This window comes from Choloepus didactylus, chromosome 19 (assembly GCF_015220235.1).
Source record: "Choloepus didactylus isolate mChoDid1 chromosome 19, mChoDid1.pri, whole genome shotgun sequence".
Classification (NCBI taxonomy): domain Eukaryota; kingdom Metazoa; phylum Chordata; class Mammalia; order Pilosa; family Megalonychidae; genus Choloepus; species Choloepus didactylus.
In genome coordinates, this window is record NC_051325.1 from 6,484,005 (window position 1) to 6,556,093 (window position 72,089).

The 72,089-nt window shown below is 48.0% G+C and overlaps 2 gene segments (V, D, J or C); both read left to right on the plus strand.

Annotated features, from left to right (window-relative positions):
• Window positions 1-24,866: 24,866 nt before the first annotated feature.
• Window positions 24,867-26,616, plus strand: LOC119516033. The segment is given in 4 exon segments: window positions 24,867-25,230; window positions 25,597-25,635; window positions 25,734-26,054; window positions 26,187-26,616. Coding segments are annotated over 4 exon segments (1,053 nt in total).
• Window positions 26,617-71,462: 44,846 nt separating this feature from the next.
• Window positions 71,463-72,089, plus strand: part of LOC119515371 — a 1,853-nt gene continuing 1,226 nt past the window's right edge. The window contains 1 exon segment of the C gene segment in view: window positions 71,463-71,910. Coding sequence covers window positions 71,478-71,910 — 433 coding nt within the window.

Here is a 72,089-nt window from a genome sequence, read left to right on the forward strand (position 1 = left end):
CTGAGAAAATCTGAACAGGTAAACATGGGGAATTTTAAACATCTGGAATAAGTCAAAGAAGAGCCGTAACATAAAGCCAATCAACAATAAAATCCTAGGCAAGGGGGAGAAATGAACCTACAGAAAAAAAAAAAAAGCAATCCAGGACATACAGGGCATCTCCAGCAAGGCTAAGTTCCAATTTCTCATCAAAACCAAGGAGGCGAGAAGGCAGTGATATCGTAAGTTTAATATACTGAAAGAGAAAAAATGTCTGTCCAAAATTCTTTATCTGGAAAAACTGGCCTCTAAAATGAGGCAGTTTCAAATATTCACAGATAAACAGGAACTGAGAGAATTCATCAACAAAAGAACTGCCCTACAAGAAATACTAAACAGAGTTCTGCAGGCTGAAAGGCAAAGACAGGAGAGAGTGACTTGGAGTAGCATGAAGAAATGAAGACCTTTAGTAAGGGTAACTTAATGGGTAAATGCAAAACCCAATAATAGTACTGTCTACTCAAAATACAAATCTATTCTTTAATTCTTAGAAGAGTCAGAATACAACTGAACAAGAAAAGAGTATATTTCCTGAAAATGGACATGAAAAATATAAAGTGATAAAGTGGTAAAAATAATAGTAATAAAAATAAATAAAGAGGAGAAAAAGATATGGGAACAGAGAATGTGCATGCTAATGAAGTTAAATTAGTATCTTTTCAAACTAGTAGATTATAGATGGAGGTTGTGTAATATAAATCACAAGGTAACCATAAAGAAAGTTATTTTTAAAAATACAGAAACAGAAGTGAGAGAGGGATCAAACACATCACAAATATAAACTGTACAGAAAAGGAGGTTGCAATAAAGCAGAAGAGAGACAACAAAAGATATCACATATAAAAACAGGTGTGCAAAATGGCTCAAGTAGTGCATTTACAGTAATAACACTGAATGTTAAAAGAATAAATTCCCCAAACAATAGATACATGTTGGCAGAAGGATATAAAAAAAAAGAGCATTATGCAGCTACATGTTGTTTACAAGAGACTCAGACTCAGAGACTCAAACAGGTTGAAAAGGGAAAGAAAGGAGAAAGACAGTCTATGCAAATAATAACCAAAAAATAACTAGGGTAGCTATACTAATATCAGACAAAATGGACTTCAAATTAAAAGCTGTTACAAGAAACACAGAATACTATAGGTTAATAAAAGAGGCAATCCACCAAGAATAAATAATAGTCAAAATATATATGTACCCAAACACAGTGCTCCAAAATACGTGAGGCAAACACTGTCAAAACTGAAGGGAGAAATAGGCACCTCTACAGTAATACTTGTATACTTCAATACACCACTCTAATCAATAGAACATCTAGACACAAGGGAAAAAGTCACGATCATTTCAATTGACACAGTAAAGGCATTTGACAAAATTCAGCATACTTTCTTTTTTTAATTTAATTCAGTTTTATTGAGATACATTCAACCATGGTGTACAATCAACTTTTTATAATACCATCATATATAAAAGTAAAAAAGAACATCCACATCATTCCCCCCATCTCACTCTCTTTTTCATATAGTTTTTGTCCCCATTTTTCTATTCAACCATCCATACCCTGGATAAAAGTGCTATCCATAAGGTTTTCGCAATCACACTGTCACCCCTTGTAAGCTACATTATTATACAATTGACTTGAAGAGTCAAGGCTACTGGGTTGGAGTTTGGTAGTTTCAGATATGTACTTCTAGCTGTTCCAATACATTAAAACCTAGGAAGTGTTATCTATATAGTGGCATAAGAATGTCCATGAGCGTGACCTCTCGACCCCATGTGAATTCTCTCAGACACTGAAGCTTTATTTTGGTTCATTTTGCATCCCCCTTTTGGTCAAGAAAATATTCTCAATCCCATGATGCTGGGTCCAGATTCATCCCCAGGAGTCATATTCTGCATTGGCAGGGAGATTTATACCCCTGGGAGTCAGGTCCCACATAATGGGGAGGGCAGTGAAATCACTTACAGAGTTGGTTTAGCTAGAGAGAGAAGGCCACATCTGAGGAACAAAGAGGTACTCAGGGGTAGATTTTTAGGCACAATTATAAGCAGGTTTAGCCTCTCCTTTGGAGCAACATGCTTCATAAGGGCAAGACCCAAGGTAGAGTGCTCAGCATACCAAACCGTCAGTCCTCAATGTTCGTGAGAACATCAGCAACAATCGAGGTGAGGAAAACCAACACTTCTGCATTTTTCCCCAGCTCCTCAGGAGAGCCCTGCTTATATATTTTTAATCTCTGCCAAAATTATTTTGGAATGTGTTCTTTTTTCATGCTAACCTATACAAACCTACCAGGTCTCATGTACTAATCAAAGTTCCATGTAATTACGGTGTTTAAACAGACTGTAGAAGTTATATTGTTTAGAAAATAAAGATCTTGCACCAAATAAACATCTCTTCCCTTGGTCTCACATGGAAGTTGAAGTTTCAAGACGCAGTCTGTTTCAACCTTTACCCTTTTGGTCCAATTTGCCCTAGTGTTACTCAGATCTGCTTCATTCATAACTCTAATTGAAATCTGGGGTCTTTTTCAGCACTTTCTCTTTTAACAGTTGCTGCATGTTTTAATACTGACATTCATATCTGCTGAGCTCTAGCTCTGAGTTTCAGGGGTCACACAGATACCCAACATTCCACAGACCAATCAAGTTATACACAAGGGAATCAACATCTCAGAGTATGGAGATAGCCATTACAATTCAGGAATAGATGTGACTGCTATGTCCTCATCAGAAGTATCTTGAGAGTCCATATTTCCACAAACAGTCTCTTTAAAGCAGTTTTGGCCTTTTCTATCACGCTCTTCACAACTCTTCCAGAAACTCCCCATTATCCATTTAAAAAGCCATTCCAACATGTTTGGTATTTGCAAACTCGGCAGCAAAAGCACCCCACTTCTGGTACCAAAATCTGTTCTAGTTTGCTAATGCTGCAGAATGCAAAACACCAGAGTTGGATTGGCTTTTATAAAAAGGGGGTTTATTTGGCTACACAGTTACAGTCTTAAGGCCATAAAGTGTCCAAGGTAACACATCAGTAATCGGGTACCTTCACTGGAGGATGGCCAATGGCGTCCGGAAAACCTCTGTTAGCTGGGAAGGCATGTGGCTGGCATCTGCTCCAAAGTTCTGGTTTCAAAATGGCTTTCTCCCAGGACGTTCCTCTCTAGCAAGCTTGCTCCTCTTCAAAACGTCACTCACAGCTGCACTTCATCTGGTCTCTTTGAGTCAGCATGTTTTATATGGCTCAACTGATCAAGGCCCACCCTGAATGGGTGGGGTCACGCCTCCATGGGAGTATCCCACCAAAGTCACCACCCACAGCTGGGTGGGGCACATTCCAAGCAAATCTAACCAGCACCAAAACGTCTGTCCAACAAGACCACAAAGATAATGGCATTTGGGGGACACAATACATTCAAACTGGCACAGCATCCAAATTGGAATGGGAGAAGTAAAACTCCCACTGTTTACACTCAACATGATCATATATATAGAAACTCCCAAAAGTCAACAAGAAAGCTACCAGAAATAAGAAATTAACTCAGTAAAGTGTCAGGCTACAATAGCAATGCAAAAATCAGTAGTGTTTCAAAACACTAGTAATAAGCAGCTTGAGGAGGAAATCAAGAAAACATTCCATTAAAATAGCAACTAAAAGAATCAAATATATTGGAATAAATTTAACTGAGGATGTAAAGGACTTGTACACAGAAAAATCCAAAACATTGCTAAAAGAAATCAAAGAACACCTAAATAAATGGAAGGACATTCCGTGCTCATGAACTAGAGGGCTAAATATCAATAAGACGTCAATTCTACCCAAAGTGATTTACAGAAACAACACAATCCCAATCAAAATTCCAACAGCCTAATTTGCAAAAATGGAAAAGCCAATTATCAGGTTTATTTGGAAGGGTAAGGGTCCCTGAACAGCCATAAACATCTTGAAAAAGAAGAACTACATTGGAGAACTCACACTTCCTGGCATGAAAGAAAACAGCAAAGCCACAGTAGTCAAAACATCATGAAACCAGAACAAAGGATTGCTATATTAACCAAGAGAATCGAATTTAGAGCTCAGAAATACACACTCACATACACAGCAAGTTGATTTTTGACAAGGCTGCCAAGTCCACTCAATTGGGAAAGAATAGTTTTTTCAACAAATTGTTCTGGGAGAGCTGGATTCCACTTGCAAAAGAATGAAAGAGGACCCCAAACTCATACCAGGTACCAAGAAATTAATCCAAAATGGATGAAAGACTCACAAATAATAGCCACAACTATAAAACTCCTAGAAGAAAATATAGGGAAGCATATTCAGGATCTTGTTTGAGACAATGGTTTCTTAGACTTTATACTCAAAGCACAAGCAACAAAAGAAAATTTATAGAGAGCGGACCTCCTCAAAATTAAAAAAAAAATTTTCATCGAAGAATTTTATTATGAAAGTGAAAAGACAACCTACTCAATAGGAGAAAATACTGGGAAACCACATATCCAATATCCAGAATATATAAAGAGCACTAACAATCAACAACAAAAAAAAAAAAAACAATTTTAAAAATGGGCAAAATACTTGAGTAGACATTTCTCCAAAGAGGATACACAAATGGCTAAAAATCACATGATACTCAATATCACTATCCATTAGGAAAATGCAAATTAAAACCAAAGTGAGATATCATTTTACACCAACTAGAATGGCTACTTTAAAAATAAAACATACAATTGCAAGCATTGAAGTGGATGTGTAGAAATAGGAACACTCATTCATTGCTGATGAGAAGGTAAAATGGCACACCCTATGTGGAAGACAGGCAGTTCCTCAGGAAGCTACATATAGAATTACCATATGACCTGGCAATCCCGCTACTAGATATAGATCCAGAAGAATTGGAAGCAGGGACTGCAACAGATATTTCCTCACCAATGTTCATAGCAGCATTATTTACAGTTGCCAAAAGATGGAAGCAACACAAGTGGCCTTCAGCCAATGAACGGATAAACAAAATGTGGTATATATTTATGATGGAATATTATTCAGCTGTAAGAAGGGATGAAGTCCTGATGCTACATGAAGTATTGATGAAGTACTGAGGACATTATGTTGAGTGAAATAAGCCATACAGAAAAGGACAAGTAATGTATGATTTCACTGATATGAACTAATTATTATAAGCCAACTTAGAATTAGAATCTAAAGTATAGTTTACCAAGGGATACACTTGGAGTAGACAACAAGAAACTGATGCCTAACTTGTACAGAAGTTCTATTTAGATTGATTGTTAAGTTTTGGAAATAGATGGTGGTGATGGTGGCACGTTGTAATTAACAATGCTGAATTATGTATGTGAATTATGTGTGTGAATGTAGTCGAAAGGGGAAGTTTAGGGTTGTGTATGTCAATAGGTGTACATTTGGGGTTGCAGCCAAGGACAACAAGGGAGTCAGCTGGACTCAAAATCTGAGGGCCAGGGCAACTCTGAGGTCCAGCCCACTAAGAGGGCAAAAATCAAATCACTCAGTTATGGGGGAATCTGAGAACCTGGTGAGCACTGAACTCCCCAGGTGAGACCTGGAGGAGCTGAAGGCCAGTTCCTGCTAACCTTTGGCATTCCAGTCCAGAAGAGTCTAGGAAGCATCTGCAGCTCGGCTCTCTTCCCCAATGACCCCTTGAACTGAGCTGGCTTTCATCCCTCATTACCCACACAAGTCCTAGCATTTGGCCTTGTCTCAGAGGGTGGGCGTAATAGCACATGGGATCAAAAATCATCCCTCCTATGCTCTCTGGTCCAGCTACTACCAAATTCCTGCTGGTCCTTCACGCCATGAAGCCCCTCAAGAACTGCCTAGCCAGGTCAGACCCTGCTCTGGGGGCCCACCTGAGCCAGCTCAGTTAAGGAGCATCCTGGATTGAGGAAGGCTTGACTCATCCCACATCCAGCTTCCTAGTTCGACACTCTCTGACATGGAACAGCACATGGTGAGCACCCCAGTGGACATCAAGCAACCCTGCCCTTGCCCAGGCCAGTCACACGCTAATATAGGAACAGCAGTGCCCTCTCACACACTGCCTGGGGGTCTCCTCAGTCAGCAGGACCAGTTCAGGCTGAGGTAGGGGAGCAGATCCTTCCTTATTCCCCCAACACGCCGAAATGTACACATTAACACATGAATGCTGACACACAGATGTGTAAACACTTGCACACACATGCACACCTGAGATGCTGGAGTAAGGGAACAGCACTATGGGATGCAAGAGAGGTTCTGAGCAATCAGGGTGGGGCTGCATCAGTGCCATGGTGGACAAGACCAAGCATGCAGGACAGCTAAGTTTGGTGTCTGCTGGGACCAGTGCAAGGAAGCACCGAGAGCCAGACCCACCACTGAATGGGAAAGGGTGGGGGTAGCAGGATGACTCTTAGGACCAGAACAAGAGAGACTTGGACTCCTGTGCCCAGAGCTGAGTCCATCCTGGAGGAACATAGGAGAGGAACAGAGAGCACTCTTCTCCAGGAACAAGGAACCCAGATGGGAACCTGAAGGTCAGGGGCAGCAGGCACCCTCAGTCTCCTTCCGGGGGACCCAACCTCTGATGCCACACACACAACCATCACACATGGTCTCAGAAGACTGGCACCCAGGACATCAGAGGGAAACGAGGGGGCAGGCAGGCTGGCACTGAGCCACCTTTGCCTAGTGCCCATGGCCAGGAGAGAGAGCAGGGGGATGCAGGGTGAGCAGGAGTGGTCCAGGTGACCGCCTACACAGACCCTGGGCCAACCTGGGCTCACACTCACTGAGGTGGGCTTAGCTGGGCTAGGCTAGACTGAACTAGACTGTTCTGAACTTATGTGACTAAAAGCCCAGGAGGGAGAGGAGATCCCCCCTGTACCCTCCCTTTCCCCCAGTGGTTTCTCTGAAAGCACAGATCCTTTTATGGAACTCAAAGTTTCCCACCCATCCTCTCACACTGTGTCCATCCCTGGGGCTGAGGATGGGGAGGGACACTCCTGGGATAGACTGCCTTGGGAAGGCAAATGGTTCAGGAAGGGTCACAGCTTCCCCAGGCCTACAATTCTGCCACAAAGCTGGACTAACCCTCACCCTTCCCCCTTGTCCCCAGCCCCCCTAAGGTGGGTCAGGCCCTGCCCTATGTCAGCCCCTGTGCCACAGTGCCTCAGACATCCAGTAGTCCTTTTGGGGTCCAGAATGAGTCTGAACACCCCACCAGAAGGCACCAGGTCTCACAGAGCCCTTCTCCACACAATTCCTGTGCATGGGGACCATAGTCCATTAGACCTGGAGTCCAGGGTCCAGGGTCCTGATGCCACCTAGCAGCTCTCCCCTCCCCCAAGGACCTTGCAAGTGTCCTCCTGGAAACTTTGAGCCAACAAGCCTGGGCACATGGGTTCCCTGTGGTCCCCCAATGTATGTGTGCACACAGGCCTCAGGGGATTCCTGGAAGCCACAGATCTGTAGGTACTTCCAGACCATTGAAGGAAACTCTAGGCTCCCCAGACATAAGCACATAAGCTGTGGAAGCCTCTGGAGAGCCACCCCATGCGCCCTCCCAGCCTGCTGCATGGTGCCAGAACCCCTGACACTGATCCACCCTGTGGACTCCAAACACCAGCAGCTGCAGGGCCTGGCAGACTCAGTGACCAGCCCTCAGCCTCACAGCCCTGTCCAGCTCTCCCCCACAGTGGGCCCCTGCTCACCAACTCTGCCCTCCCTCTTTACCCTTGGTGAAGACTGCCACAGCTGGGTATCCAGGCTGAAGAACAACTGCCTGGGAGTGAGCAAAGAATTCATGGGTCAAAACACCTTGCAGAAGAAGGGCATGTCACTGGCCAGCAGGGTGCCTCTGGGGAGCCCAGGGGAGGACAATGGTAAGCCCAACTATTGGGGACCTATGGCTCCCATGCATTCATGCCCAGAGCAGCCCACATTGGGCCAGCTCTGAAGCGCTGCATGGAGCAGCCTGACAGCACACGTGCGGGATGGATATTGGGAAGCCCTACATGTATGTCCTGGCCTCAGTTTCCTTGTGCACCAAACAGCCACAACCTTTTCTTGGAGAGCTGCCCTGAGGAGCAGGCATGACCGTGCCAGGTTGCCCTCTCCAGCCCAAGTGCCAGTAGAGGGGACTGTGAGCATCTGCCAGCAGGGAACACACACATGGCATCAGATCTTGAGGCCAGGTAGGAGGAGCTGGCAGAGGAGGCACAAACAAAGGGCTGCAAAAAGGAAAGAGGAGGTCTCCCCAGAAAGCACCTGTGCATCCCCAGCCAATGGGCTTCACCTGGGACCCCATGGGTGGATGCAACATCAACTTCCCAATAACAGAGGGAAAAGGGAACTTCCAGAGCTGCCAAGCTGCTGGGAGTTACCACCCCATTTTTAGCTGAGAACATTGAGGCAGAGCTCCCCTCCCCACAAGCCCTCTTCTCTTGGTGCAAAAATAAAAACATTGGTTACTACGGGTTCTCTTTGGCCAGGGAGATGCCCCTAGGCAGGAGACCTGCTGAATATACTGGGACTATACAGACAGCCACAGGCAGGTGGGACAGGACAAACCAGTGAGCAGTTTGTGATGAAAGCCCTAGGACCTCAGGTATCCCAGTCACTGGGAACCCAGAGGGGCCGGGCTGCTACGGCTGCTGGGCTTGGGGTAGTGGACACTAGCTGCCTTCTGGAATGGACTGAACCCCTTGGTCACCATCAGTCTTTCAGCTGTCTCTTCCCTGCATAGGGACACACAGGGTCAGGAGACTGCCCAAAACCAACCTTTAAAGGCAAACATCTCTTAGATGGAACAAGACTGGGAGCAGGGCCCAAGAAGGAGACAGTCAGGGGTAGATCAGAGTTCCAGACCTAGGGTGGGCTGTGGATCTGCTTGCAACAGCCTGGAACCCAGACCTGCCTGCCCAGTCATGCCTGTGATGTAGGCATCAGGGAGCTGTCCTTGTGCTGAACCACGGGCCTAAGATGGCCTGAGCCATGACTTCTGGGCCAAGCTGGGCAGGACTGCACTGTGCAGGGCTTAGTGTAGCTAAATGCTTGAGTGAGCTGGGCTGAGAAGAGCTAGGTGGACTGATCTATACTGAGCTGGGAGGTCTGAGATGGACCAGGATAAGCTAAACTGGGCTGGGTGAGGCTGGGCTCTGCTGAATTGGCTGGACAGGGCTGATCTGGGATGAGCTGGGCTGAATGGCCTGACCTACACTGAGCAGGTTGGAGTAAGATGGTTAGGATGAACTGAACTGGACAGGTGCCTGGAAGCAAGGAAAGGGGCCATGGGTCATGACATCTTCCAGGAAGAAGGCAATATACTGGCCAGCAGGGTGCCTCTGCGGGGCCCAGGGGAGGACAAGGGCATGCCCCACACTTGTGGACCCATGGCCCCCATCACACTCATGCCCAGGGCAGCCCACATTGGGCCCACTCTGAGCCACTACTTGGAGAAGTCTCACCTCAGCACACATGCAGGATGGACATTGGGAAGCTCTACATGCACAAACTGACCTCCATTCCTCTTGCACAAAACAGCACTGGGCTGGACAGGGTTAAGGTGATCTGGGCTGTATTGGGCTGGGCTAAATAGACTGACCTACATGAACAGGGTAGACTGAGATGCTCCAAGATGGGTTGAGCTGGACTGACTAGGGCTGCGCAGGGTGAGCTGGGATGGGGTAAGGTGATCTAAGCTGGGCTGGGGTGGACCATGCTGGACAGAGCTGAGCTTGGCTGGGTTGGGCTTGGATAAGCTTGACAGAACTGAGCTGGGCAAGGTTTGGCCATGCTGGGCAGAGCTGAGCTGGGCTGGGCTGAGCAAGAAAGGACTGGACAGTGCTAAGCTATGCTGAGCAGGTTTAGACTGCCCGGGGTATAGGCAGTATACCTACACTGAGTAAGGTGTACTGAGATGGGTCAGGATGTGCTGAGCTGGGCTGGGTGAGGCTGGGCTTGGTTAAGCTTGGCTAAGCTAAGCTGGTACAGATGATACAAGGCTGAGCTGGGCTAGGCTGGGCTGGGCTGAACCAAACTCAACATGGCTGAGCTGGGATGGCCTGGGATGGGCTGAGCTGAGCTGGACAGGGCTGAGCCAGGATGGGCTGGGTTGGCCAGGAATAAGAAGACTGAGCAGGGCTAAACTGGGATAAGCTGAGCAAGGCTGGGTTCAGCTGAATTTACTGACCTAGACTGAATGAAGTGGACTTAAGTGGGCCAGACTGGGCTGAGCTGGACTGGGCAGGAATGGACTAAACCAGGCTGAGGAGGGATGGGCAGGGATGGGGCAGACAGGGCTGAACTGACTGCACTGGGCTGGGCTGGGCCAAGCTGTCCCAGACCGAGCTTCGCTAGACTGAACTGGACAAGACTAGGATGTGATGGGCCAGGCTGGACAAGTCTGAGCTAGCCTGGACAGTGATGAGTTGGGATGACCTGACCTGGGCAGAGATGGGCTAGACAGGGCTGCGCTGGTCTGTACAGAGATGTGCTCAACAGGGCTGAACTAGGCTGCACATGGAAAGGCTAAATGGGGATGGGCTGGACATGGCTGAGCTGAGCTGGGCTGGGCAAGGAAGGGCTGGAAAGGGCTTAGCTAGGCTGAGCAGGGTTGGCCTGAGATGAGCTGGGCTGGATTACCTTGAGCTGAGTGTACTGACCCACACTGAGCAAGCAAGGTGGAGTGAAATGGGTCAGGATGGGCTGAGATAGAGAAAGATAGAATAGATAGATAGACAGATAGATAAATAGATAGATAAATAGATAGATAGATAGATGAATTTTAAGGAATTGGCTCATGCAACTGTAGGGACTAGCAAGTCCAAAATCCATAGAAAAGTCAGAGAGGAGTTGACGCTGCAGTCTTGAGTTTAAAATTGTAGGGCAAGTAGCAGACTGGAAATTCAGGCATAAATTGATGCTACAGTCTTGGGGCAGAATGTCTTATTCTCCAGGAAACGCCAGTATTTGCTCTTAAGGCTTCAACTGATTGGAAGAAGACCACCCACATTATGGAGGATAGTCTCCTTTACTTCAAGTCAACTGGTTAGAGATGCTAATCGCATCTGCAAAATACCTTCACAGAAATACCTAGACTAGTATTTGATGATTATATTCCTGAGAACTACAGCCTACCCAACTTCATGCAAGACTAACCATCACAACCTAAAAGAGGTGATTCAATAAGCATAGCATAAAAATAAGTATTAAGCTTTGGGTCTGTTCAATTGATAGCATTTTTCTAAGCAGTCCATAAAGTAATTGTGCAAAGGACATTGAATAGCCTCCTGGATTTTAAGAAATACACCTGTCACATACCTGCAGAGAAAATTTCTGCAGTTTGCAAAGAAGTGGTTCCATCCAGCCATAGTGGGTGAGGGGAATTTTGTCACAAGGAGAACAAGACTGCATGCTGGCTTTGCACTGTGAATCCATTCTCCACCTTTAAAGAGAAAAATAGTCAACTTCACATGAGAAAGAATGATTGTGTTACCCAAGTTTACTGCATTATGTTTCAAAGATCCACAGACAATAGGATGAAAACACCTCATCTGGCAAAATTTGATGCACCGTAGAAAGAGAAAGGGATGACTCAGCCATCCATGGGATTTCCAGCCAGTCATCATTATGTTGCATGTTCACACACCTCTTACTGGTTCCTCAATCTTGACATGTCTCAGCAATTATAGATTTACAGTCCAGATTCCTGGGAACACCTTGTATACTATGTAAGATCAATGATATATTCTGGGTAATTGTAATATTTATTACTGTTTTTACTACTACTGTTGTATTTTTGTAAAGGACTTTTGAATCAGTGAGCAATTTTCTATCAATAGTGCAAAGGAAAATGTACATTTAACAAAATGTAGCTGAGATGACGCAGATGACACAGCACATATATTCCATGCACAGCCTATAAATACAGCATTCACAAATGATGGGCAGTGAGGAGGCATTCAGCACACTGTCCAGCAAAGAAGTCACCAGACAAGAGTCTTCAGTTGGCAGAGACTTCAGTGCCCAGGACCAGCAAACACAAATTCTCTCCTCTGACTTCATCCTTTCAATGTAAAGGAACACCTCCATGGCTCCCCCCAGCCCACACACCTTCTGCCAATGTGAGCTTTAGGATCACCTTGTCTCTTGGTCTGCCTACAATGGCTCTGGCATCCAATTTACTGAAGGTCCCCCCAACAAGAAGTGCAAGAACAATGCAGTCTGATATGGCCAATCTTCAACTCCATTATTAGCATTTCTCATATGATGTGTCAAGAACATAAACACCCCAAGTTTCCTTCTTTATACCTTCCTTGTTTCCCAAGTCCTAATAACTTTGTATATAATCTGCAAACAACTCAATTCCTTCTGCTGCAAATCTCCATACCTCTTCCTGCTTCATTTCAACAAAACCTCTCTGAGTAATGATGCTCCCATGTCTTTCCCAGGATGCAGCTAAAGGTGGACTCTGCCAAGAGTATCAGTGAGCCTTTGTCAGAAGTGGGGAGCATGGAGTCAGGGGAGCTGCCCTGAGAGCTTCCATGTGTATTGATGAGATATGTGGGGAGTGGGGTGCACAGGAGTTGGGGTTCAGTATAGGGTCTGTTCCTCAAGGGGAGAAGTGAACTCTGGCTCCCACAGTGAACACCTCCCCCATGACTTTGCTGCAGGGGCAGCCTGACTGGGTATGGTGGCCCCATTGTAATAACCCTCTCATTGGACGGGGATGTGAGGAAAATGATGGCTCTCCTGTTATTAAGACCCTGGGTCCCAGGGGTAGGCAGTACAAACTCCCATCACAAACAGACCCCATCCATCCACCCATGCACCTGGGCTTGAATGCAGGGGGTCAGAACCAGCACCCCCCTGGAGTCTCCCAGCAATCATTTGTTGGTGGATGCATCCATGCTTGGGTCCAGCCAAGATAAGGTCATTTTAGAAGGATTTAGTGGAGGACAACTTCCCAATATAGAAAGGGACCAAGTGTAGGGGAACCCAAGAATGATGAAGGACTGAACAGCTGGGACCAGCAGGGTGGGCACACACCCCTTAGACCTAAAGGAAGAGGGAATGTAGTGGTGACTGAGCCCTCAAAGAGGAGAAACTTGGCAGAAGCCAACTCAAAAGGAGCTGGGAAATTCAGTTAAGGGACACAGATGATCGCACAGAGAGAGAACCAGGAGCAAACTCTCTGCCTCAGTATCTTCCTCCCTCTGACCTCCCACTGGCTTTCTTGGTGGATGAACTGACCCAACCAGCAGTCAGAGAGTAAGGAATCTCAGAGTCAGCTCTCAGGACAGGAAGGTGGAGAACCAACCAGGAGGATGTCAGGGCAACCCCAGCCTGAGGATGAGAGGACCTGGTGGCTGAAGAGGCCTGGGGGATCCTCCTGAACAGAGATGGTCAGTACACTATGTTGTCCTCTATTGGAGAACAATACAAAACAGCCATTAGTAGTGGACATCATCACGGGTGGAACAGGGAGGACAGCCTTCCCTTCCCTGAGCTCCTCTGGTGCTTCTAGAACATTTTCTCATTGAGGGAGGACATGGAGTCAGACTGAAACAATATTCTACATTGCTTCCAAACTGGCTTGCTGGCTGAAAGCTCATGTTACTGTTAATCCCCAGCCTTTAGGGGACTTTGATGAACATTTACTGCACTGGATTAAAACTGAAGTAACGTCATCCAAATGAAGCTACAGCTACCAGAAAGGTTCATGTCTGAAGCTACCCCTTGAGGTGAGATGTGACGCTGGAAGGCAGGAGGATTCTCTGTCCACCCTGCTCTGACCACACTGCTCAGCCCAAACAGAAAGTTTTTGAATCTTTGTGGCTGGGAACTGGCTGAGACTGTCCTGAGATCAAAGAAGAGTAAGGCCTAAAATTTGGTCAAAACAACACTATGCCATTTTGCATGTGTTGCCAAAAGAGAAGCTGAAGGTTCACAAGTGAGAAGTGTCCTTGGTAGAAAATTGGAGTGGGGAAGTTGGATCAAGTAAGTGTCTCAATTAAAGAGGCGGAGTCCTTAAATTTGTACTTATTTTTATTAGTACAAGATAAACCTTTGAAATATGTTTTCATTGTTTCTCAAAGTCTTCTAAACCCCCTGCATAGTTTGAACATTTTCTGGTCTCTATGAACAGATTAGGACAGCAATACCCTGGTCTCAGACTGGGTGCGTATCCTGGGGTTAACTTCAAGTACAGGTCACTGCCTTCTCCACCTCTACCCAGAACAATCACAAGCTGTTCTGATTGAGTGATTCCAGGGTTGAGCAGTGTACTAGGGAAACAGAACCAATGAGACATACATATGCCTGTGGAGATTGTCAAGACAAAATTCCATAGGGCAGGCCACAAGGTGGGAACTCAATGAGGGTGATGATAAATCCCCCAGTAGAAGTAAACTGTCTGAAGTAGAGAAAGAAATTTATAGCCAACTTGACACATGAAATTATCAACACAGCCAACAAGACTAAGGATGTATTACAGATTTAGCATGCTGTCTAGGTGTTTCTTATGGACATTCATGCTTAGGAAATACTGGGTTAGGGTTTATGTTTTAAGAGACACCAGGTTTTGTGATAATAGCTCACAATCATGGATACAAACAGCCTCAACTACATTTGTGATCTTGGGCACAAGCAGAGGACAAAAATGAATCTGGTGATTGCCTGGAGTACTTTGGAGTGTGGCATGGATTAGAGCATAGGAAAGGGGTCACAGTCCATTGAAAAGCATCCAGACTCACAAAACTGACAGAGTGGGCCCAGGACAGCTGTGGAACACTCACGCATTTCCCACAACTAGAAGTTGCCTGAGAACCCATACTTGAAACCAGGGTCCTTGAAACAGCAAAGATGACCAAGTCAGTGAGTTTCCATTGACTTCAATGCTTTGGCTATGAAAAGGTTGCCTGTGGGGTTAGATACTGCAGTGATATTTGTAAATACATGTCTTAGTTTGCCAGGGCTGCTATGAAAAATAACACCCACTAATTGACTTAACAACAGGAAATTTATCGATTCACAGATTCAGAGGCTAGAAGTCCAAAATCCAGACACTGAAACGTTATGCTTTCTTCCTGAAACCTGTAGGGCTCTGTTGCTGGCTTGATTTGAGGTTCCTTGGCTTACATACCTGCCTCCCATCACATGACTCTCTCTCTCTTCCTGTGTCTCTTCTCAGTTTCCACTGACCTCTGGCTTCTTCCTGTGACTTTCTCTGACTTCTAGTTTCTCTTTATAAGGCCTCTAGTAATAGGATTAAGGGCCATCCTGATTCAGGTGAGCCACCCTGACTCGTAAATGAATCCACACCTTAATTGACAATATATATTCAAAGGCCCTATTTACAAATGGGTCCACACCCTCAGGAATGTGGGTTAAGATTAAGAACATGTCTTTTGTTGGGGTCCATGATTCAACTGACCCCAGTAGAGATAAATTACAGTGATGGAATCTGCTTTCTCCTCTCTTACCTATGTGAATCCTGCCTACAATCAACCCAGGTGGTACAATCCCAGCCCAACACAAAGAAAACTGGCTACAGTGTATCTCTTTGAGGATTGTGCTAATGGTTCCACCTAAGTGATCATTAATTTTACCACCATGGTAGTTTGTAGCAGCCTCCTGGCAATCTCCCATTTTGCTGTTGCAGGTAACTAATATAATTTTCTCCCAAGGGATTCCTGAACCTCTCAAAGTCTTGCACCAGTTTTTCCTCATGGTCTATCCAACCTCTGATAACAACTGTGCACACATTTGTTTTCCTGTGTAGTGTATTGTTTGAAATACCAAGAGCACTTCATGTTTTCTTACTTTGACTCTGACTTTTGTAGTAATCGGCAATTCCATCAACAGAAATCAAAGATAAGAACTTGGATTTTTCATTTGATCTGGTTAATTATGTTAAAAATAGTGATCATGGAAGAACATAAAATGACACACTCGTTGTCCATGGAATACAGTGGGAAACCAACTGCAGTTTCCTGAAATCAAGTGCTGATTAAAGACATGCCTGTTGCAACAAAAAGTCATGATGATAGAAATGAGTATTTCAAGTACTGTGGCATGGGCTGGCATCTTATCACTGTATTGAAGAAAGCCCACTAAAAGAGAATGACAATTCCAGACCTCTAACATCACCATTTGAGACAAGGTCAGAGGAAGAGGCATATATTTTCTCTTGCAACCACAGAATAAATGTGGTTATGGAGTAAAGGTTTCTGACAGCAAGACCCAATGTTTCATAAAACAGTTTGCACAATTTCACCACTAGATGAATTCACAACCTCAGCAATTTCCTTATATGAAGGAATATGTTTGGACAGATTGTGACATTGAGAACCAAAATGTAGATATTTGTGTGGATTCCTATAAAGTCCAGTAACTTAACACACAAATCACATTGACCCTCCTGTGCCAAGCAAAGCAGACTTTGCCAACATTGGTCCAAGGAGAGTAGCCATCCTGTACTTGAGGATCCTTACTTTTCTCAAGAGTAACTGATTTTCCTTCAGACCAACAACCTGCATAAATCAAATGCAACCTCTGAAGAACCAAGGAATCCAAAATAGGATCTGAATCAGGAAGAGGTAGCAAGCACACTGAATGAAGTACAGGAGTTGCCAATTTATCTTGCTGGAAAATTAGGCATATACGTGGGAGTGGATTCCATGGGCCTAACACCCTCAGGTCTAAACCAGAGAAGAAGAAACTTTGTGAGGGGTTTTGCCCATGTGACTCCCCAGGCCTGTTCATCCTTTCCTACTTCTCTGAACCCTGGTTCACAGCAGGTGATGAGCTGAGGGCTCCTTGCCAAGGAGGAGCTGTGCCAAAAAAGGTCTTGACAGATCAATAGCAAAGAACCCCCTTTTCTCCTCTCTGCCCTCATGGCACATGTGGTTGAGCTGGCCCTAGGCTGACTCCCTGCTGGAGAATCCACATGCCAAAGCAACATTCCAGAGCCTGAGCCCTTGGCACAACCAAGGAGGACCTGAGGGCACATCCAGTAACTGTCAGGGGCCCCCTGCATATAGTTTCCTACTCGCTGCTTCAGATCCTGCAGGGCTGTCAAGCCAGTCTTTGCAGCCCCAGACTTACACACTGCAAGATGTGATCCACATCTTCACACTCAATCCCTGCCTGCCTGCCTCTGAGCAGAAGCATCCCTGGGATGGTCTGACCCCTGCTCTTTCCACCCCTGAGTGTCTCAGACCACTCCTGGGAATGTGGCATTTTCTCTTGTTCATCTCCAGGGATTCCCTTGTCCTGGCTCTCTTGCTTGTCCTCGCAGTGGCCAACAGTGCCCTAACCACACTTCTCTCACCCTCCCCATCTCCTGGTCTGCTGTTGGCTCCGTTGGGAGTCTGTCCGGCCTTGGAGCACCTATCTGCACCCAGTAGGAACACACAGGTGTGGCACAGGGACAGCTCGAGCCCTTCCAGGTGTGCCCACCAAGACGTACAGGACAGATGGACCAATCATGCCACCCTGCCCTACTCCAGGCCCCTGGACACTGTCAGCATCTCTCGTCAGAATGGGCTTTCAAATCTCTCCATGGAGGAGGAAGGAGGGAACTGCAATACAGAGGGTCACAGTTCATCTGAGTCCCCACCTTGGTAGGATGGAGATTCTACCTGGGGACAGTCATCTCTGCCCTAGGAACTGTCATGGATCCAGAGCCGCCCCAGGATGTCCTGCCTGACTCTGCCACTGAGCTCAGGTGACCTTAGCAGCATCCAGGGTGTGAAATCTCAGGGGTGAGCCTGGCCAGGAGTGTGCACACTGGTGAAGGGCAGGTGCATTCTGAGCCACAAAGCCACATTCATGGGGGTGGCAGAGAGCTGGGGCAAAGTCAGGGGATGCCGGTGAGACCTCAGGGTGGGAGTCCCTGCAATGTGGTATGAAGGATGCAGACTGGGGACAAGCAAGCCAGCAAGGAGGGTAGCCAGAAAAGCCAGGCAGCTGGTCAGTGCCACCCAAGGGCTCAGCTTTGGAAGGAGCTCCTGTCCAATACACCTGGCCCTGGCGCTCCAGAGCAAAGGGTCTTTATTTTGTTCATGCACACGAGGAAGCCAAGGCCCAGATGGCTGCCCAGCAAGAGTGGCCAGGTGAGTCTCACACTCTGCATGCCTGACTGCAGAGGCCTTGGGATTGGGGGACTGGACCAACTCACTGTTGTTTTCCCTGAGATATCAGGGTCCAGTGTGAGCCAAAGACAGGTGGAAAGAAAGCTGGGGATGTGCCCATGGAAAAACAAGGCAGGGACCTCATAAAAGACAATGTTCCCCCAGCCTTCTCCTCTACCTGCCTCTCCCTGCTCTAGGCAGCCCGCAGCTGATCCCTGCATGCTTCAGACAGCTCCTAGACCAGCCACCAGGGGCAAGTGGGGTACCCATGCAGGGGAGATAGAGGACATGACTTGGGCTAGACTGAGGGCCATGAACAAGACAAGGTTGGAACCAACCTGGAGACACCATTCTGCCATAATTCTGCCCTGGAAGGGTCTTTGCACACTCTGCACTGGCCCCAGGCAAAGGGAAGAGCACAGTGGGGCTGGAAGGGTGGCATAGGGCTCAAGGGAGAGGTCCTGGGGCCGCAACCTGCATGATGACCTGGCCCCCATCCCGGTACTCTGTCCCTCTTCTCCAGAGCACCACGGAAGTTCTGGTGGTCAGACTGAGTGGACATAATCGCTGCCAGTCCCAAGTTGGCCCTTGGGTTTCTGTAGAGGCAGAGAACAGAGAGTGAGACCACCCAGGTCCCACTCTCCTCTGGGGCTCTGGAAGCCTCAGTGAGACCTGGGTTCCAAGGCCACCAAACCCATCCCACCCCAGACAACCACGTGAGGATCTTCAGTGTGTCTGGCCTCACCCCATGACCTCACAGACAGAAACCACCCAAAAGAAAAGGGAACTTCAGGAAGCAGGCATGCTATGCAGGTTTCAATCCTGATTTGAGACTTTGTGTGCTTGCCCAGAAGGTTTCACACCTCTGGTGTGTGAAGTCCTGGGGAGTCAGAGCCACCCATGTTGAAACAGCATGGAGGAGCAATTAGCCTTCAGCCCCAGGGCAGCAGAGAGAGCTGCCTCCAAGACCCCAGCTCCACAGGCACCATCCCCATGGCCTGCCAGCCTTGGTGAGTGAGGGTGAGTGGGGCAGAGTGCAGGGATGGCAGGAGAGGAGTGGGGGGATCCATGGGAGCTGCCATCCTGAACGAGGCAATGGGCCACAAGTAGGGTCCAGAATGAGCTGAGGAGAGATCAGGCCTTCAAGGGGCCTGAAATGGACTAACCATACCCAGGGGCCAAGCAGGTGACCCAGCACAGGGGGTCCAGGACAGGGACAAAGGAGCACCTGGCAGGAGGAAGCAGGTACAGATAGGTGGAGGCAGGTGGAAGCAGGTGGAGGCAGGCTGGGCTCCGGGGTCCAGGGCCTTCAAGAAAACATGATAGGATGGGACAGACAGGAGCCAGAGGAGTGGCTAACTTGGTAGGGCTCGCATGGAGGTGAGGCTGGAGCTGAACTGGCAGCATGACAGACCGCAGAAAGGGCAGGATGATCAGGGCCAGGGAAGGGTCTGGTGGAGCACAGGGGACCAGGAGGCACCTCAGGTGGCCAAAGCATGTACACCAGTCCCATGGAGCTGGTGAGAAACCCAGTGCAGGGTCACAGGTAGTGACAGTGGAGTCCTAGGCTATGGCCAGGGTCAAGGGCAAGGGCAGGAAGATCAGCTTGAAGGAGCTGGGGGTGAGGAGAGATGTGTCCTGGGTCCAAGGGAGATAGGGGTCAGGAGCAGTGGTGTCCCAGGTCCCTGGGAGCTGGGCACATGAGTGGAGATGTGCTGTTTCCAGGGAGCAAGCACAGGCTGCACGGAGGGACCCAGAAGTGCCATTGGCTCCATCTGGGGGAAAGAACTGGGTCAAGCTGAATGGTCAAGTCAGGATCTGATGCAGGAGCCTGTGCTGAGGGCAGCAGGTCTGCAGAGGAGAGGTCAGGTTGGCACAGCTATAGGTGGGCAGCCAGGTTGCAAGGAGCAAGGAGCTTAGGGGCAAGTCAGAGCTGGGCAGAGCTGAGAGCCCTGCATGACTGCCTGGCCCAGGGGAAAGCTGGGATGCCAGAAAGCTTGAAGGTGCCCCATGCAGGAGAGAAGCAGACAGGGCAGGGAAAGACTGAAAGGTACCCAGAGCAGGAATAAGGCAGGGCTAGTGTGGGAGCTGCATAGAGCAGGGCAAAGCTGGCAGAGCAGAGAGGGGCTGGGAACTAGCAGAGCAGGGAAAAGCAGCAGGATTGGGTAAGGCTGGAAGCTGCCCAGAGCAGGGAGACAAAGACATGGCTGTGTAAGACTGGGAGCTGGCCCAGAGCAGGAAAAAGCAGGGATGGGCAAGGTTGAGAGCTGTCCAGAGCAGGGAGAAGCAGGGCAGAAAAATGCTAGAAGCCGCCCATAGCAATCAAAACAGGCAGTGGTGAGCAGGGCCTGTAGCTGCCAAGAGAAGGAAGAAGCAGGGCTGGGCAGGGCTAGGAACTGCCCAGAGTAGGAAGAGGCCGATAGGGCTGGTCTGAGCTGGGGGCTATCCAAAGCAGGGCAAATACAGAGCACTGGGCTGGGAACTGTCCAGAGCAGGGAGAAGCAGACAGCACTGGATTTCAAGCTGCCCAGGGCACAGAAGAAGCAGGCTAAGCAGATCAGGGCTAGAAGCTGCCCAGGTATAAGAGAAGCAGGTTGAGCAGTGCAGGGAGCTGCCTAGAGCAGGGAGAAGGAGGGAAGGCTGAGATGGGAGATGTCCAGAGCAAGGAGAAGAAGGTCTGGGAAGGGCTGGGAGCTTTCCACAGTGGGGAGAAGCAGAGGATTCAGCAAGACTGGAAGTGGCCCAGAGCAAGGAGAAGCAATCATAGCTGGGCAAGCCTGCAGCTGCCCAGAGCAGGGGGAAGCAGGGCAGGGCAGAGCAGGGCTTGCAGCAGTCCAGAGCAGGGAGAAATAGGGAGGGCTGGGCTGGAAGCTGTATCTGACCAGGGAGAAGCAGGCAGGGATGTGCAAGGCTGGGAGCTCTCCAGAGCCGGGAAAAGCAGGAATAGCTGGACTGGAAGCTGTGCAGAACAGGGAGAAGCAAGCATAGCAGGGCAAGCCTTGGAGCTGTGTAAAGCAGGTAGAGTCAGACAGGGCAAGAAAGCAGTGGGAGCACCTCAGAATGGAGAGGGCTGGGCTGTGAGCTGCCCAGAGCAGGGAGAAGCAGGGTTGGCCAGGTCAGAGCTGGGAGTTGCCAGATTAAGGAGAAGCAGGGAGGGCTTGGTAGAGCTGGGAGATGCCCAGACCAGGGAGAAGCAGGGAGGGCTGGGCAGGGCTGGGAGATGCCCAGAGCAGGGAGAAACAAGCATAGCAGGGCAAGCCAGCCAGTTGCCCAGAGAAGGGAAAAGCAGGGCTGGGCAGGGCTAGGAGCTGCCCAGAGCAGGGAGAAGCAGACAGCACTGGGCTTGGAGCTGCCCAGGGCACAGAAGAAGCAGCCTAAGCAGATCAGGGCTGCAAGCTGCCCAGGGCAGAGGAGAAGCAGGTAGAACAGTGCTGGGAATTGCCTAGAGCAGGGAGAAGCAGGGCTGGGAATGGGTGGGAGTTTCCCCCCAGAAGGGAGAAGCAGAGAGGGTTCAGCAAGACTGGAAGTTGCCCAGAGCAAAAAGAAGCAACCACAGCTGGGCAAGCTTGTAACTGCCCAGAGGAGGGAGAAACAGGTCAGCGCAGAGCAGGGCTGGCAGCTGTCCAGAGCAGGGAGAAGCATGTAGGGCTGGGCTGTGAGCTGTATAGACCAGGGAGAAGCAGGCAGGGTTGGGCAGGGCTGGGAGCTCTCCAGAGAAGGGAGAAGCAAGAGGGGCTGGAGTGGAAGCTGTGCAGAACAGGGAAAAGCAAGCATAGCAGGGCAAGCCTTGGAGCTGCCTAGAGCAGAAAGAAGCAGGATATGGCTGGGGTAGAAGCTGTTCAGAGCAAGGAGAGTCAGGCAGGGCTGGACAGGAGAAGAGTTCCTCAGGGCAGGGAGGGCTGGGCTGTGAGCTGCCAGAGCAGGGAGAAGCAGGGAGGGATGTGCAGAGCTGAGAGATGCCCAGAGCAGGGAGAAGCAAACATAGCAGGGCAAGATGTGTAGCTACCCAAAGCAGGGAGAAGCAGGCCAGGGCAGGGCAGGGCTGGGAACTCTTCCAGAGAAGGGAGGGATGGGCTGGAAGCTACACAGAGCAGGGAGAAGCAGGGAGGGCTGGAACAGGAGCTGCCCAGAGCATGGAAAAGCAGTCAGAGCTGAGCAGGGATGGGAGCTGCCCAGAGCAGGGAAAGGCAGGCCTTGGCAGGTCAGCCTGGAAGCTGTGCAGGGCAGAGGAGAAGCAGGCTGAGTATGGCTGGTTGCCCCAAGAGCAGGGAGAAGCAGGGCCAGGCACAGCTGGGAGCTTCCCAGAACAGGTGAAAAGCAGTAGAGCAGAGGAGAAGCAGGCAAACATCCAGAGTATAGAGAAGCAGACAGGCAGGGCAGGGCTAGGTGCTGACCAGAGCAAGAACATGCAGACAGGGCCATGAAAGGCTCTGAGCTGGATGACAGAGGTTAGGATTCCAAGTTGACCAGGCCCAGAACCCTTGAGCGCAGCCAAGTCTCAAGATGGTCCAAAGACTTGGGGGAAAGGCAGAAGACTGAGCTGTGCAGGGCAAGGCTGAGCAGATGGAGGACGTAGGGAAAAGGAAACAGCTAGAACGGACTTCAGGAAGGCTGCCTGTTAAGTGAGGAGGGGTGCCCAGAGCAGTGGGGGGTGCAGGGAGCAGAGAGCTGTGCTTGGGGCAGGGCTGTGCTGGGAGTGGGAGGGAGAAGAAAAAAGGGCAAGGAAAGTGTGGAGGGCCCAGAGCACAGGCCTGAAGGGTTAGTGCACAGCTGGGACAGAAGGCTGAGAGCCAGAGGACACAAGGCTGCTGACCTGGCAAAGTGATGGGGTCCGGGAGAGCAAGAGACCAGAATAAGCTTCCAGATGTGGGGCTGCTGGAGGAGATGAGGGCGGGATGGGAGACAGTGAGGACAGGCAGGTGCCAAGAGCTCCTCAATCTGGGAGAGGGCCAGGGCAGGAGGCAGAGGGCTCTGATGGGGGGATAGCTAAGTGGCTGGCTGGCTGGATTGTGGACAGGGGTCCTGGCAGCTCCAGGATCAAACCCAGTGTCAAGAAAGAAATAGATCCAGAGGGGGACCCAACTACATCTGGGCTGACAGTGCTGGGGCTTTGGGAATCGTAGAAATGAGGGAACGTCACAGCAGCCCTGGCAGACTTCATGGAGTGGAGCAGAGAGGAGCACACAATGCAGGGGGCAAGGTGAGCTGGCAGGAGGGGCAGAGGCCCAGGGGTCCTGGAGGAGCTCAGGGACAGGAGGTTCCCCATGGTCAGTGCTGAGGGCCCCAGGCAAGCTGCTTCCCAGAGGAGGCTGACTCCACCCTGGGCCTCAGGGGCTACCGGGACAGGGGAAGCAAGGATAGTGGTTACAGGTGGGCAAGGCCAGGAGCCTTTGAGGGCGGGGCCTCAAGGCTCAGCATGCAGGAGATCAGGAACAAGGGGCAGGATGGACAGGTGGACCAGGAACTGGGAGTTGGGGAGGTTAACTGCAGAGGATACAGTGAGGGAGAACATCAGCCTCGGGGATGCAGCTCAGACAGGGCAGGCAGGGCAGGGGCAGGTGAGCAGGGAGGGATGGGAGGGCAGGAGGGGAAGACGGCTTCCAAGGGCCAGGGGCTCAGGGGACAAGGGGGAGGTGGCTGAACAAAATAAAGCCCTGAGCTGGGGCAAGGAGCCAATGCCAAGGCAGGCTGAGGTAAGAATCCCAAGTAGAGAGGAGGGCGATGTGAGCCAGCCGAGGTGCCAGGCTGAGGAACAGCTGTGATGGCGAATGGAAGGGGCAGGAGGGCCTGGCAGAGCTCACGGCAGAGGGGACAATGGGGCAGGTAAGAGCTGCACAGAGAAATGGTGCTTGAAGGCAAGAGGGCCAGGACAGAGCTCGGGAGCAGAGAAACTGAAGAGGAGCTGGACTGGAGGGGACAAGACCAGGCAAGGAGAGGGCATGAGTTTCCAAAGCCTAAGGGCTTTGGGCAGGGGGTGCACTTTGACCCCCTCCGGTCCAAGGGAAGAGGAGGGCTTCCTGGGGCCTAGACGTGCTGGCCATTACAGGGCAAAGGAGGGGTCCAAAGGCAGGTGCAGGGCTCCTACCTGAGCTGAGGGGTGTGCTGAGCTGTGAGGTGGGGGAGGGGGGAGGCACATTGGGGCTGGGACGTGAGCTCAGGAAGGACTCACCACATGTGGATGAGTGTTTGTGGGGAGCAAGGAACTCGTCAGACGGCCAGGGTGGACCCAAGAGCTGGGCGGGTGAAGGGCAGTGTGGGGCTCAGGGAGGAGGTATATGTGGGCCACAGGAAATGGTGCTGGGGTTGGGGGTCCCAAGGAGGGACCAGTGGGCCCAGGCATTGATGAGCCAGAGAGACAGGTTTCAAAGGAACCTGGGCTGGGGTTTGGGGGCAGCAACAGGGTCCTGGCCAAGGACAAGGTGGCCTGATGAGCAGAGTGGAAATAAGGTGCTGGAGGGCTCTGGAGCTAAGCTAACTGCAGGTGGCAGAGGCCCATGGCTCCAGGAAGCACATCAGTTAGTGGGGGACTCTCTGCTGTGGGGCCATTGGCCTGTCCCTGTCCTGGGGGTCTCCAGAAAGGGCGAGGGGCTGCAGTGGAAGTTGCTGGGGCCAGCTAGGTCTGTACCTGATGCCCATCAGCCCCAACAGGCAGGAGCCTGGAGAAGCTGCAAATGGAAGGTTCTTGGGACCTCGGTGCCAAGTGGGTCAGGCTCTGCCCTCACACCAGCACCTCCTCTTTTCCAGTCACCATCACGGCCCCATCAGTTTACCCTCTGGCTCCCAGATGCAAGGAGAAGCTTGATGCCACAGTGGCCCTGGGATGCCTGGTCACAGGCTACTTCCCTGAGCCTGTGTCAGTGCAGTGGAACTCAGGTGCCTTGACCAGTGGTGTCCAAACCTTCCCGAGTATCCTGCTTTCCTCGGGCTTCTACTCCAGCAGCAGCCTCGTGACTGTGCCCAGTAGCACTGTGAAAAGCAAGACCTACACCTGCAACATACACCACCCGGCCAGCAGCACCAAGGTGGACAAGATCGGTGAGAACATGGACAGGCAGCACGGGCCCTCACCCAAAACCCGGTGTGCTCTGGAAGACAGGATCAGGGTCAGCCCTGGGGTGGCCACCTGTCAGGGGTAAGCCAAGGGACATGGGATGCTGAGACCCCAGCCCAGGGTAGCCAAGGAGGAAACTGTCTCCTCCCCATGAAAGCTTCTGCCTGACCCCCACCCACAAGGTCAGTGAGGGGGTTCTCTGGGCACTGACCCAGGACAAGGGCAGGCACAGGTCCTGGGCACATGTACATTGATCTAACCCTGCCCCAAGGCCAGAAACACCCCATGGCCCTGTCTAGTCGCCTCCTCTCCTCCCAGACTCTGGTAACCCCAGTCTGCTCTCTCTGCAGTGAAACCAGTGATCTCTCAAGTCACCCCCACTTGCCCAGGTAAGGGGCCGGCCAGGCCTTGCCAACCATGGGGGAATGGGAGGATCCATTCTGCCCACCCCAAGTGCCAACTCACCTTCCTGTCTCTCCCACCCCAGTCTCTGGAGGACCATCAGTTTACATCTTCCCCCCCAAGCCCAAAGACTTCCTATCGATATCCGGCACACCTGAGGTCACGTGCCTGGTTGTGGACGTGAGCCAGGAGGAACCCGAGGTGACATTCAACTGGTACGTGGACGGCGTGGAGAAGAAAACGGCCAAGACAGAGCAGCGGCAGGAGCAATTCAACAGCACCTACCGCGTGGTCAGCGTGCTGCCCATCCGGCACCAGGACTGGCTGAAGGGGAAGGTCTTCAAGTGCAAGGTCAACAACAAAGCCCTCCCATCTCCCGTAGAGCAGAGCATCTCCAAAGCCCCAGGTGAGTGAGGGCCATCAGCCAGGCGGAGGAGCACCCTCAGCAGGACCTCCACCCTTCCCTGGACCCTGGGGGTCCACACAGCTCAGGCCAGCCCCCTGCCCTGACCGGCCGCGTGGTCTTCTGTCCCCACAGGGCAGCCCCGGGAGCCACAAGTCTACACCTTTGGCCCACACCCAGAGGAGCTGTCCAAGCGAGAACTCAGCCTCACCTGCCTGGTGAAGGGCTTCTATCCCAACGAAATTCATGTCGCATGGAAGAGCAATGGGCAGCTGGTGCCCGAGAGCAGGTTCGTGTCCATCCCACCCCAGAAGGAGCAGAACGGAACCTTCTTCCTCTACAGCAAGTTAACCATAAAACGCAGTGATTGGCCAGTAAGCAGTACATTTTCGTGTGTCGTGATGCACGAGGCCCTGCACAACCACTACACAGAGAAGACTGTCTCCACGTCTCCCGGTAAATGAGTGTGACTAGTGAGCACCCTTCACCAGCCCCTCTGTAAACACCTCCCAGGCACCCCAGCATGGAAATAAAGCACCCAGCACTACCCTGGGATTCTGCAAGACGGGCATGGTTCTTTCTGACGCTGGTCCTGAGGAAGCCTCTGTCCTCACTGTTAGGGAGAGAGCACAGGTCCTGGGACAGATCCCAGGGGGCACACGAATCTGCACTGGCCACCTGGAGGGAGCTCAGTGCAGGTGTTGCCACAGCAGGGAAGAGGTGGTCTCTCTTCTGTGCCCTACCTCCAGACAACAGCTACTAGGGGCCCAGGCATGGGAAAAGGGAATAGGTGGAGGCATCTCCCAAGGACAATGAAGTCATAGCATGCCTCTGTACGTGCCTGTGCAGTGGGGAAAGTGGCCCATCATTTGTCCCAGGGTCCCTGTCCAGGAGCTCCCCTGGTAACTTTGGATCTGCTTGTGAGAACTGCCAGGGCCAATGGATGTGCCTTTTCCACCTGGATCCCACATGGCAAGTTCAGGAGGAAATGGGATGGCCATGGCCTCCATCCCAATGGAGAGTCAGGGGGACACATGCATGGGGACCCTCACCCCAGTGCTCCAAAGAGGCAGAAGCAGGTGGGCCCATCTGCCCCAGGGTGGGCCCCATCCCAGCCACCACATGCACACTGGGCCCAGACACTTTGGAAACAAGTGCCTCTGATGAGCAGCCCTCAGCCCCCATCGCTATCTTTCCACATGCAGGCACATCACACCTTACACACCTGGGCCTCCCACAGGTATTCAGTGCAAGTGCCCATCCATGTGCACCTGCAAGCACCAGCGGGACCCCTGATGTCCACCAGACCTGGCACGAGTGCCCAGCGGGCAGCTCACTGCTCATCCACTCACTGACCAGCTCAGACTCGGCCTCCTCTCACGTGCAGACATGGGAAACCCACACCCAGACACACCCTCCACACTTACTCAAGGAGGGACTGACATGGGGGCTAAGGCAGGTGCTCCGTGCATTCCCTCATGCTCCTATGATGGCAAAGGCCTCTTCTGGCACAGCCGCCAGCCTCCCACATGCTCACACACTCACACGCTCCCACACTCATTTGCCCATGCATTCAGCCACTCCCCTACACTCACAGGTTCACACACTTGCAGGCTCACACGCTCCCACTCCATGCTCCCATTCCCACATGCTCACAAGCTGACATGCTCACACTTGCACATGATCACACACTCATATGCTCACACTCCCATGCTCCAACATGCTCACACTCCCATGCTCCAACATGCTCACACCCTCACAAACTCATACACACAACACTCACATGCTCTCACTCTCATGTGTTTACACTCCCACACTCATACACCCACATGCACCCACACCCACACGCTCACATGCTGACATGTTCACACACTCACAACCTGACACACCCACATGCTCACACACTCACATACCCACATGTTCACACTCACACTCCAGGAAACCCCACTCACTAGGTCCACCCTCACCATTGTCTCTAACACTGGGAGCCTCTCCTTAGCCCTGTTCTTCTCTGCAGCCAGATGACCCAAGGAGGGTGCAGAGGGCTTGGGGTGGCCTTATTTCCCTTGGGCCCCTTACACTGCCTCTGCAGCCCCAAGGCCCAGGTGGATGGCAGGGCTGCAGGTCCCACAGCTGACCACCGGGTGCTATCTGGAGCAAGTGGGTGCCAGGCTGGAAGAGGGGGATGGTAACAAGGATGATGCCTCTAGGCCTGGGAGGGATCACAGCACTTCCCTGAGAGGCCCAGAGAGGGTACCCCAACATGACCCAGAGGGAATGGGGCAGAGAAATGGGAGAACAATCCTGGCACACAGGCCCTTCAACCTGGACTTTCCCATCCCATCCCTCCCACTCCAACCTGTCCTGCCCGACTCTCAAAGGGACCTGCCCCTCCCAGAGGCTGTGGCTGGGACAGCCCCCTGACCCCCATATTTCCTGGGCAGAGCTGTGGCCAGACGAGAGTTGTGCTGAGGCTCAGGACGGGGAGCTGGACGGGCTGTGGACGACCATCTCCATTTTCATCACCCTCTTCCTGGTTAGCGTGTGCTACAGTGCCACCATCACCCTCTTCAAGGTGGGCTTCGTCCTGGGACCTCCCTCTCTGCATCGACAACCACCCCCACCAGCCCAGGGCTTGGTCAGCCAGGGCCCTGGTGCAATTGGCAGAAAGAAGGGTGGTGGCCAAGGGGGCAGGGACTGTGGTCACCACAGAAGCTGCGGGAGCCTGCCCTTCCCCACACACTCACATCCACCTGTCTTCCTACAGGTGAAGTGGATCTTCTCCTCAGTGGTGGAGCTGAAGCGGACAATGGTCCCCGACTACAGGAACATGATCAGGCAGGGGGCCTAGGGACACCCTTCCTGCTCAGGCATCCAGGGATTGTACATAGAGGAGGTGCTGTCCTGGCCCCAGACTCCACAGAAGAGAAGCCATTGGCCCCATGCAGCTCAACCCTCCCACTCCAGACCTGCAACTCTCAACTCTGACCTCACTGACCCGTGATCTTGCCACCCTCTGACCCCACAGGCCTTTGACCCTGCCCTTTCTGACCCTACCACCCTCTGAACTGCTGCCTCATCTACATCCCTTTGGAGAACTTTGAAGGCAGCAAACTCTAACCCCAGACCTCAGCTGCCTGGAAACCTGCTGGTTCCCCCACAACCAAGCACATGTGCACAGCAGCAACCAGAAGTGCTGGACAGGGGGTTTTGCAGACAGAACCATGCGCACTTCTGGGGCTCAACACACTTTGAGCAGGAGCATCAGACCCTGTTCCCACAACTCGAGCCCGGACACATCACTGCCCAGCTCATGCAGATTCACACTGAATGGGGAGACACCAGGGCCAAATGTCCAGGTGTCCATCAGGGAAAGGGCAGGCCTCTGTAGGAATCAGAGCTGAGAGTCCACCCTTCACCATGACCCAGGTTGCAAGGGTTTCCCACAGAGGCTGTGGTGGGGACACCATATTGTGAAGGGCAGCCCCTGGGAGGTGCCACTATCCACTTCGCAGATCTCCCTTCTTCCTGGCACTCATCTGGCCACACTCCATCCTGGGAGCTTCGGTGCACACCTGGCCTGAGACAGAGGCTCACTGGAGCCTCCATCCAATCACTGATTCACCTAAGCTGAGCCACTGTCCAGCCTCCATGCTCTGGCACCATCTTTTAGCATGGAGATCTCTGCAAAGACCACAACCTGGATACCCAAAGTAACCTCAGATGCAGGATCCAACACAAATGGACAGACATTCCTGACTGCCTGCTGGGGAGAGTGAGAGGACAGACTCAGGACATCCTGCCATCTCCCAAACATCAACCGCCGCTCTGCTCCAAAGGTCTGTGCTCAAGGATGTGGGCAGTGGGAGACTGTCCCCACCTCTACACGGGGAAACCCTGCAGATGAGGATGTGGGCAGGAGTGCAGGGGTGAGAGATCTATCCGTCCTGCCACCTCAGGAGTCCCTGTGGACAATGGCCTGTGCTGGGGTTTGTATGGCCTTGGCAGGTGCCCAGGAGGGTACAAGGATGGGATACATGAGTTGTGGGCATCTATGCCACTGAGGAAGGGCAAGATCCCAGTCAGTGACAGTCAGATGGGCCTCGTGGGAGGGGCCTAGGCAGGATGTGGTCACGTGAGAGGCAGCCTCAGTGGGTCCCATGGACAGAGGAGGGGACAGGCAGAGTCTCTGGGCACGAGCACTGGGAGAGTGGGGCCAGCAGGCACAGCCAGCCCCAGTACTGGATGCCAGGCACCCAGCCAGTGAGCATGCAGTGGGGGTTGGGACACAACAGAAGAGAGTGACCCCACCTTGGGGGGGCTGCACCAGGCAGCTGTGGGATTTGGTACCAGTTGCAGCCCCAGGGGCCTCAGTGCCCCTCTCGGTTGCTTGTCTCATTGTTTCTCAGGGCAAGAGAGCCAGATAGCCAGGGCCAGAGGACAAATCACCCTGCCATGTTCAACTCAAACACTGCTATGCACAGGAGGCACTCTGGAGGCTCCTCAGGCCAAGCCACATGCTCTGGGGTATCCATCCCAGCCACACAGGGCACCCCAGTAAAAGGATAGAGCCTCAATTATTCATGACAATTTGGGGCATGGAGGGGGGGGCGGGAAACGTAGAGATAAATTGCTCAGAGGAAATATCAGAACATTAGTTTCAGTAGCCTTTTCTCCTCTAATTTTCTGAAGCCCATTCATTGTCTGTAATGTGCATGTGTTTCTACTTTGTTACAAATGACAATAAACCACCCTTTAAAATGATAAAATTTATTAGTCTGTCCATGTTGCTACACTCCGTGCCTATCACAAAACACAGTTAGGAAGACCATGGCCGCATCATTGTTCCAGGGACTCCTTCCACAAATGTACAGTTTCGGGAATCTTCTGGCCCTTCTGCCCACCCTCAACCCCTTCCTGCCTGCACTGGCCACACTGCTTGACCTGCCACAGGGCCCTGCCCCCCTGGGCCCCGTCCCCTCCTCAGGGTGTTTAGATGGGCCTTCCAGGGATGTCCTTCCCCCTGCAGAACTGGAGCCCGAGTTAGGAGGCACCGTGCAGTCCTGTGGGGTTACTCTGCAGGGTGGGCAGGGTGAGCAGCCCCAGGAAGGCCTCACTGTCCTCAGCTGGGCAGTCCCAAAGCACCTTCATCCAGCTGTGTCCCAAGCACACAGGGACAGGCCCAGCAGCACTGACCTCAGTTCCCAAGTCTGGGCAAGGAGGAAGGGCAGGGGGTTGCATGGGGCCTGGGGGTCAGTGGGGGAGGCCTGACGAGCAGAGCCACATGGAGGCCGGGTACAGGAGGGTCATCGAGCACTGGTACGACCAGAACTGAGAAGCCACCTGCTGTGAAAGGGGGGCACAGATCAGGCCACAGTGGTCAACAAAGGACAACCCAGGTGGAGCTAGAGATGGAGAGAAGCTGGGCACAGTCATAAAAGGAGGAGCTGACATGTCCTGTGGGCCTCAGGAGAGAGAGATAATTATTGGCAGGACAGGGCCACAGAGGGGCTTCTTTAGCAGCATCACTCCAGCAGCTGCACGGGAGCTCAACCAAAGACACAGGGGCCAGGCAGGATGTCCTCAGAGGCCCAGGCCCAGACTGCCCAGAGAGCAGGAACAGGGACACACAAGCAGTCAGGGTCCTCACCATGGAACAGGTCCCACTGTTTGGACTCATAGCTGATGCCTGCTGGATGGTGAGCTCCAGAGACCCTGAGGCTGGGCTGCTTTGACCAGGCAATTTGTGCCCAAGGGTAGCCTTTGAATTATCAGGATTTGGAGCTGCAGGAGCTGTGGGGAACAGGTGCAGAGCGACTGAGGGTGAGTCCTTTGGCTTTGCTGATGCTCAGGCAGAAAGAAGAGTGACCAACCGGAAGACAGGCAGCAGGCAGCTGGCAACTGGCTTTATTCCCACAAGCTCCATCCCATGATGATGGGAGCACAGCGGATTCCAACCTCCAGTGACATCAGGACATCAGGGATGGCCATGCATCTTTTCTGCGGCTTTACAAAGCCACCCCCTGACCTTCACCCTGCTCAGGGTGGGCACCGCCAAAGTCCTGAGAGTGCACAGCTCAGCCCAGGCTGTTTCAGGTGCCACATCACTCAGGGTGGAGAGGGCTGTGGTGGGAAGGGGCAGGACCATCCAGCTCTCCGGGGAAGGAACAGATGCTTCCTGCAGACCCTGACAGTGAGACTCCTTGGGCCAAGGGCAGCCTGGGGGTGGGCAGAGGGGGCATCTGGTCTTCTGGTCCCCCAGAATCCACACCTCTGTGCCAAGTTCCCTTAGGGAAACTGAACATTATCCCCAAGGTCCTGAGTCCTGTCCCAGATGCTGCCTGCAGAAATGTCCACAGCTCAGCCCCATAAGAGTCCCCAATTACACAGTGCCATGGGCCAGCAAGGAGCACTGGAGGTACACTCAGGGCTTATCATGAACTGTCCCCATGCCAGGTTCATGTCTCTATTTGTAGCTGGTGTGGACCTGCCTTGTTCTCCAGGCACTGCAGGTCTCAGATGCGTTCCCAAACCTGCTTCCCCTCCAGGCTACCACACAATGGTATCTAAGCCAAGAACTTGAGGTTTCCCCACACTTTCTCCTCTAACCCATAAGATCCTCTTGCTAACGGGGTTCCCCAACTTTCTCTAGCCCACCACTTCTACCCCATCCCCTAAACTAATGCAGTAGCTTCCCCACAGCATCTCACCTCCCGTCTGTTCAGCCCCCACAGCCTCCCATCTTCCATAGCCATGCTCCCAAGTCTCCCATCCAGTTCCATCCTCCTACAACACTTGTGACAACATCAGTGTCTGTGCTCCATCCTGCCTGTCTGTGTACAAACCATTCAGGCCCTGGAGGCCACCCTCTGTGAATCTGGGTCACCACAGTGTACTCTGTAATGTGCCATCCTCTGACCCCCTCCTCCTGCCCCACCTCATTCCCCTGCCCCTTCCTCGTTCCCCCTTATACACTCCCCTCTCAGCACCTCCTGTCTTCTTGACACACTCCCCACCCATCATCCTCCTTACACCCTGTACTCCTGATACCCGTCTCCTCCTGCAGTTGCATGACCCACCCACCCCCACCATCTGTCCTCCTCACCCCCTCTTGCACCAGACCCTTCACCCTCTGATGCCAGAGCTCTCCCTTCCTGACCCTGCTCTGCCCGTGGCACATCTGCTCTGAGGGCTGCCTCTGCATCTGCCCCTCCCCCTTCATCAGGCTCTGAGCTCTCACCACCTAATCTCCCTTGCAGTCCCCCACCCAGAAGGGATGGACCTAACTTCACTGCCTATTAAGCCAGTGATGGCTCAGCTCTGTACAGTGAAGCTGAGGTCTTGGAAACCCCCAGAATCAAGGGCTGCACACAGCCAGGCCATCAACAGCCCTGACCGGGCACCCAGCAGGCCCCAAGTCACCCTACCTGATCTCTGCTGCCTTCTATGATCACAGCATTAGGCAGATGCCACAGGGCTAGGCCAGAAAGAGATACCTGAGCCATCCATGACCTCTGTCCCAGAGCATGTACCTGGGCAGGCCTCCTGACCTCTATGTTACGCACCTCAGCTGAAGCACAGACACAGACACACGCAACTGTTCTACAGAGAAGTCATGCAACACATGCTCAGATGAACACAGACATGCATGCCTGCTGCACAGGGTAGTCGCACCAACCCAACACAAACTCCAACACACACAGACATGCATGCCTGCCATGTAGGGCAGTCACACCAATACATGCTCAGATACACAGACACGTGCAAGCTTGTCCTGTATAGGACAGCCATAGTGACACACTCAGACACACACAAGTTCACATGCCTTCTCCACACTGGGCAGTTATGCTAACACACTCAGACTCACATATTCATCTGGCATCTGCAGTCATACACGTCCTCACATAGTGAAACACACATAGATACACACGCCTGCTGATTTCCACCAGAACCACAGCTGGCTGTTGAGGTCTCTGGATCATAAGGCTGCCTCATGCACCAAGCCTTTGTACACATGGTTCCCTACACCTGGGAAAACCAAGCAAGCCCTGTATTCTGTTTGCTTTTTAGCTCATGTGTCTTTACCCCCTGTAAATCTTCTCCTAACCCACCAAGCAGAATGAACCTTGCTCTCTCTCATCCTGTGAATGTGCTGCTACACTTAATAACCTTGCATGTCCCCCAGATACCAGGAGCTCCTGGAGGGCAGGTCAGCATCTTCCTGAGAAATCTATTGTGGACTGATCCCAACCTCTGCTCTTCAGGGCTGGGATGACATAGTGAACTGTCACTACGTGTCCCTGCCCATATGACACTGGTGTTCTCATCCCTTCTTTGTGTTCTGTCTGGACCCAGAACAGGCCATGGCACAGATGCAGGTTGGGTGATGGGCAGATGGGTGAAGGTCAGTGACATGACCAAGGTCACCCATCAGCATGTGGGAAAATTGGGTCCAAACACAGACTGCTGACTTGAGGTTAGTGATCTTTCTCCTGTATTGGATCCTCTGGGTCCTTTTCATGTGCAGGTTACAGAGGGTCAAATCAGAGAAAGGACACTTGGGACAGGGAGGAGGCTTAGACATAGTAAGGGCGGGAAACCAAATGAAGTGAAGTTGCCAATGATATCAGGGGATACAAAGAGAATAATACAGAACACCATTGGGCACACTGACTCTCAGATGTCCAGTGTAGAACTATCCAGAGAAATAGCTCTTCTCAAATCCTCATCCTGATGGCAGATCTTAATATTGGTCCTCACTGGTGATTGCCCACTCCCCACCCCATGCTGAGAGCATGCTGCCCAGTGGAAGAAAGATACTCACCACCCCACTGTCATCAGCCTTGGCCAAAGGAATGTCAACAGGAGTGTCCACTGTGTGGATCCATCATTGCTCTATTCCTCTTCCCTGGGAATGATATGTTGCAAAATGCACCTCCCCCTTTAGCTTAGATCTCAGAACAAAGAAGTCACCTGTAGCAGAGCCAGGCAGAGTCACAAACCGCAGTAGACACTGAAATGAGAGAGAAAATACCTATAATGTTATATGCCTTTTCATTTGGGGGTTGTGGTGGTTTGTAGATGTATATCCCAGGAACCCATGTTCTCAAATCTAATCCCTTCCTGTGGGTGTGAACCCATTGTAAATTGGAATTTATGATGAGGTTACTTCAGTTAAGGTGAACCCATCTCAATCAGGATGGGTCGTAATCCTCTAATTGGAGTCCTTTATAAGAGAATGAAATTCAGAAAAGGGAGAAGAAAGCCACAGGAGACAAGAAGCTGGATATTGATGGAAACCAGGAGAGAAGGGAGGGGCCGGGAGAGGCCCCCATGTGCATGGTCATGTGACAGAGGAAACAAGGACCAAGACCCACTGGCAGCCAGCTCCAGAACGCCAGTCTTCAGAAAGAAAGCATCACCTTCACTTGTGTTGATTAGATGTTCTCCTAGTCTCAAAACCGTGAGCTAATAAATTCCCATTGTTTAAACCAACACATTACATTGTATTTACCTGAAAAGCCCGGGAAACTAAAATGGGTTATTTGACATCACCGCACAACCTAGCAAAACTGAATGATATGCCACCATTAAAATTAAAATATCTACTGAAATATAATAATAGTCATTTGAAGTGGACACAGTGTTTTGACTTTTCAGAGTTTTCAGAGACTTTCACTGTGAATTCACAGCGCCCCTGAGAGGCAGGTGTCACTGCCTCGGCTTTACTGGTGAAGAAATCAAGGCTTTAGGGAAGCTGCATCTCCCTGCTTCTGGGTAGAGACTGAACTCATGTCTTCTGGCCCTAAAGTTCATGTTCTTTCTTCTCTATACAGCCTCTTAAAAACATTCCAGAAAGTCATCCTGATCTGATTCCTACCCTCAAGGGAAGACCATCTCCTTACAGCAGGAACTCAAAACAGTTGTTGAAACTTTATGCCCTTATAAGGTCCCAGAAATGTTTGGAAGGGCAGAGGCTGACATGGAAGTTCTGTGAATATTCTATCCATTTATTCATTCAACAAGTATTTACCAAATGGACACTTGGCACATTATGGATACAAGACCAACAGGGCTTCTGCCCTCAGGAATTTTGATTCCAGTAGCAGAAACTAACATTGAGTACATAATCTCACAAATTATTATTTAAGTAGAACTGTAACAACTACTATGAATGGAAAGTAGTGGGGCAATAAAGTCATAACAACAATAGGTGCTGAATCCAGTCTGTGGGGTCAGGGAAAGTTTTTCTGAGGGAGTCCCCAGGAAGCAGTGTGTGGCTGATCTCAATCCTGCTCATCAATCCTGGTTTCCTGTCCTTCTCGGACACAGACAAGTTAACTCCCTGGACACTGAGGTTGGGTGAGGCCAAGTGGGAGAAGATATTTGTGATACATTATGGGATAATTGTTAAGTGGTATAATGTTGACTCTCATATAGATATATAATGATCATATTTCCAAGATTTTACTTAACAGATTGTGGCAAGCCTTGGCCTGAGCAAAACAGGCCTGCAGATCATTGGTGCACAGCAGTCTGCATGACCAAGGCAGCTAAATGTTTAACCTATTGTCTTTGTAAGCCAGTAAGGAGAAAAAAGGTAAATTGACCTTCAAATGTAACTTTATGGGAAGCAGGGAAGAAGTGAGACACTCTTAGTCTCACAAAAAGAGCAAAATGCAATTGTTAAGTGTTATTCTAGTCCTTCCTGTACCACCCCTCAGGTCAAATTGACCTGTTCCTGCATCTAGGCTCCCCCCGCCCTTAATAATGTCTTTGTCTAAAACCCTTATAGAAGGGCTTGCTGTTCTCTGAATCTTGCAGCTGATTTTCCCTGTGAAAGCACTACTTGCCAGGTGAGAGAAAAGCTGTTTAAATTCTGCCTCCCGTGAGTAAGCCAAATAAAGTTCATGTTTCAGCAAATGCTGGGTGTTTTCTTTGGTCTTTTGACTGTTAAAGCCCCCTCAGGCTGTGACACTGATTTAAAATGAAATAAAGCAAAATAGAATTAGTATAGCTAGGAGATTTAAAATGGAGTCAGGAGGTCATTCTTGAGGTACTCTTTTCCAGATCTCAACCAGATAGCACCAATTGCCAAAGTATGCAGATCCTTAAGCAGTAATGTTCCTCAAAACCCCAAGGACATAAAGATACCATAAACAAGCTATAAAAGGAAGAACTTAGTAAACTATTAATCTGAAGGACAAATGGAGTACCCCAATATCTATCAACCATAAATAACTTCTCAAACCTTCTTTTCCTTTAAAAACCCTTGCCTGCAAATGCAAAGATGGGCAGTGAATTAAGTTTCTACATGAATCTGTGCTCTGTGAATTGCAATTCTAAGATCCCAAATAAATGTCTTCATTGTCTTGCAGCTTTGTTTTTCTCATTTGACACTGATAAGAGGATACAACCAGTTCAGAATAGAATTAAAACTACTATACTTGCATAGATGAATCAAGCATGCTAAAATGAATTTATAAACAGATGCAAGAAACTAGCATTTTCCATGGGAGGACAAGAGGAATCAATTTTCTTCCCAAGGAACAGAACTTGCATTCCTATAAATTATGTGTAACTTATAGAGTTGTAAATCAGAGCTTGAAGACAATGAATATTGTGGTGCTTCCATAAAATTAGACCATCTGGAAAGCATGCAAGCAAATGCTTTGTTGTCCATTGAATCATCCATCAATTTTTTGGTCCATTTCAAAGTCTTTCACAATTTTCCTTATAAACACACTATAACAGGAAAAATTATACCCAGAATATAGACACAATTTTAATTGATTTAATTAGAAAAACCTAACACATCAATAGAAAAACAGGCAAGAGAAATGAAAGACTATTTCACAAGAGATATCCAAACAGCCATTAAACACATGAAAAGGATTCTGAATCTCATTAGTCACCAGAGAAATGAAAATGAAAAACCACATGAAAGAAAGTAGTTCTGATTCCAATAATGTTGGTGTAGCTTGTATCAGGCTAGCCCTTTGTCAGATAACAATTATAAACGCTAGAAAACAATAATAAACAATTATTTGAAGGCATTGGAGTATGACCCAAAGCAGGCAGACACTAGAGAGGACTCTTCACTTGAAGGGCATGTCTGAAGGCAGTCTACACAGCATGTACAGCAAGAACTACAGCAGAAAATGGAAGTCTTAATGGCTAGAGGAGTCAGATAGTAGAATTCAGGGCTGCTAGAGCAGCTAAAAATTGAAGGGAAATAGCCATAAAAGGAGGAATCCACGGAAAAGGAGCCCCAAAAGCTGCATATGAAAACAACTCAAACCCATGCATGGAGATTGGGGAGCAACTCACAGAAGTGAGTTAGAACTTAAAACTCTGCACATATCCAGGCACAAGGACCTAAGCCCACAGAGACCCAGGGGAAACACAAGTCACTGAGCAGTGCTATATAAAACAAGGGCCTCCAGGTGGGAGGGGAGAGACACTGACAGAAGTGCTGGCAAAATTGTTTGTGCTCTCACACAACCCAGCTGCAGATGGCAGGAACAGTAAAGGCTAAACAGACTTTTCTGAAGTGGCCCACAATTCTCGATTTGCCACATCTGGCCCCCAGGGCAGGATTCCCTAAGGGGGAAGAAAACAGGGAAAGAAAAGAATCAGAGAAAAAAAGGGAGTGGTAAACTGAATTGCTGTAAGAAAGGGCAGATCCCAGAACTGAAGAGTGTAAGAGTGACGCAGAGAATTTAAACAACTCATAGGAGCTGGGAGAAAAGTCTGAACAAAAACAAAGAGAACAGATCACGATTCACAGAGAAGGAAGAGAGAAAAGGAAGCTCTCTCCTGAAGGTGAAGCAATTAGACAAAAAGTGCAATCTTAAATATCTTACCACATTCCAGGAAAGAAAAAGGTGAAAAAGAACTGAGAAAATCTGAACAGGTAAACATGGAGCATATTAAAAGTCTGGAACAAGTCAATCCAAGAGTCAAAGAAGAGCCTTAACATAGAGCAATCAACAATAAAATCCTAGGCAAGAGGGAGAAAAGAACCTACAGAGTTAATTCTTCAAGATAATCAGATGCCTAGATATCATCAGAAAATTACACACCATATTAACGAACAGGAACATATGGCACAGTCAAAAAGAATAAGTGAAAACTTCAGAGGACATTCATAAGATAGAACAGCTAACCAATGATGATCAAACAAATCTCCTAAATCAATTCAAGAAGATGAAGAAAAATATGCACAAAGAGATAAAGGATATTAAGAAGACCAAGTGAGAGCAAGAAGAAGATTTTGAAAGTATAGAAAGTAATCTAATGGAAATTATGATAATAAAAGGCCAAATAGTAGAGATTAAAAAACCCTAGAGGCATACAACAGCAGATTTCAACAAGCAGAGGAAAGAATCAGCAAATTAGAAGACCGGACAATCAAAATCATGGAATAAGAAGAACAGATAGAGAAAAGAATAGAAAAATAAATGAGCAGTGTCTCCCTGAATTAAGTGACAGCATGAAGCATAGAAACATACTTGAAATGGATGGTCCAAAAGCAGAAAAGAGAAAAGAGGCAGAAAGAATATTTGAGGTAAAAATGGCTGAAAATTCCCCAATTCTTATGAAAGACACATTATACATGTCCAAGAAGTGCAACATAATCCAGACACAAAAAATTTTAATGGACCTACTGTGGGACACATACCAATCAGAATGTCAAATGCCATAGATTAAAAGAGAATTCTAAAAACAGCCACAAAAAAAGCAATTCATAACATACAAGGGATCCCCAGCAAGACTAAGCTCCAATTTCTCATCAAAACCATGAAGGCAAGAAGGGAGTGGTATGATACATTCAACACACTGAAACAGAAAAACTGCATGTCCAAATTTCATTATCTGGCAAAAGTGTCCTTTAAAATGAGGGAGAGTTTAAAATATTCACAGATAAACAGGAACTGAGAGAGTTCATCAACAAAAGAACTGCCCTACAAGAAATACTAAACAGAGTTCTGCAGGCTGAAAGGCAAAGACAGGAGAGAGAGGCTTGGAGTAGCATGAAGAAATGAAGACCTTTAGTAAGGGTAACTTAACAGGTAAATGCAAAACCCAATAATAGTACTGTCTCCTCAAAATACAAATCTATTCTTTAATTCTTAGAAGAGTCAGAATACAACTGAACAAGAAAAAGGTATATTTCCTAAAAATGGACATGCAAAATATAAAGTGGTAAAGGGGTAAAAAATAATAGTAATAATAATAAATAAAGAGGAGAAAAAGAGGCATATGGGAGCAGAGAATGTGCACGCTAATGAAGCTAAATTAGTATCTTTTCAAATTAGTAGGTTATAGATGGAGGTTTGCAATATAAACCACAGGGTAACCATAAAGAAAGCACTTTTAAAAATAAAGAAACAAAAATGAGATAGGGATCAGTCAAATACATCACACATAAACTATACAGAAAAGGAGGTAGCAATAAAGCAGAAGAGAGACAACAAAAGATATCACATATAAAAACCAGTCTACAAAATGGCTGGACCAAGTAGTGCATTTACAGTAATAACACAAATGTTAAAAGATTAAATCCCCCAAAGAATAGACACATGTTGGCAGAAGGGATTAAAAAAAAGCATTTTCCAGCTGTATGTTGTTTACAAGAGACTGACTTTAGACCCAGAGACACAAACAAGTTGAAAAGGGAATGGATGGAGAAAGATAGTCTATACAAATAATAACCAAAGAAGAACTGGGTTAGCTATACTAATATCAGACAAAGTGGACTTTGTATCAAAAGCTGTCACAAGAAACAAAGAATACTATAGATTAATAAAAGGGGCAATCCACCAAGAAAAAATAATAGTCACAAACATTGATGTACCCAAACACAGTGCTCCAAAATACATGAGGCAAACACCAGCAAAACTGAAGGGAGAAATAGACACCTCTACAGTAATACTTGGACACTGCAATACACCACTCTAATCAATAGAACATCTAGACAGAAAGGAAAAAGTCATGATCATTTCAGTTGACACAGTAAAGGCTTTTGACAAAATTCAGCATGCTTGCTTTTTTTTTTTTTTTTTATTTAATTCAGCTTTACTGAGATACATTCATCCACGGTGTCGAATCAACTGTTCATTATATCATCATACATGAAAGTCAAAAAGATCATCCACATCATCCCCCAGATCCCACCCTCTTTTTCATTCAGTTCTTGTCCCCATTTTTCTACTCAACCATCCATATACCGGATAAAAGGAGTGCTATCCAGATTTTCACAATCACACTCTCACCCCTTGTAAGCTACATTGTTATACAATCAACTTGAAGAGTCAACACTACTGGTTTGGAGTCTGGTAGTTTCAGGTATTTACTTCTAGCTATTCCAATATATTTAAAACCTAAAAAGGGTTATCTATATAGTGCATAACAATGTCCATGAGAGTGACCTCTCAACTCCATGTGAATTCTCTCAGAAACAGAAGTTTATTTTGTTTCACTTCACATCCCCCTTTTGGTCAAGAAGATATTCTCAATCCCATGATTCTGGGTCAATTAATCACCAGGAGTCATATCCTATGTTGCCAGGGAGATTTACACCCCTGAAAGTCAGGTCCCATATAGTGGGGAGGGCAGTGAGATCACCTGCTGAGTTGGCTTAGCTAGAGAGAGAGGGCCACATCTGAGCAATGAAGAGGCACTCAGGGGGAGACTCTTAGGCTCAATTATAAGCAGGTTTAGCCTCTCCTTTGGAGTAACATGCTTCACAAGGGCAAGCCCCAAGGAAGAGGGCTCAGCATACCAAACTGTCACTCCACAATGTCCATGAAAACATCAGCAACAATCCAGGTGAGGAAGTCCAACACTTCTGCATTTTCCCCCAGCTCCTCAGGAGGGTCCTACCTATATATTTTTATTCTCTGCCCAAATTATTTGGGGATGTGTCCTTATTTGATACTAACCCATACAAGCCTACCAGATTTCACTTACTAATCAAAGTTCCATGTAATTATGGTGTTTAAACAAACTGACTGCAGAAGTTACAATATTTAGAAAACATAGATCATGCACCAAATAAATATCCCTTCCCTTGGTCTGACATGGAAGTCAAAGATTCAAAACACAGTCAGTTTCAACCTTTACCCTTTGGTCTGATTTGCCCTGGTATTAAACAGATCTGCTTCATTCATATCTCCAATTGAAATATGGGGTCTTTATCAGGTTTTTCTCTTTAACAGTTGCTGTATATGCTAATACTGACATTCATATATGCTGAGCTCTAGATCTGAGTTTCAGGGGTCACACAGATACCCAACATTCCACAGACCAATCAAGTTATACACAAGGGGATCAGCATCTCAGAGTTTGGAGATAGCCATTACAATTCAGGAATAGGTATAACTGCTGTAAGAGCTTACAATCTAGGAACCATTACAATAATCATTCCCCTGAAAGTCTTGCTCTAAGATTTGATCCTGAGTTTAAACATTCTAGTTAGCACATATTGGTGAAGATTATAGTGTTTGCCTTTGTTTCTGGCATACTTCACTAAAATTGCTGTCTACAGGATCCTTTCACCTCCTTGCATGTCTCACAGCTTCACTCCTTCTCATTTTTGTTCAATATTCCATTTCAGCATACTTCCTTGATAGAAACACTTAGATAATTGAGAAGAGAAGAAAACTTCCTCAAAAGGATGAAGGACACATATGAAAAACTCACATGTGACATCACACTCAATAGTGAAAGACAGAAATCTTTCCCACTAAGATCTGGTACAAAAGAAAGACACCCACTGCACTGTCACCACTTTTATTCAACATAGTAGTGGAAGTTCTGGCCAGAGCAATTAGGAAAGAAAAAGAAATAAAAGGCACCCAAATTGGAATGGGAGAAGTAAAATTTCCACTGTTTGCACTTGACATGATCTTATATATAGAAAGTCCCAAAAGTCAACAAGAAAGCTACCAGAAATAAGAAATTAATTCAGCAAAGCATCAGGCTACAATAACAATATGCAAAAATCAATAGTGTTGGGTGAGCTGTATGTTTTAGTTACTCCTCCAGGAAAGTAGGTAGAAAGCCAGGAACTACATGGACTGGACACCAAAAAGCAATTTGACTTTGGGCATACTTCATACAACACTCATGAACATGTCAAACTGCTGAGATCAGCAAAATCTGTAAGTTTTTGTGGACAGGGGACCCGCACCCCTCCCTGCCAGGCTCAATCCCATGGGAGGAGGGGCTGTCAGCACTGGGAAAGAGAAAGGAGAACTGCAGTGACAGCTCTTATTGGAAACTCATTCTACTGATCCAAACTTCAACCATAGATAGACTGAGACCAGACACTAGAGAATGAGAGAAGCCAGCCCAGCAGAGAGGAGACAGGCATAGCAAAAAACAGCAAGAAAAACTCCAAAATAAAAGCAGAGGCTTTTTGGAGTTCTGGTGAACACAGAAAGCGGAAGGGCAGAGCTCAGGCCCTGAGGCTCATATGCAAATCCCGAAGAAAAACTGATCTCTCTGCCCCCTGGGCCTTTCCTTAATAGCCCTAATTGCTTTGTCTCTTAGCATTTCAATAACCCATTAGTTCTGCAAGGAGGGCTTTTTTTTTTTTTTTTATCTTTTTCTTTTTCTGTTTCTAAAACAATTACTCTAAGAAGCCCAATACAGAAAGCCTCAAAGACCTGCAATCTGGGCAGGTCAAGACAAGAGCAGAACTAAGAGAGCTCTGAGACAAAAGGCAATAATCCAGTGGCTGAGAAAATTCACTAAACACCACAACTTCCAAAGAAAAGGGGGGTGTCCACTCACAGCCATCATCCTGGTGGACAGGAAACACTCCTGCCCATCACCAGCCCCATAGCCCAGAGCTGCCCCAGACAATCCAGTGTGAGGGAAGTGCTTCAAATAACATGCACACACCACAAAACTGGGCATGGACATTAGCCTTGCCTGCACCCTCAGCTGGTTGTCCCAGAGTTGGGAAGGTGGAGCAGTGTGAATTAACAAAGCCCCATTCAGCCATCATTTCAGCAGACTGGGAGCCTCCCTACACAGCCCAGCAGCCCAGAACCACCATGGGGGGATGTCACTCACCTGTAACATAGCACAGTCATCCAACAACAGAGGACCTGAGGGTGCACAGCCTGGAAGAGGGACCCACACACAAGTCTCAGGGGCCATATGCCAATACTAAGGACTTGTGGGTCAGTGGCAGTGACAAATTGTGGCAGGTCTGAACTGAAGGATTAGACTATTGCAGCAGCTTTAAAACTCCAGGAACACCAGGGAGATTTGATTGTTACAACCACCCCCACCCCCCCCGCCCTGACCACCCAGACACACGACCCATATACAGGGCAGGCAACACCAACTACACATGCAAGCTTGGCACACCAATTGGACCCCACAAGACTCACTCCCCCACTCACCACAGAGGCAAAGCAGGGGAGAACTGCCTCGTGGAGAACAGGTGGCTCATGGACACCACCCACTGGTTAGTTAGAGAAAGTGTACTCCATGAAGCTGTAGATCTGATAAATTAAAGATAAGGACTTCAATTGCTCTACAAATCCTTAAAGAACCCCATCAAGTTAAGCAAATGCCAAGAGGCCAAAAACAACAGAAAATTCGAAAGCATATGAAAAAAACAGACGATATGGATAACCAAAACCCAAACACCCAAATCAAAGTTCAGAAGAGACACAGTACCTAGAGCAACTAATCAAAGAACTAAAGATGAACAATGAGATCATAGTACAGGATACAAAGGATAACAAGAAGACCCTAAAAGAGCACAAAGAAGACATTGCAAGACTAAATAAAAAAATACATGATCTTATGGAAATTAAAGAAACTCTTGACCAAATTAAAAAGATTCTGGAATCTCATACTATGAGACTAAAAGAAGATGAACAATGAATCACTGACCTGGAAGATGACAGAATGGAAAATGAAAGAACAAAAGAAAGAATGGGGAAAAAAATTGAAAAAATCGAAATGGACCTCAGGGATATGATAGATAATATAAAACATCCAAATATAGGACTCATTGGTGTTCCAGAAGGGGAAGAAAAGGGTAAAGGTCTAGAAAGAGTATTCAAAGAAATTGCTGGGGAAAACTTCCCAAATCTTCTAAACACCATAAATAAACAAATCATAAATGCCCAGCAAACTCCAAATAGAATAAATCCAAATAAACCCACTCTGAGACATATTCTGATCACACTGTCAAACACAGAAGAGAAGGAGCAAGTTCTGAAAGCAGCAAGAGAAAAACAATTCACCACATACAAAAGAAACAGCATAAGACTAAGTAGTGACTACTCAGCAGCCACCATGGAGGCAAGAAGGCAGTGGCATGATATATTTAAAATTCGGAGTGAGAAAAAATTCCAACCTAGAATACTTTATCCAGCAAAGCTCTCCTTCAAATTTGAGGGAGAGCTTAAATGTTTCACAGACAAACAAATGCTGAGAGAATTTGCTAACAAGAGACCTGCCCTACTGGAGATACTAAAGGGAGCCCTACAGACAGAGAAACAAAGAAAGGAAAGAGAGACTTGGAGAAAGGCTCAGTACTAAAGAGATTTGGTATGGGTACATTAAAGGATATTAATAGAGAGAGAAAAAAATATATATGACAAACATAAACCAAAGGATAAGATGGCTGATTCAAGAAATGCCTTCAAGGTTATAAAATGGAATGTAAATGGACTAAACTCCCCAATTAAAAGATATAGATTCAAAGAATGGATTAAAAAAAATGAACCATCAATATGTTGCATACAAGAGACTCATCTTAGACACAGGGACACAAAGAAACTGAAAGTGAAAGGATGGAAAAAAATATTTCATGCAAGCTACAGCCAAAAGAAAGCAGGTGTAGCAATATTAATCTCAGATAAAATAGACTTTAAATGCAGGGATGCTTTGAGAGTCAAAGAAGGCCACTACATACTAATAAAAGGGGCAATTTAACAAGAAGAAATAACAATCATAAATGTTTATGCACCCAATCAACTTGCCACAAAATACATGAGAGAAACACTGGCAAAACTTAAGGAAGCAATTGATGTTTCCACAATAATTGTGGGAGACTTCAACACATCACTCTCTCCTATAGATAGATCAATCAGACAGAAGACCAGCAAGGAAATTGAAAACCTAAACCATCTGATAAAAGAATTGGATTAAACAGACATATATGGAACATTACATCCCAAATCACCAGGACTCACAGAACTTTCTCCAGAGTAGATCATATGCTGGGACATAAAACAAGCCTCAATAAATTTAAATAGATTGAAATTATTCAAAGAACATTCTCTGACCATGATGGAATACAATTAGAAGTCAATAACCATCAGAGACTTAGAAAATTCACAAATACCTGGAGGTTAAACAACACACGCCAAAACAATCAATGGGTTAAAGAAGAAATAGCAAGAGAAATTGCTAAATATATAGAGATGAATGAAAATGAGAACACAACATACCAAAACCTATGGGATGCAGCAAAAGCAATACTGAGGGGGAAATGTATAGCACTAAATACATATATTAAAAAGGAAGAAAGAGCCAAAATCAAAGAACTAATGGATCAACTGAAGAAGCTAGAATATGAACAGCAAACCAATCCTAAGCCAAGTAGAAGAAAAGAAATAACAAGGATTAAAGCAGAAATAAATGACATAGAGAACAAAAAAAAAAAAAAAAAACAATAGAGAGAATAAATATCACCAAAAGTTGGTTCTTTGAGAAGATCAACAAGACTGACAAGCCCCAAGCTAGACTGACAAAATCAAAAAGAAGACCCATATAAACAAAATAATGAATGAAAAAGGTGACATAACTGCAGATCCCAAAGAAATTTAAAAAATCATAAGAGGATACTATGAACAACTGTATGGCAACAAACTGGATAATTTAGAGGAAATGGACAATTTCCTAGAAACATATGACAACCTAGACTGGCCAGGGAAGAAATACAAGACCTCAACCAACCCATCACAAGCAAAGAGATCCAATCAGTCATCAAAAATCTTCCCACAAATAAATGCCAAGGGCCAGATGGCTGCACAAGAGAATTCTACAAAACTTTCCAGAAAGAACTGACACCAATCTTACTTAAACTCTTTCAAAACATTGAAGAAAATGGAACACTACCTAACTCATTTTATGAAGCTAACATCAATCTAGTACCAAAAACAGACAAAGATACTACAAGAAAGGAAAACTACTGGCCAATCTCCCTAATGAATATAGATGCAAAACTCCTCAACAAAATACTTGCAAATCGAATCCAAAGACATATTAAAAAAATCATACACCATGACCAAGTGGGGTTCATTCCAGGCATGCAAGGATGGTTCAACATAAGAAAATCAATCAGTATATTACAACACATTAAAAATTCAAAAGGGAAAAATCAAATGATCATCTCAATAGATGCTGAAAAAGCATTTGACAAAATCCAACATCCATTTTTCATAAAAACACTTCAAAAGTTAGGAATTGAAGGAAACTTCTTCAATAGGATAAAGAGCATATATGAAAAACCCACAGCCAGCAAAGTACTCAATGGTGAGAGACTGAAAGCCTTCCCTCTAAGATCAGGAACAAGACAAGGATGCCCGCTATCACCACTGTTATTCAACATTGTGCTGGAAGTGCTAGCCAGGGCAACCTGGGAAGACAAAGAAATAAAAGGCACCCAAATTGGAAAAGAAGAAGTAATACTGTCATTGTTTACAGATGATATGATTGTATTTCTGGAAAACCCTGAGAAATCAATGATACACCTACTAGAGCTAATAAACAAATTTAGCAAAGTAGTGGGATAAAAGATTAATGCACATAAGTCAGTAATGTTTCTATATGCTAGAAATGAACAAACTAAAGGGACACTCAAGAAAAAGATACCATTTTCAATAGGAACTAAAAAAATCAAGTACCTAGGAATAAACTTAACCAAAGATGTAAAAGACCTATACAAAGAAAACCACATAACCCTACTAAAAGAAATAGAAGGGGACCTTAAAAGGTGGAAAAATATTCCATGTTCATGGATAGGAAGGCTAAATGTCATTAAGATGTCAATCTACCCAAACTCATCTACAGATTCAGTGCAATCCCAATCAAAATTCCAACAACCTACTTTGCAGACTTGGAAAAGCTAGTTATCAAATTTATTTGGAAAGGGAAGATGCCTCGAATTGCTAAAGACTACTCTAAAAAAGAAAAATGAAGTGGGAGGACTTACACTCCCTGACTTTGAAGCTTATTATAAAGCCACTGTTGTCAAAACAGCATGACACTGGCACAAAGATAGACATATAGATCAATGGAATTGAATTGAGAATTCGGACCTAGACCCCCAGATCTATGGCTGACTGATCTTTGATAAGGCCCCCAAAATCACTGAACTGGGTCATAAAGTTCTTTTCAACAAATGGGGCTGGGAGAGTTGGATATCCATATCCAAAAGAATGAAAGAGGACCCCTATCTCACACCCTTCACAAAAATTAACTCAAAATGGACCAAAGATCTCAATATAAAAGAAAGTACCATAAAACTCCTAGAAGATAATGTAGGAAAACATCTTCAAGGTTTTGTATTAAGCAGACACTTCCTAGACTTTACACCCAAAGCACAAGCAACAAAAGAAAAAATAGATAAATGGGAACTCCTCAAGCTTAGAAGTTTCTGCACCTCAAAGGAATTTCTCAAAAAGGTAAAGAGGCAGCCAACTCAATGGGAAAAAAATTTTGGAAACCATGTATCTGACAAAAGACTGATACCTTGCATATATAAAGAAATCATACAACCCAGTGACAATAGTACAGACAGCCCAATTATAGAATGGGCAAAAGATATGAAAAGACAGTTCTCTGAAGAGGAAACACAAATGGCCAAGAAACACATGAAAAAATGTTCAGCTTCACTAGCTACTAGAGAGATGCAAATTAAGACCACAATGAGATACCATCTAACACCGATTAGAATGGCTGCCATTAAACAAACAGGAAACTACAAATGCTGGAGGGGATGTGGAGAAATTGGAACTCTTATTCATTGTTGGTGGGACTGTATCATGGTTCAGCCACACTGGAAGTCAGTCTGGCAGTTCCTTAGAAAACAAGATATAGAGTTACTGTTCGATCCAGCGATTGCACTTCTCGGTATATAACCGGAAGATTGGAAAGCAGTGACACGAACAGATATCTGCACGCCAATGTTCATAGCAGCATTATTCACATTTGCCAAGAGATGGAAACAACCCAAATGTCCTTCAACAGATGAGTGGATAAATAAAATGTGGTATATACACACGATGGAAATTACACGGCAGTAAGAAGGAAGGATGTTGTGAAACATATGACAACATGGATGAACCTTGAAGACATAATGCTGAGCAAAATAAGCCAGGCACAAAAATAGAAATATTATATGCTACCACTAATGTGAACTTTGAAAAATGTAAAACAAATGGTTCATAATGTAGAATGTAGGGGAACTATCAATACAGAGCAATTAAGGAAGGGGTAACAATAATCCAAGAAGAACAGATAAGCTATTGTGGGTAAATTTAACATTCTGGGAATGCCCAGGAATGACTATGGTCTGTTAGTTTCTGATGGATATAGTAGGAACAAATTCACAGAAATTTTGCTCTATTAGGTTACTTTCTTGGGGTAGAGTAGGAACATGCTGGAAGTAAAGTAGTTATCTTAGGTTAGTTGTCTTTTTCTTACTCCCTTGTTATGGTCTCTTTGAAATGTTCTTTTATTGTATGTTTTTTTAATAATTTTTTTTATTTTTTTATTTTTCATACAGTTGATTTAAAAAAAAAAGTTAAAAAAAAATTTAAAAAAAAAAACAAGGAAAAAAATATGTAGAGCCCCCTTGAGGAGCCTGTGGAGAATGCAGGGATATTGGCCTACCCCGCCTCGATGGTTGCTAACATGACCACAGACATAGGGGATTGGTGGTTTGATGGATTGAGCCCTCTACCACAGGATTTACACTTGGGAAGACTGTTGCTGCAAAGGAGAGGCTATGCTTCCCTATAATTGTGCCTAAGAGCCTCCTCCTGAATGCCTCTTTGTTGCTCAGATGTGGCCCTCTCTCTCTACCTAAGCCAACTTGAAATCACTGCCCTCCCCCCCACCTGCTGTGTGGGATCAGACACCCAGGGAAGTGAATCTCCCTGGCAATGTGGAATAAGACTCCCAGGGAGGAATGTAGACCCGGCATCGTGGGATGGAGAACATCTTCTTGACCAAAAGGGGGATGTGAAAGGAAATGAAATAAGCTTCAGTGGCAGAGAGATTCCAAAAGGAGACAAGAGGTCACTCCGGTGGGCACTCTTATGCACTCTTAGACAACTGTTTTTAGGTTCTAATGAATTGGGGTAGCTGGTGGTAGACACCTGAAACTATCAAACTACAACCCAGAGCCCATGAATCTCGAAGACAATTGTATAAAAATGTAGCTTATGAGGGGTGACAATGGGATTGGGAAAGCCATAAGGACCACACTCCCCTTTTCTAGTTTATGCATGGATGAGTACAAAAATAGGGGAAGGAAACAAACAAACAAACAGACAGACAAAGGCACCCAGTGTTCTTTTTTACTTTAATTGCTCTTTTCATTTTAATTATTATTCTTGTTATTTTTATGTGTGTGCTAATGAAGGTGTCAGGGATTGGTTTGGGTGATGAATGTACAACTATGCAATGGTACTGTGAACAATCAAATGTATGATTTGTTTTGTATGACTTTGTGGTATGTGAATATATCTCAATAAAATGAATATTTAAAAAAAGCACAAAAATATCAATAGTATTTCTATACATACTAGTAAACATGTTGAGGAGGGAATCAAGAAAACATTGCATTAAAATAGCAACTAAAAGGCAAGATGGTGGCATAGAGAGGAGTGGAAGCTAAGTAGTCCCCCTGGAACAACTACAAAAAACCAGAAACAACTAGTAAATAATCCAGAATAACTGCGGGGGGCGGGGACAAATGAGACCATCCACTCATCATATACCAACCTGAATTGGGAGGAATGCCTGAGAACACAGCATAAAATCTGTAAGTAAAACCTGCAGATCCAAGTCAGGAGACCCCCTCCCCCATAGCCTGAGCTGCAAAGCCTCATGGTGCCAGAGAGACGCTCTCTCCCAGCAAGCGAATACAGCTCAGCTGAGCTCCAACTGGGGTTTTAAGTAGCAAGTGTGAACTGCTCACTACAGGTACGCATCCCCAAAAAACAGACAGAGGCTTTGGGTGATGACTGACCTTGGAGAGCCGGAGGGTCACCTTGGACTGGGTCTGAAGGGGACTATCTGTTTCTTTTTTGGCTCAGTGGAGAAAGTCCCAGTCATTTTCAGTTTCCAGGGCTGTGACTCGGGGAAGGGTGGAGACAGCACAAGCAGAGAGCAAGACCATTGAAATGCTAATGACCTCCACTTGAGGGGTCTGTCTTCTCTAGGAGGAAAGGGGTGGGGCCCTTTCCATTCAGAACCAGACCTCAGAGCCTGGGGGAACACGGCCACACCTCCTCACACCAGTCAAGAATTATAGGCTAACAGGCATCACCTGCTGGGCAGAAAGGCACAGTGACCTGAGGCATCAAAGGGTGGAACAATTTTCTAAGACACACCCACAGGGAAACCAGATACTGAATATTTCTTCCCTCTGGGACCTGAGCCTGTTCTGGTCTGGGAAACCCTGATTTGGATAACCAAGAAAACCATGCCTAGACAACAGAAAATTACAACCTACACTAAGAAAAACAAAGTTATGGCCCAGACAAAGGAACAAACATACACTTCAACTGAGATACAGGAATTTAAACAACTAATGCTAAATCAACACAAAAAGTTAAGAGAAGATATTGCAAAAGAGATAGAGGCTGTAAACAAAACACTGGGCATGTATACGGCAGAAATCAAAAGTTCAAAAAAACAACTAGTAGAATCTATGGAAATGAAGGGCACAACACAGGAGATGAAAGACACAATGGAAACATACAACAGCAGATCTCAAGAGGCAGAAGAAAACACTCAGGAACTGGAGAACAAAACACCGGAAAGCCTACACGCAAAGGAGCAGATGGAGAAAAGAATGAAAAAATATGAGCAACATCTCCAGGAACTCAAGGATGAAACAAAGTACAATAATGTACATATCATTGGTGTCCCAGAAGGAGAAGAGAAGGGAAAGGGGGCAGAAGCAATAATACAGGAAATAATTCATGAAAATTTCCCATGTCTCATGAAAGACATAAAATTACAGATCCAAGAAGCGCAGCGTACTCCAAACAGAAGAGACATGAATAGACCTACGCCAAGACACTTAATAATCAGATTATCAAATGTCAAAGACAAAGAGAATCCTGAAAGCAGCAAGAGAAAAGCAATCCATTACATACAAAGGAAGCTTAATAAGACTATGTGCAGATCTCTCAGCAGAAACCATGGAGATAAGAAGGAAGTGGTGTGATATATTTAAGATACTGAAAGAGAAAAACCACCAACCAAGAATCCTGTATCCAGCAAAGCTGTCCTTCAAATATTAGGGAGAGCTCAAAATATTTTCTGACAGACAGACAATGAGAGACTTTGTGAAAAAGACATCTGCCCTACAGGAAATACTAAAGGGAGCACTACAGGGTGATAGAAGACAGGAGTGCGTGGTTTGGAACACAATTTTGGGAGATGGTAGCACAACAATGTAAGTACACTGAACAAAGGTAACTATGAATACGGTTGAGAGAGGAAGGTGGGGAGCGTGTGAGACACCACAAGAAAGGAGGAAAGATAAAGACTGGGACTGTGTAACTTGGTAAAATGTAGAGTATTCAACAATTGTGATAAAATGTACAATATGTTCTTTTACGAGGGAGAACAAGCAAATGTCAACCTAGCAATGTGTTAAAAATGGGGAGGCATTGGGGGAGGGATGCAATCAGCATAAACTAGAGACTGTAACTAATAGAATCATTGTATTATGTTTCCTTTAATGTAACAAAGGTGATATACCAAGGTGAATGCAGATAAGAGGGGGGGATAGGGGAGGCATGTTAGACACTTGACATTGGTGGTATTGTCTGATTCTTTATTCTACTTTGATTTAAGGTTATTTTTCCTTTCGCTGCTTCCTAGCTGTCATTTTTTTTTCCTCTTTCTTTTGCCTCTCTACCTTCTTTGACTCTCCCTCCTGCCTTGTGGAAGAAATGTAGATGCCCTTATATAGATAGCGGTGAAGGTGGTGAACACATAAATGTATGACCATGCAGAGAACCATCGATTATTTACTTGGGATGGAATGTATGGTGAGTGAACAAAACCATATTTAAAAAAAATGGGTTGATGACAAAACCTCGAGGGCAATATACTGAGTGAAATAAGCCAGACACATTAGGACAATTATTGCAGGGTCTCACTGATAGGAACTAATTATAGTATGTAAACTCATAGACATGAAATATAAGGTACCAAGATATAGGACAAGGCTTAAGAATGGGGAGTGGTTGCTTAGTATGAGCAGAATGTTCGATTAGGATGAACTTAAATGTTTGGAAATGAACAGGGGTGTTGGTAGCAAGATGTGAGAGTAACTAACAGTGCCAAATGGTGTGTAAATGAGGTGGAAAGGGGAAGCTCAGAGTCATATATGTCACCAGAAGGAAAGTTGGAGGTCAAAAGATGGGAATGTATAAAACTGAATCCCATGGTGGGCAATGTCCATGATCAACTGTACAAATACTAGAAATCGCTTCCATGAACCAGAACAAATGTATGAAAATACAATTAGAAGTTAATAATAGAGGGGCATATAGGGAAGAACTATATACCTATTACAAACTATATAATGCAGTTAGTAGTATTTCAGCATTTTTTCATAAACAGTAACAAATGTACTATATCAATACTATGAGTCAACAGTTGAGGGGGGTTGGTTAGGGATAGGGGAGGATTAGAGCTTCCTTTTCTTTTTCTCTTTTATCATCTTTCACTTTATTTCTTGTCTGGAGTAATGAAAAGTTTCTAAAAATTGAACAAAAATTGACTGTGATGGATGCACAGCTGTATGAGGGTACCCAAGGGCAAGTGATTGTACACTTTGGATCTTTGCATAATGGTATGTTATCTGAACAATCTCAATAAAAATGAAACAAAAAAAATAGCAACTAAAAGAATCAAATAACTAGGAATAAATTTAACCAGGGATGTAAAGGACTTGTACACAGAAAATTCCAAAACATTGCTAAAAGAAATCAAAGAACACCTAAATAAATGAAAGGACATTCTGTGTTCATAAACTGGAGGGCTAAATATCATTAAGATGTCAGTTCTACCCAAAATGATTTACAGAATCAACACAATCACAATCAAAACTCCAACAGCCTAATTTGCAAAAATGGAAAAGCCAATTATCTGGTTTATTTGGAAGGGTAAGTGTCCCTGAACAGCCAAAAACATCTTGAGAAAGAAGAACTACATTGGAGAACTCACACTTCCTGGCATTAAAGAATATAGCAAAGCTACAGTAGTCAAAACATCATGAAACCAGAACAAAGGATTGCTATATTAATCAAGAGAATGAAATTTAGAGTTCAGAAATACAGCCTCACATACATAGAAAGTCGATTTTTGACAAGGCTGCCAAGTCCACTCAATTGGGAAAGAATAGTCTTTTCAACAAATGGTTCTGGGAGAGCTGGATTCCATATGCAAAAGAATGAAAGAGGACCCCTAACTCATACCATGTACTAAAAAATTAATCCAAAATGGATGAAAACCCAATAAATAATAGCCACAAATATAAAACTCCTAGAAAACAAAATATGGAAGCATATTCAGGATCTTGTTTGAGACAATGGTTTCTTAGAGTTATACCCAAAGCACAAGCAACAAATGAAAATTTATATAGATTGGACCTCCTCAAAATTTGAAAATTTTGCTCATCAAAGGATTTTGTTATGAAAGTGAAAACACAACCTACTCAATAGGAGAAAATATTGGGAAACCACAAATCCAAAATCCAGAATATATTAAAAAAACAGTACCAATCAACAAAAAAAAGACAACCCAATTTTAAAAATGGGCAAAATACTTGAATAGACATTTCTTCAAAGAGGATACACAAATGGCTAATAAGAAAATGATCCTCTACATTACTATCTCTTAGGAAAATGCAAATCAAAACCACAGTGAGATATCATTTTACACCCACTAGTATGGCTACTTTAAAAAAACATATAATTGCAAGCATTGAAGTGGATATGAAGAAATAGAAACACTCATTCATTGCTGATGAGAAGGTAAAATGGCATGAAAAATCCTATGTGGAAGGCAGGCAGTCCCTCAGGAAGCTACATACGGGATTGCCATATGACCTGGCAATCCTGCTATTAGATATATATCCAGAAGAATTGAAAGCAGGGACTGGAACAGATATTTGCTCACCAGTGTTCATAGCAGCATTATTTACAATTGCAAAAAGATGGAAGCAATGCAAGTGGCCATCAACCAATGAACGGATAAACAAAATGTGGTATACACTTATGATGGAATATTATGCAGCTGTGAGAAGGGATGAAGTCCTGATGCTTCATGAAGTACTGACAGAGTACTGAGGACATTATGTTGAGTGAAATAAGCCATACAGAAAAGGACAAGCATTACATGTGATTTCACTGCTATGAACTAATTGTTATAAGCCAATTTAGAATTAGAATCTAAAATATAGTTTACCAAGGGATACACTTGGGGTAGAGAATGTGAAACTGACACCTAATTTATACAGAAGTTCTGTTTAGATTGATTGTTAAGTTTTGGAAATAGATGGTGGTGATGGTGGCACATTGTAATTAACAATGCTGAATTGTGTATGGGAATTATGTGTGTGAATGTAGTCAAAAGGGGAAGTTTAGGGTTGTGTATGTCAATAGGTGTACATTTGGGGTTGCAGCCAAGGACAACAAGGGAGTCAGCTGGACTCAAAATCTGAGGACCAGGGCAACTCTGAGGTCCAGCCCACTAAGAGGGGCAAAGCTCAAAGCACTCAGGTATGGGAATCTGAGAACCTGGTGAGCACTGAGCCCCACAGGTGAGACCTGGGGGAGCTCAGGGCCAGTTCATGCTGACCTTTGGTGTCCCAGTCCAGAGGAGTCTAGGAAACATCTGCAGCTCAGCTCTCTTCCCCAGTGGCCCCTTGACCTGAGCTGGCATTCATCCCTTGTTACCCACACAAGCCCTAACATTTGGCCTTGTCTCAAAGGGTGGTTGTAATAGCACATGGGATAAAAAAAAACACCCACCCTATGCCCTCTGGCCTGGCTCCACCCAAATTCCTGCTGATCCTTCAAAACTTGCAGCCCCTCAAGAACTGCCTAGCCAGGTCAGACCCTGCTCTGGGGGCCCACCTGAGCCAGCTCAGTTAAGGAGCATCCTGGATCAAGGAAGTCTTGGCTCTTCCCACATCCACCTTTGCAGGTCCACACCCTCTGACATGGGGCAGCCCATGGTGAGCACTCCAGTGGACACCAAGCAACCCTGCCCTTGCCCAGGCAAGTCACATGTTAACATGGAAACCACAGTGCCCTCTCACACACTGCATGGGGGTTGCCTCAGTCAGCAGGGCAAGTTCAGGCTGAGGTAGGGGAGCAGACCCTTCCTTATTCCCCCAACACACAGAAATTTACACATTAACCCATGAATACTCACACACAGATGTACAAACACTTGCACACACACATGCACAGCTGAGATGCTGGAGTAAGGGAACAGCACTACGGGACACAAGAGAGGTCCTGAGCAAGCAGGGAGGCTGCATCAGTGCTAGGATGGACAAGGCCAAGCATGCAGGATGACTAAATTCTGTGTTGGCTGGGACCAGCACAGGGAAGCAGCAAGAGCCATCCCATCCTGGATGGGAAAGAATGGGAATAACATGGCAACTTCTAGGACCAGAATGAGAGAGACGCTTGGACTCCTGTGCCAAGAGCTGAGTCCATCCTGGAGGAACATGAGAGAGGAACGGAAAGCACTCTTCTCCAGGAACAAGGGACCCCAGGTGGCAACCTGAAGATCAGGGGCTGCAGACACCCTGAGTCTCCTTCCTGGGGACCCACCCACTGAAGACACACACACAACCATCACACATGGTCTCAGAACCCTGGCACCCAGGACACCAGAGGGAAACCAGGGGGCAGGCAGGATGGCACTGAGCCCCCTTTGCCTAGTGCCCATGGCCTGGAGAGAGAGCAGGGGGATGCAGGGTGAGTGGGAGTGGTCCAGGTGACCACCTACACAGACCATGGGCCAATCTGGGTTCACACTCACTGAGGTGGGCTTAGCTGGGCTAGGCTAGACTGAATTAGACTGTTCTAAGCTTATGTGACCTGAAAGCCCAGAAGGGAGAGGAGATCCCCCACTGCACCCTCCCTTACCCTCTGTGGTCTCTCTGAAAGCACGGGTCCTTCTATGGAACTCAGAGTTTCCCACCCATCCTCCCACACTGTGTTCATCCCTGGGGCTTAGGATGGGGAGGGACAGACCTGGGACAGACTGCCCTGGGGAGGCAGAGGGTCCAGGAAGGGTCATGGTTTCCCCAGGCCTAGAATTCACACCACAAACCTGTGACTAACCCTCACTCTTCTCCCTTGTCCCCAGCCCCTCCAAGCTGGGTCAGGCCCCACCCCAGGGCAGCCCCTCTCCCACACTGCATCAGATATCCAGTAGCCCTTTTGAGGTCCCCAGAATGAGTCTGAACACCCCACCAGAAGGCACCAGGTCTCACAGAGCCCTTCTCCACACAGTTCCTGTGCATGGGGACCACTAGCCCCTTAGACCTGGAGTCCAGGGTCCAGGGTCCTGATGCCACCTAGCAGCTCTCCCCTCCCCCAAGGACCTTGCATGTGTCCTCCTGGAACCTTTGGGTCAACAAGCCTGGGCACACAGGTTCCCTGTGGCCCCCCAATGTATGTGTGCACACAGGCCTTGGGGGATTCCTGGAAGCCCACAGGTCTGTAGGTTCTTCCACACCATTGATGGAAACTCTAGGCTCCCCAGACTTTCCAGGAGCAGGTACTGGGTGTTGGCTGTGTGGCACACCAGGCACATAAGCTGAGGAAGCCTCTGGAGAGCAATCCCATGCCCCATCCCAGCCTGCTGCATGGTGCCAGAGTGCCTGACACTGATCCACCCTGTGGACTCCAAACACCAGCAGCTGCAGGGCCTGGCAGACTCAGTGACCAGCCTTCAGCCTCACAGCCCTGTCCAGCTCTCCCCCCACAGTGGGCCCCTGCTCACCAACTCTGCCCTCACCCTGTACCCTTGGTGAAACCTGCCCCAGCTGTGTATCCAGGCTGAAGGAAAACTGCCTGGGAGTGAGGAAAGAATCCATGGGTCAAAACGCCTTGCAGAGGAAGGGCATGTCACTGGACCCAGGGTACCTGTGGGGAGCCCAGGAGAAGACAAGGGCCTGCCCCACACTTGTGGACCCATGGCCCCGATCTCACTCATGTCCCGAGTAGCCCACATTGGGCCCACTCTGAGCCACTACTTGGAGAAGCCTCACATCACCACGCATGCAGGGTGGACATTCGGAAGCTCTACATGCACATCCTGGTCTCCATTTCCTCTTGAACAAAACAGCACTGGGATGGACAGGGTTAAGGAGGACTGGGCTGGATTGAGCTTGGCTAAATAGACTGACCTACATGAACAGGGTAGACTGAGATGGTCCAAGATGGGCTGAGCTGGACTGACTCAGGCTGGGCTGGGTGAGCTGGGAATGGGGTAAGGTGGTATAAGCTGGACTGAGGTGGACCATGTGGGACAAAGCTGAGCTAGGCTGGGTTGGACATGGATAAGCTTGACAGGGCTGAGCTGGGCTAGGTTCAGCCATGCTGGGCAGAGCTGAGCTGGGATGGGCTGAGCAAGGAAGCGCTGGACAGGGCTAAGCTATGTTAAGCTGGTTTGGACTGAGATGAGCTGGGCTGGGTTGTGTTGGGTGGAGAGTACTGAGCTACACTGAGCAAGGTGTACTGAGATGGCTCAGGATGGGCTGAGCTGGGCTGGGTGTGACTGGGCTTGGCTAAGCTTGGCTAAGCTGGGCTAGGCTGGTATAGGCTATACAAGGCTGACCTGAGCTGGGCTGGACTAGGCTGAACTGAACTCGACATGGCTGAGCTGGGAAGGCCTGGGATGGGGTGGGCTGAGCTGAGCTGGACAGGGCTGAGCTGGGATTGGCTGGATTGGCCAGGGATAAGAAGGCTTAGCAGGGCTATACTGGTATAAGCTGAGCTGGGCTGGTTTCGGCTGAGTTTACTGACCTACACTGAATACGGTGGACTGAACTGGGCCAGGATGGGCTGAGCTGGACTGGGTAGGAATGGACTAAACCAGGCTGAGAAGGGATGGGCAGAGATGGGGCAGACAGGGCTGAACTGACTAGACTGGGCTGTGCTGGGCCAAGCTGTCCAGGACTGAGCTTGGCTAGGCTGGACAGGACAGGACTAGGATGGGTTGGGCCAGGCTGGACAAATCTGAGCTAGTCTGGACAGTGATGGGTTGGGATGACCTGACCTGGGCAGGGATGATCTAGACAGGGCTTAGCTAATCTGTACAGAGATGTCCTGGACAGGGCTGAACTAGACTGAACATGGATAGGCTAGACAGGGATGGGCTGGACAGAGCTGAGCAGAGCTGGGTTGGGAAGGGATAAGCTTAACAGGGCAGAGCTGGGCTAGGCACGGCCGTGCTAGGCAGAGCTGAGCTGAGCTGAGCTGGGCAAGGAAAGGCTGGACAGGGCTAAGCTAGGCTGAGCAGCATTGGCCTGAGGTGAGCTGGGCTGGATTACCTTGAGCTGAGTGTACTGACCTACACTGAGCAAGCAAGGTGGAGTGAAATGGGTCAGGATGGGCTGAGATAGAGAGAGAGAGAGAGAGAGAGAGACAGACAGACAGACAGATAGATACATACATAGATACATAGATACATAGATACATAAATAATAAGGAATTGGCTCATGCAACTGTAGGGACTAGCAAGTCCAAAATCCATAGAAAAGTCAGAGAGGAGTTGATGTTGCACTCTTGACTTTAAAATTGTAGGGCAGGTGGAAGCCTGGAAATTCAGGCATAAATTGATGCTACAGTCTTGGGGCAGAAAGTCTTATTCTTCAGGAAACTCCAGTATTTGCTCTTAAGGCTTCAACTGATTGGAAGAAGACCACCCACATTATGGAGGATAGTCTCCTTTACTTCAAGTCAACTGGTTAGAGATGCTAATCACATCTACTAAATACCTTCACAGAAATACCTAGACTAGTATTTGATGATTATATTCCTGAGTACTATAGCCTAGCCAACTTGATGCAAGACTAACCATCACAGCCTAAAAGAGGTGATTCAATAAGCATAGCATAAAAATATGTATTAAGCTTTGGGTCTGTTCACTTGATAGCATTTTTCTAAGCAGTCCATAAAGTAATTGTGCAATGGACATTGAATAGCCTCCTGGATTTTAAGAAATACACCTGTCACATACCTGCAGAGAAACTCTCTGCAGTTTGCACAGAAGTGGTTCCATGCAGCCGTAGTGTGTGAGTGGAGTTTTGTCACAAGGAGAACAAGTCTGCATGCTGGCTTTGCACTGAGTCCCTTCTCCACCTTTAAAGATAAAAATAGTCAACTTCACATGAGAAAGAATGATTGTGTTAACCAAGGTTACCGCATTATGTTTGAAACATCCACAGACATTAGGATGAAAACACACCTCATCTAGCAAAATTTCATGCACCACAGAAAGGGAAAGGGAAGACTCAGCCATCCATGGGATTTCCAGCCATCCATCATTATGTTGCATGTTCACACACCTCTTTACTGGTTCCTCGAGCTTGAAATGTCTCAGCAATTATAGATTTACAGTCCAGTTTCCTGAGAGTACCTTGCATACTACATAGGATTAACAATATATTCTGGGTCATTGTAATATTTATTACTATTTTTACTACTACTGTTGTATTTTTGTCAAGGACTTTTGAATCAGTGAGCCATTTTTCTATCAATAGTACAAAGGAAAATGCACATTTAACAAACTGTAGCTGAGATGAAGCATATGACACAGCTCATATACTCCATGCACAGCCTTTAAATATAGTGTTCACACATTATGGGCAGTGAGGAGGCATTCAACACACTGTTCAGTAAAGAAGTCACCAGACAATTCTTCATTGGCACAGTCTTCAGTGCCCAGGACTGGAGAAACCAAGTTCTCTCCTCTGACTTCATCCTTTCAATATAAAGGAACTCCTTCATGGCTCCTCCTACCCCACACACTTTATGCCAATGTGAAATTTGGGATCACGCTGTCCCTTGGTCTGCCTACAATTGCTCTTGCATACAATTTACTGAAGTTCCCCACCACAAGAGGTGCAAGAACAATGTAGTCTGATATGGCCAATCTTCAACTCCTTTATTAGCATTTCTCCTTTGATGTCCCAAGAACATAAACACCCCAAGTTTACTTCTTTATACCTTCTTTGCTCCCCAAGTCCTAATAACTTTGTACATAATTGGCAAACAACTCAATTTCTTCTGCTGCAAATCTCAATAACTCTTCCTGCTTCATTTTAACAAAACCTCTCTGGGTAATGATGCTCCTATGTCTTTGCCAGGATGCAGCTAAAAGTGGACTCTGCCAAGAGGATCAGAGAGCCTTTGTTGGAAGTGGGGGGCACGGAGTCAGGGGTGCTTCCCTGAGAGCTTCCATGGGCATTGATGAGACATGTAGGGGGGTGGGGTGAACAGGAGTTGGGGGTTCAATATAGAGTCTGTTCCTCAGGGGCAGCAGAAGTGAACTCTGGCTCCCACAGTGAACACCTCCCCTGTGACTTTGCTGCAGGGGCAGCCAGAGTGGATATGGTGGCCCCATCATAATAACCTTCTCATTGGATGGGGATGTGAGGAAAATGCTGCTTCTCCTGTTATAAAGACCCTGGGTCCTAGTGGTGGGCAGTATAAACTCCCATCACAAACAGACTCCATCCGTCCACCCATGCAACTGGGCTTGAATGGAGGGGGTCAGATCCAGCACCCTCCCATGAGCCTCCCAGCAATCCTTTGTTGGTGGATGCATCCATGCTTGCTTCAAGCCAAGATAAGGTCAGTTCAGAAGGATTTAGTGGAGGACAACTTCCCAGTACAGAAAGGGACCAAGTGTAGTGGTAGCCGAGAATGAAGCAGGACTGAAGAGCTGGGACCAGCAGGGTGGGCACACACCACTTAGACCTAAAGGAAGAGGGAAGGTAGTGGTGACTGAGCCCTCAGAATAGGAAAAACTTGGCAGAGGCCAACTCAAGAGGAGCTGGGAAATTCAGTAAAGGGACACAGATGATTGCACAGAGAGAGAACCAGGACGAACTCTCTGCCTCAGTATCTTCCAACCTCTGACCTCCCAGTGGCTTTCCTGATGGATGAACTGAATCAACCAGCAGTCAGGGAATAAGGCAGCCCAGAGTCAGCTCTCAGGACAGGAAGGTGGAGAACCATCTAGGAGGATGTCAGGGCACCCCCAGCCTGAGGACCAGAGGACATGTTGACTGAAGGGGCCTAGGGGATCCTCCTGAACAGAGATGGTCATTACACTACATTGTTCTGTATTGGAGAACAATACAATGGAACCATTAGTAGTGGACATCATCACGGGTGGAACAAGGAGGACAGCCTTCCCTTCCCTGAGCTCCTCTGGTGCTTCTAGAACATTTTGTCATTGAGGGAGGACATGGAGTCAGACTGAAACAATACTCCATGTTGCTTCCAAGCTCGCTTGCTGGCTGAAATTTCATGTTACTATTAATCCCCAGCCTTTAGGGGACTTTGATGAACATTTATTGCACTGGATTAAAACTGAAGTAACGTCATCCAAATGAAGCTACAGCTACCAGAAAGGTTCATGTCTGAAGCTACCCCTTGAGGTGAGGTGTGTGGCTGGAAGGCAGGAGGATTCTCTGTCCAACCTGGTCTGACCACACCTGCTCAGCCCAAACAGAAAATTTTTAACTCTTAGTGGCTGGGAGCTGGCTGAGACTGTTCTGAGATCAAAGAAGAGCAAGGTCTAAAATTTGGTCAAAACAGCACTATGCCATTTTGCATGTATTGCCAAAAGAGGAACTGAAGGTTCACAAATTAGAAGTGTCATTGGTAAAAAATTGGAGTGGGGAAGTTGGATAAAGTAAGGGTCTCAATTAAAGAGGAAGAATCCCTAAATTTGTACTTTTTTTTATTAGTACAAGATAAACTTTTGAAATATGTTTTCACTGTTTCTCAAAATCTTCTAAAACCCCTGCATAGTTTGAACATGTTCTGGTTTCTATGTGCAGATTAGGACAGCGATACCCTGGTCTCTGGCTGGGGGCATATCCTGGGGTTATTTTCTAAGTACAAGTCACTGCCTTCTCCACCTCTACCCACAACAATCACAAGCTGTTCTGATTGAGTGATTCCAGGGTTGGGACAGTGTACTAGGGAAACAGAATCAATGAGACATACATGTGTCTGTGGAGATTGGCAAGAGAAAATTCCATAGGGCAGGTTACAAGTTGGAAACTCAGTGAGGGTGTTAATAAATTGCCCAGAAGAAGTTAACTGCCTGAAGTAGAGGAAGAAATTCTACTTTCTGACCTCTGAAATCCTCAGTTCTCTCTCCTCATTGCCCAGGGAACTCCTTTGTTGATTGTAGATGTAATCAGCCATAGAAGCAATCAACTGATTAATGACTTGAATCCGTTTATGAAATATCCTCACAGGAACAATGAGGCCAGTGCTCCCTTGACCAAACAGCTAAACATCAAAGCCTAGCCAACTTGACACATGAAATTAATCAGTGCAGCCAGCAAGACTAAGTATGCATTAGAGATTTAAGATGCTGTCTAGGTGTTTCTTATGGACATTCATGCTTAGGAAATACTGGGTTAGGGTTTATGTTTTAAGAGACACCAGGTTTTGTGATAATAGCTCACATCATGGATACAAACAGCCTCAACTACATTGTGACCTTGGGCACAAGCAGAGGAGAAACATGAATCTGGTGATTGCCTGGAGTACTTTGGAGCATGGTGTGGATCTGAGCAGATGGAAGGGGTCACAATCCATTGAAAAGCATCCAGAGTCAGAAAACAGACAGAGTTTGCCCATGACAGCTGTGGACCACTCACATGTTTCCCACAACTAGAAGTTTCCTTAGAAGCCATACTTGAAATCACGGTCATTTAAACAGCAAAAATGACCAGTCAGTAACTTTCCATTGACTTCAATGCTTTGGCCATGGAAACATTGCCTGTGGGGTAGATACTGCGTTGATATTGGTAAATACATATCTCAGTTTGCCAGGGCTGCTATGAAAAATAATACCCACTGATTGACTTAACAACAGGAATTTATTCATTCACAGAGTCAGAGGCTAGAAGTCCAGAATCCAGGCAATGAAATGTTATGCTTTCTTCCTGAAACCTGCAGGGCTCTGTTGCTGGCTTGCTTTGAGGTTCCTTGGCTTACATACCTGCCTCCCATCACATGACTCTGTCTCTCTTCGTGTGTCTCTTCTCAGTTTCCACTGACTTCTGGCTTCTTCCCGTGACATTCTTGGACTTCTAGTTTCTCTTTAAAGGGCCTCTAGTAATAAGCTTAAGGGCTATCCTGATTCAGTTGAACCACCCTGATTCAAAAATGAATCCACACCTTAACTGACAGTACATCTTCAAAAGTCCTATCTACAAATGGGTTCACACCCTCAGGAGTGTGGGTTAAGATTAAGAACATTTCTTTTGTTGGGTTCCATGATTCAACTGACCCCAGTAGAGATAAATTCCAGTGGTGGAATCTGCTTTCCCCTCTCTTACCTGTGTGATTCCTGCCTACAATCAACCCAGGTGGTACAACCAGAGCCCAACACAAAGAAAACTGGCTACAGTGTGTCTCTTTGAGGTTTGAGTTAATTGTCCCACCTAAGTGACCATTACTTTTACTACCATGGTAGTTTGTAACAGCCTCCTGGGAATCTCCCATTTTGCTGTTGCAGGTAACTAATATAATTTGCTCCCTAGTGATTCCTGAACCTCTCAAAGTTTCACACCAATTTTTCCTCATCTTCTATCCAACCTCTGCTAACAACTGTGTACACATTTGGTTTCCTGTATTGTGTGTTGTTTGAAATACCAAGAGCACTTTATGTTTTCTTAATCTGACTCTGATTTATGTTGTAATAGGCAAGTCCAGCAACAGAACTCAAAGATAGGAACTTGGATTGTTCATTTGATCTGGTTAGTTATGTTAGAAATAGTGATCATGGAAGAACATGAAATGACACACTGGTAGTCCATGGAATACAGTGGGAAACCAACTGCAGTTTCCTGAAATCAAGTGCTAATTAAAGACACATCTGTTGAAACAAAAAGTCATGATGATAGAAATGAGTATTTCAAGTACTGTGGCATGGGCTGGCATCTTATCACTGCACTGGAGAAAGCCCACTAAAAGAGAATGACAATTCCAGACCTCTAACATCACCATTTAAGACAAGATCAGAGGAAGGGATTTCTACAAATGCCTTAAAAACATGTATTTCTCTTGTAACCACAGAGTAAGTGTGCTTATGGGGAAGAGGTTTCTGAAAGCCAGACCCAATGTTTCATACAACAGTTTGCAAAATGTCACTACTAGATGAATTCACAACCTCAGCAATTTTCTTATATGAAGGAATTTGTTTGGACACATTGTGACACAGAACCAAAATGGAGATATTTTTCTGGATTCCTATAAAGTCCAGTACCTTAACACCCAAATTGCATTGACCCTACTTTGCCAAGCAAAGCAGACTTTTCCACCATTGTTCCAAGGAGAGTACCCACCCTGTACTTGAGAATCCTTGCTTTTCTCAAGAGTAACTGATTTTCCTTGAGACCAACAAACACCTCCATGAATCAAATGCAAAGGGTGTTTATTTCGTTCATGCACACGAGGAAGCCGAGGCCCAGAGGGCTGCCCAGCAAGAGTGTCCGGGTGAGTCTCACACTCTGTGTGCCTGACTGCAGAGGCCTTGGGATTGGGGGACTGGACCAACTCACTGTTGTTTGCCCTGAGATATCAGTGTCCAGTATGAGCCAAAGACAGGTGGAAAGAAAGCTGGGGATGTGTCCATGGAAGTAGAAGGTGGGGACCTCAAAAAAGACAATGTTCCCCCAGCCTTCTTCTGCTCTACCTGCCTCAACCTCCTCTAGGCAGCCCCCAGCTAAGCCCCGCATGCTTCAGACAACTCCTAGCCCAGCCCCCAGGGGCAAGTGGGGTACCCATGCAGGGGAGATAGAGGACATGACTTGGGCTGGACTGAGGGCCATGAACAAGACAGGATCAGAACCATCCTGGAGCCACCATTCTGCCACCATTCTGCCCTGGAACAGTCTTTGCACACTCTGCATCAGCCCCAGGCAAAGGGAAGAGCACATCAGGGCTGGAAGGGTGGCATAGGGCTAAAGGGAAAGGTCCTGGGGACCCAGCCTGCATGATGACTTGGCCCCCATCCCGGTACTCTGTCCCTCTTCTCCAGAGCACCAGGGAAGTTCTGGTGGTCAGGCTGAGTGGACATAATCACTGCCAGTCCCAAGTTGGCCCCTGGGGTTCTGTAGAGGCAGAGAGCAAAGAGTGTGACCATCCAGGTCCCACTCTCCCCTGGGGTTCTGGAAGCCTCAGTGAGACCTGGGTTCCAGGGCCACCAGCCCCACCCCACCCCAGACACCCATGTGAGGATCTTGTGTGTCTGGCCTCCCCACATACCCTCTCAGACAGAAACCACCCAAACGAAAAGGGAACTTCAGGAAGCAGGCATGCCATGCTGGTTTCAATCCTGATTTGAGACTTTGTGGGGTTGCCCAGAAGGTTTCACACCTCTAGTGTGTGAAGTCCTGGGGAGTCAGAGCCACCCATGGTGAGACAGCATGGAGGAGCCATTAGCCTTCAGTCCCAGGGCCGCAGGGAGAGCTGCCACCAAGACCCCAGATCCAAAGGCACCACCCCATGACCTGCCAGCCTTGGTGAGTAAGGGTGAGTGGGGCAGAGTGCAGGGATGGCAAGAGGGGAGTGGGGGAATACTTGGTAGCTGCCAGACCTGGGCGAGGCAATGGTCCACAAGTAGGGTCCAAAATGAGCTGAGGAGAGATCAGGCCTTCACGGGGCCTGAAATGGACTAACCATACCCAGGAGCCCAGCAGGTGACCCAGCACAGGGGTGTGCAGACTGCCTGCAGGCCCACAGCACTGGTCCAGGACAGGGACAAAGGAGCATCTGGAAGGAGGAATCAGGTAGAGATAGGTGGAGGCAGGTGGGAGCAGGTGGAGGTAGGTTGGGCTCCGGGGTCCAGGGCCTTCGAGAAAACATGATAGGATGAGACAAACAGGGGCCTGAGGAATGGCCAACCAGGTAGGGCTCGCATGGGGATGAGGCTGGACCTGAGCTGGCAGCAGGATGGACTGCAGAAAGGGCAGGATGATCAGGGACAGAGAAGGGTCTGATTGAGCACAGGGGAGCAGGAGGGACCTCAGGTGGCCAAAGCATGCGCACCAGTCCCGTGGAGCTGGTGAGAAACCCAGGGCAGTGTCACTTGTAGTGACAGTGGAGTCCTAGGCTATGGCCAGGGCCAAGGGCAAAGGCAGCAAGATCAGCTTGAAGGAGCTGGGGGTGAGGAGAGATGTGTCCTGGGTCCAAGGGAGATAGGGGTCAGGAGCAGAGATGTTCCAGGTCCTTGGGAGCTAGGGATGTGAGTGGAGACATCCTGGTCCCAGGGAGCAAGCACAGGTGGCACGGAGGGACCCAGAAGTGCTATTGGCTCCATCTGGGGGAAAGAACTGGGTCAAGCTGAATGTCAGGTCAGGAGCTGATGGAGGAGCCTGTGCTGAGGGCAGCAGGTCTGCAGGGGAGAGGTCAGGTTGGCACAGGTATAGGTGAGCAGCCAGGTTGCAAGGAGCAAGGAGCTTAGGGGCAAGTGAGAGCTGGGCAGAGTTGAGAGCCCTGCATGACTTCCTGGTCCAGGGTAATGCTGGGATGCCAGAAAGCTGGAAGGTGCCCTGTGCAGGAGCGAAGCAGGCAGGCAGGGAAAGACTGAAAGCTACCCAGAGCAGGAAGAAGGCAGAGCTTGTGTGGGAGCTGCATAGAGCAGGGCAAAGCTGGCAGAGCAGAGAGGGGCTGTGAACTAGCAGAGCAGAGAGACAGTGACAGGGCAGGGTAAAGCTGGGAGCTGGCCCAGAGAGGGAAAAGCAGGGATGGGCAAGGGCAAGAGCTGTCCAGAGCAGAGAGAAGCAGGGCAGGAAAATGCTGGAAGCTGCCCAGAGCATTCCAAACAGGCAGTGGAGAGCAGGGCCAGTAGCTGCGCAGAGCAGGGAGATGCAGGAAGGGCTGGGGTGGAAGCTGTGCAGAGCAGGGAAAACCGAGCATAGCAGGGCAAGTCTTGGAGCTGTCCAGAGCAGGAAGAAGCAGAGCATAGCCAGGGTAGAAGATGTCCAGAGCAAGGAGAGTCAGGCAGGGCTGGACAGGAGTGGAGTTCCTCAGGGCAGAGCAGGCTGGGCTGGGAGCTGCCAGAGCAGGGAGAAGCAGGGAGGGCTGTGCAGAGCTGAGCGATGCCCAGAGCAGAGAGAAGCAAGCATAGCAGGGCAAGGCGTGCAGCTGCCCAAAGCAGGGAGAAGCAGGCCAGGGCAGGGCAGGGCTGGGAGCTTTTCCAGAGAAGGGAGGGATGGGCTGGAAACTACCCAGAGCAGGCAGAAGCAGGGAGGGCTGGGAAAGGAGCTGCCGAGAGCAGGGAAAAGGAGGCAGAGCTGAGCATGGTTGGGAGCTGCCCAGAGCAGGGAAAGGCAGGGCTTGGCAGGTCAGGCTGGAAGCTGCCCAGGGCAGAGGAGAAGCAGGCTGAGTATGGCTGGTTGCCCCCAGAGCAGGGAGAAGCAGGGCCAGGCATAGCTGGGAGCTTCCCAGAAGAGGTGAGAAGCAGGTAGAGCTGTGTTGGGAGCTGCCCTGAACAGAGAAGCAGGCAGGGCAGGGTAGGGCTGGGAGCTCCCCCTAGCAGAGGAGAAGCAGGCAAACATCTGGGAGCCACCCAGAGTAGGGAGAAGAAGACAGGCAGGACAGAGCTAGGTGCTGACCAGAGCAAGAACATGCAGGCAGGGCCCTAAAAGGCTCTGAGCTGGCTGACAGAGGTTAGGACTCCAAGTTGACCAGGCCCAGAGCCCTTGAGGGCAGCCAAGACTCAAGATGGGCCAAAGATTTGGGGGAAAGGCAGAAGGCTGAGCTGTGCAGGGCAAGGCTGAGCAGATGGAATACATAGGGAAAGGAAAGGGCAAGAATGGGCTTAGGAGAGGCCACCTCTTAAGGGAGGAGGGGTTCCCAGAGCAGTGGGGGGTGCAGGGAGTAGAGAGCTGTGCTTGGGGCAGGGCTGTGCTGGGAGTGGGAGGGAGAAGAAAAGAGGGCAAGGAAAGTGTGGAGGGCCCAGAGCAGAGGCCTGAGGGGTTAGTGCACAGCTGGGGCAGAAGGCTGGGAGACAGGGGACACAAGGCTGCTGACCTGGCAAAGTAATGGGGTCTGGGAGAGCAAGGGTCCAGAAAGAAGCTTCCAGATGTGGGGCTGCCGGAGGAGTTGGGGGTGAGGTGGGAGACAGTGAGGACAGGCAGGTGCCAAGAGCTCCTCGGTCTGGGAGAGGGCCAGGGCAGGAGGCAGAGGGCTCTGATGGGGGGATAGCTAAGTGGCTGGCTGGCTGGAGAGTGGACAGGGGTCCTGGCAGCTCCAGGATCAACCCCAGTGTCCAGAAAGGAATACATCCAGAGGGAGACCCAAGTACATCTGGGCTGACAGTGATGGGGTATTGGCAATAGTAGAAATGGGGGGGTTCACAGCAGCACTGGAAGACTTCAGGGAGTGGAGCAGAGAGAAACAAACAATGCAGGGGCTAGGTGGGCTGGCAGGAGGGGCAGTGGCCCAGGGGTCCTGGAGGAGCTCAGGGACAGAAGGTTCCCCATGGTCAGTGCTGAGGGCCCCAGGCAAGCTGCTTCCCAGAGGAGGCTGACTCTGCCCTGGGGCTCAGGGGCTGCCGGGACAGGGGAAGCAAGGATAGTGGTTAGAGGTGGGCAAGGCCAGGAGTCTTTGAGGGCAGGGCCTCAAGGCTCAGCATGTAGGAGATCAGGAACAAGGGGCAGGATGGACAGGTGGACCAGGAACTGGGAGTTGGGGAGGTTAACTGCAGAAGATACAGTGAGGGAGGACGTCAGCCTCGGGGATGCAGCTCAGACAGGGCAGGCAGGGCAGGGGCAGGTGAGCAGGGAGGGATGGGAGGGCAGGAGGAGAAGACGGCTTCCAAGGGCCAGGGGCTCAGGGGACAAGGGGGAGGTGGCTGAACAAAATAAAGCCCTGAGCTGGGGCAAGGAGCCAATGCCAAGGCAGGCTGAGGTAAGAATCCCAAGTAGAGAGGAGGGCGATGTGAGCCAGCCGAGGTGCCAGGCTGAGGGCCAGCTGTGATGGAGAATGGAACGGGCAAGAGGGCCTGGCAGAGCTCACGGCAGAGGGGACAATGGGGCAGGTAAGAGCTGCACAGAGAAATGGTGCTTGAGGGCAAGAGGGCCAGGACAGAGCTCAGGAGCAGAGAAACTGAAGGGGAACTGGACTGGAGGGGACAAGGCCAGGCAAGGAGAGGGTGAGTTTCCAGAGCCTAAGGGCTTTGGGCAGGAGGTGCACTTTGACCCCCTCCAGCCCCAGGGAAGAGGACGGCTTCCTGGGGCCCAGATGTGCTGGCCATTGCAGGGCAAAGGAGGGGTCCGAAGGCAGGTGCAGGGCTCCTAGCTGAGCTGAGGGACGTGCTGAGTTCTGATGTGGGGGAGAGATGAGGCATGTGGGGGCTGGGGGTTGAGATCAGGAAGGACTGAACACATGTGGATGAGTGTTTGTGGAGAGCAAGGAACTCGTCAGATGACCAGGGTGGGCCCAAGAGCTGGGCTGATGAAGGGCAGTGTGGGGGCTCAGGGCAGAGGTGTATGTGGGCCACAGGAAATGGTGCTGGGATTGGGGGTCCCAAAGAGGGACCAGTGGGCCCAGGCTTTGAAGAGCCAGAGAGACAGGTTTCAAAGGAACCTGGGCTGGGGGTTTGGGGGCAGCAACAGGGTCCTGGCTGAGGACAAGGTGGCCTGATGAGCAGAGTGGAAATAAGGTGCTGGAGGGCTCTGGAGCTAAACTGACTGCAGGTGGCTCCAAGAGATGTCCCTGGGGGTGGCAAAGGCCCACGGCTCCAGGAAGCACGTCAGTTAGTGGGGGACTCTCTGCTGAGGGGCCATGGGCCTGTGCCTGTCCTGGGGGTCACCAGGAAGGATGGGGGCTGAGCTGGAAGTGGATGGGGCCAGCTGGGTCTGCACCCAATGCCTATCAGCCCCGACAGTGCAGGGGCCTGGAGAAACTGCAAATGGAAGGGCCTCTGAGCCTTGGTGCCAGGCGGGTCAGGCTCTGCCCTCACACCAGCACCTCCTCTCTTCCAGTCGCCGTCACGGCCCCATCAGTTTACCCTCTGGCTCCCAGCTGCAAGGAGAAGCTTGATTCCACAGTGGCCCTGGGATGCCTGGTCACAGGCTACTTCCCTGAGCCCGTGTCAGTGCAGTGGAACTCGGGGGCCTTGACCAGTGGCGTGCGAACCTTCCCGAGTGTCCTGCTTTCCTCGGGCTTCTACTCCAGCAGCAGCCTCGTGGCTGTGCCCAGTAGCACTGTGAAAAGCAAGACCTACACCTGCAACGTACACCACCCGGCCAGCAGCACCAAGGTGGACAAGATTGGTGAGAACATGGATGGGCAGCATGGGCCCCCACCCACAGCCCAGTGTGCTCTGGAAGACAAGATCAGGGTCAGCCCTGGGGTGGCCGTGCATCGGGGATGAGCCAAGGGGCATGGGACAGCTGGGACCCCAGCCCAGGGTGGCCAAGGAAGAAACTGTCTCCTCCCCATGAAAGCCTCT